Source organism: Mustela erminea, chromosome 9 (assembly GCF_009829155.1).
Source record: "Mustela erminea isolate mMusErm1 chromosome 9, mMusErm1.Pri, whole genome shotgun sequence".
NCBI classification, from domain to species: domain Eukaryota; kingdom Metazoa; phylum Chordata; class Mammalia; order Carnivora; family Mustelidae; genus Mustela; species Mustela erminea.
In genome coordinates this window covers 99459320-99525561 of record NC_045622.1, presented here as the reverse complement: position 1 = coordinate 99525561, position 66242 = coordinate 99459320, and the positions used below count along the sequence as shown (strand labels likewise).

The following is a 66242-nucleotide window of genomic DNA, read 5'->3' as shown; positions in this document are numbered from 1 at the left end:
GGAGCAGGGCTTTTGGGTGGCAGGGTAGAGGGAGAGGTAGGAACAGACTTCCCACTGAGCAGGGGACCTGATGCAGGGCTCCATCCAAGGACCCTGGCAACTTAACCAAAGGCTCAGCTTTTTACAGAACTAAAATAATTTAGCAATCCCACTCCTTAGCATTCACCCAAAGGAGTTAATAACTTATGTCCACAAAAAAAAAAAAAAAAAAAACCATGCACATGCATACTTAACAGCAGCTTTATTCACAACTGTCCATACAACTGAAAGCAGCCAAGACGTCCTTCAGTAGGTGAGGATAGATCAATGCAACATCATACAGTGGAGTATTACTCATTGCCAAGAGAAATGAGCTACAGGCCATGAAAAGGCTTGAAAGCCCTTCCAATGTGTTCCTCATGGTACTTGCATACAGCTCTATCCCAGATATGAGATTCTTCTTGGCCTTCCCTGTCACTAACTTTCTTGTTTCATGTCTGACTAACTAGACTTTTAGGAGCTCAGTGTCCAGCTCATAACTGGGTTCAATAATAATTATTGAATGAATAGATGAGCCAATAGCCACAAAGGTATTGAAATGTTTGTGTTTTATGCACATTCTTTTTCACCCTTGGTCTTTCTTATAAATCCTCTCCTGGGAATCCATCCTCTAAGGTAACACATGCATATTCATGTTTTCATGTAGGAAATCTTCCTGACCCCCCTGGAATTTGCTGTGTGTCTCTCAAACATGCTTGACCCTGTGCTGTCACTACTGTGTGTCACTATCACAAGGCTATTTTTATTTTTGTAAAAAATATTGATAAATTTCAATTGATAGTTATGAGTTTAAAAGACTTTAACAAATGATGAAATTAAAAAAAGTATTCTGCTTTTACCATGTCATTCTATGTTTTCAATACAATTCCAGTAACAATCTCAACAGCATTTTTTAAGAAATTAACAATTCCATTCTGAAATTTATATAAAAATATACAAATTCAAAGGAATCTCGAAGTTTCACATACACACACACACACACACACACACACACACACACAGAATATAGTTTGGATGCTTACTCTATTGAAATTCAAGAATTGCTATTAAGCTGCATAATCAATGTTGTGTGGTATTGGCACAAAGGTAAACACTGAGACCTTGAAACCAATAGAATGTCCAGAAATAGATCTAATTATATGAATTTTTACACAGATGTCAAGTAATTCAATGGGTAAAATATAGACTTTTCCACAAATTATACTGGATCTATTGGATATCCATATGAGGAATAAAAATCTAAACCACAACCTCACCTCATACCATATATACAAATAAACTTAAAATGAGTGTGAGGTCTACATGTTAAAGCTAAATCTATAGAAACTGCCAGAGAAATTTTTTTTTTTTTTTTTTTTTTTTTTTTTTTTTTTTTTTTACCTCGGGAGTAGACCAATATTCATCAGATACAAAATAATCATGAACCATAAGAAAAAAAAATAAGATTGGAATTCATCAAAGTTTTAAAACTCAGAGCTTATCAGGTAATATCACTTTGAAAAATGAAGAGGCAATCTATGGATAAGGTGAAAATTTTAAAAATATACATAACATATATGTGACAAATACCTGTTATATGTGTTAAGAATATTTAGAACTTAGTAATAAGGAAACCAGAACCCTTTAGATTTAAATATTATGCAAACTACTTGAACAAAAATGTACAAAAGAAGGTATACAAATGGATAATAGTAAGATGAAAGAAAATCTCAACATCATCAGTCATCAGAGAAAACAAATTAAAACCACAATACATCACCACGGGTCTCCTAGAGGAGACAAAGGAAGGAAAGGAAACAACTGCAGGAAAGGAAAACAACAAAGGAAACAACAATACTAAGTGACAAAGTTATAGAACAATTGGGAATCATCTTGTGTTTTGATCTGCCTCCACAATTTCAATGGTGCCTAGTTATCCATGCTGAACAAACCATGAATACCAAAGATAACCAGTTGGGAGCTTCTTAGAGTTAGTTTTTACTTCCTATCTCCTAGTGATTGTGAAAACCAACAAACAAAAACAGCTTTTGGAGTCAAGAACCTTAAACTTCCAGTCATTGATTTCATGCTCTCACGGCTCTAGCTCTCAAGCAATCTGTAGCAGGTTCCAGAGAAGTGTATTATTGCTGAGGAGGCAGAAGTTCTCTCTGTGACCTGAATCAATAGGTAGCTACATCACAGGTCACCACACTGGAATTATGCCATTTTTCTACTTGCTTAACATTCTGCTTTCTTAGAAGCTCAGGTTCATTTAGAGAAAGGGTATTCTTATGTGTTTGAATTCCAACTATGGGGCATGCAATTCCCTATTCACAACTGGATGTTTGTCAAACATGTCTCTTCAGCACGGTTTCTAAGACAAATCATTTCTATCAGAGGAGATTAATTCCTGGGAGAAAAAGTAACAACACCATGACAAGGTCCTTGAACCTATGGAAAACTCTTTAAATATGCATGCACTATAAGGTAAATGTGATTTTTGTTGATTCCATTTGCAGAGCAAGATTCATATGCTCAGAATGACCCATTTGAACGTGTTTATCTATACATCTTGCTTCTTCCCTATGGGGCCAGAGCCATCTGTAGATGATGTCTCCATATTTTTTCCGAAATAATCCATTCTAAATTGAAATCTCAATTGTTCTGTAAAAACTTCTCGAGGCTTTAGGGTAAAAGGGAAGCTTTTGATTGATAAAAACACATTCTTTTTTTTTTTTTAAGAGTTTATTTATTTATTTGACAGAGAGAGATCACAAGTAGGCAGAGAGGCAGGCAGAGAGAGAGAGAGGAGGAAGCAAGCTCCCTGCTGAGCAGAGAGCCCAATGTGGGACTCGATCCCAGGACCCCGAGATCATGACCTGAGCCGAAGGCAGCGGCTCAACCCACTGAGCCACCCAGGCTCCCCGATAAAAACACATTCTTAAAAACTTGATTTGATATCAAATTATTTGACTAGTCTCCTACTGGGTGTGTCTTATTTTTCATATTGAAAGTTACCTATTTGAAAGGAAGTCAGTTTGAAGATGGGATTATTTCTGAACACCTCCAAACATCATTAAGATCTTCTAAGCCTGTAAGGTAAATGTTCAGTATTGTTGATGCATCTTAAATATTGTTGCCTCCCATATGTATTAATAATTGTTTCAGTCCCTTCAAATATAGTATTCAAGTATTCCAACCTCACCTCATTTCTTGAAAAGATAGTTGGTAAGTATCATTCACCTAAGCTGACAGAAAAAAATTTGAAACTCAAGGAATTGAAGCCAATTGTAGGACCCTGCTCTTTGTCACCAAACAGCATGCTTTTGCCATGAGACAGCTAGTTTAATAATCTAGACTAATCGTGAGAATGAAAACACAATGGAAATACACTTCTCACATAGAAGAGATATAAGTACAAATAACAAATGATACATAGCATCAGCTGTGTTATCCGATCACGAATGGAAAATTCTTTCTGGTCACAAAGGCTACAGATAATTGAGTCTGTGTGCCTTCTTTAAAAGTAGAATTGGAGAGGATTCTTCCTGAACTTCTTGCACAACTAAATGATTGCTTAATTATCACTCAAAATATCGATAATTCCTATATCCTAGGTGCCTACACAGTTACAAAATAGATGAAAGTCCTCGGTGCATATGACACGGTGGTGATGTGTTTAAACAGTTTTCCTTAAACAATTCTCATAAACACTCTGGGATGGAAATGGTTAATCTTGCTTTCTAGATTAGAAAAGAAGGATGTCATGTGTTGGAAAGGTACTGCAGATTAAAGCAGATGCTAGTGGAAAACCAGAATCCTAACCTTGTCTTTTTGATTTTCAGATGAAAGCACTTAGCCACAGTGGAAATCCTTTTCAACATTTAACACATGGCTTGAAAACTTGACTGAAAACTAAAAAAACAAAAATAAAAAAAGAAATAAACAAAAACAGAAGGTTTGATTTGCAGATGGATTATACTAGGGAAAACTAGGTCTGAAGTAGAAGTCAAGATAGAAAGAACTTTCAATGAACACAGTACCATATTTTTAATTTTTATTTGATTTTCTTAGTTTTGATTTTTTTTTTTTAATTTGATAACTGGGAGTTCAAGCATGTGTGTGTGTGTGTGTGTGTCCTAATGAAGTTGTGCTATAGACACTGGCCTCCAAAGTAGTAATAAAGCAATTATAATTATTGTGGTCATATAAAAAGATTACTAGTTCAATGTTGTTAATTATAATAATAATATAGCACATGGGTAGTAATTTGAAGAAGAACCATGAAGAAGTATAATCTGAGCTAATCGTAGTTCTTGTTCTTTATTAGCATCTTGATCTTGGCAGGATCCTTACCTCCTCTATGTTTCTGTTACTTAACATATAAAATAATTGCCAAAAGTAGAGCTGGAATTATCTTACAGGTTTGTGGTGGGGATTAAATCAGCAAAAATCTGCAAAAAATCTGAAGCCCACTAAATACTCAATTTTAGTAAATATTGTTATTGTTATTATTACCATCAAACTAATTCCCTGACACTGATTCCTCATCTCAAAAAGGATAGAATAATACCAAACAAATGGGATGCTATCATATTTAATGAGATCCTATCTATACAACACTTGCTATTATGACATGAACATATTAATCAATTATTTAAGTCTCTCTCTCTCTCTAAATATATATGTATGTAATTACCAAATATAATATTATTGTATATAAACAATAAGCATTATTAATTATTTTTATAGTAGCTTTTGTATACCTTACATACCCACAACCAATACCTTGTTACAAATCCTAGGTCAAGTATTATAAATAATCTCTTAATTGGGGTTTCTGTCTCTGACTTCCAACCCCTTACTGAAACTCACCCCACTTCATCCAACACATAAAGATCTTTATTAGAATTATATCCCTTATTATCTCTCATATTATTATCTCTTATATCCAAATTCCCCTTCACTTCTCCATGTATATTCTCACTATCTTCTCATGGCTTCCCATTTCCTAAGGATAAATGGAAAATTCCTAACCATGAATTCACAGCTTTTACATCATAAACTACCTCCCTTTTCTAACTTAGCTGTCAATATGTATTCATTTGACTGCTTCCTGTTACATGACTAATCACCTCAGATGACAAAGTGTGCACAAATGATCTCCTGTCTGTGTGTTTATAAAGTTCCCCATGGCCATACTCAACAGAAATGTCAACTAGTAAATAATTTATGTAATTTTAAAGAACTCATAATTTATTTTCTATCTCAGAAAACCACATGAGAATCCACAATTCAATAGAATCTAGGTATGTATTATTACTTACTAGATGAAAAAGCTTAATATATTCAAGGTTTCATTAATCCAAAGGAATTTTTTTCAGGTAATGCAATTATTCATGATATGAAATAATGTAGAATAGAAACAATGTGACAGAATTTGTTCTACTGGGGCTCACAGAGAATCCGAAGATGCAGAAAATCATATTTGTCATCTTTTTGGTGATTTACATCATCTCTGAGGTAGGAAATATGCTCACCGTGGTCACTATCACTACCAGCCATTTATTGGGGTCTCCCATGTACTATTTCCTGGGCTATCTCTCTTTCATTGATGCCTGCTATTCTTCTGTTAATACCCCTAAACTCATCATAGATTCACTCCGTGAAAAGAAGACCACCACATTCAATGCATGTATAGTCCAAATTTTTGGAGAACATTTCTTTGGAGGTGCTGATATCATCCTACTTACTGTGATGGCCTATGACCGCTAAGTGGCCATCTGAAGCCATTGCACTACACGACCATCATGAATTGGCAGGTGTGTGGCCTGTTAATGGGAGTGGCGTGGGTGGGAGGCTTTCTTCATGCAGCCATACAGACCCTCTTTATCATCTCTTTACCCTTCTGTGGCCCTAATGTCATAGATCACTTTATGTGTGATCTGAACCCTTTGCTCAATCTTGCCTGCACTGATACCCACACTCTAGGGCTCTTGGTTGCTGCCAACAGTGGTTTCATTTGTGTCTTCGTCTTCCTCCTCTTGATGATCTCTTATGTGGTCATTCTTCATTCCCTAAGGAACCACAGCTTGGAGGCAAGGCGCAAAGCCCTCTCCACCTGTGTCTCCCACATCACAGTAGTTATCCTATTCTTTGTGCCCTGCATATTTGAGTACATGAGACCTGTGGCTACTTTATCTATTGATAAAGCAGTCGCGGTGTTCTACACTATGATAACACCGATGTTAAACCTGTTAATCTATACCTTAAGAAATGATCAGATGAAAAATGCCATTAGGAAATTGTGTAGTAGAAAAGTTATTTCAAGTAAGAGATAAATATACCTGGAGCTCAGCACTGATTCAATAAAACAAAGGTCAAAAGGACATTTTGGAAGTTCTTAGAAAGGATTACCTACTAAATAAAGAAAAAATAAACTACTGTGAATGCTAACTTCTGAACTGAGTGGAGCAGAAATGTGTGCAAGAAAGAAAAAAATTACCATAGCTTTTTACATATATACATACATATGTATGTATATATACAGCATGTAGTATAGGCATATATATTTTCATATTCACGATGAATATTTATTATCCATATATTCACTATATATAAAATCTAAAATATTTTATTAAGAATTCTGCTTATTTTTATATACCAGTAATGATGATATAACAGGCTTCCTATAAAATTAGAGTATAAAATGACTATAGTATTGTAAAAGTGAAGAGCTCTTTAACCTCTGAGGGATAATGAAGATTACCGCAAGTTTTCAAATTCCCTTGTAGACTTCAGAGTCATATTGTATTGTTCATGTTACCCATAATAGGCTACTAACCCATTAAAAGAATCATGACTCAAATTAATGAGCATCTTATTATTTGAGAGGGATTTCTATTAAATAAAGTCACAGTCCATAGAGTACTTGACTATTTGTTAAAAATAGTTTCTACAAGTCAGCACAATGTCTCAGGCACAATAAATATTGAATGAGTGAATAATGGCATGAAGGAAGTTAAATAACATAAGAAAATTTAAACCAAAGAAATAATAGTGGAGACAATGGACTTTATTTCCTGCTTTTATCTGATTCAGACTGAGATTTCTAGCAACATCTTTTTAGGAAACCACAAATTTTTAGAACTCCTGATTAATGATGTATTTACAAAGATTGAAACTGAAATTCTCAAGGAGTGAATATCTTACATTGATATTTTCCCTGAGAAAGAAAGATTTCATCATCATATGAATGTGAGCTATTCATGACATTTTTCTGTTAATTAGATTATTTCTAGGTAACATTTCATTATGAAAAGTTATAAAAATATGTGGCTCCATAAATACACAAAACAACTTTACTATAAATATATTACATTTATATATGTGTGTGTGTGTGTGTGTGTATGCGTGTGTGTATACTATTCATTTATCAATCAATAGATACTTCTAACAAAAAATATATCAGAAGCATTGATGGTTGCTGGACCTTCAGTGGTGAATAGAGCAGAACAAAGGTTTGCCATCAAAACGCTTCAGATCCACTGAGAGATACCCAGAGGGGAGAAGAATATGATAAGACCATGTTATAAATGGGAAGGTAGTGGCAGCACAGGAGGGCAATGAAACCATGTCTGAGGGACACACAACAAAGACAATGAAGTCAGGAAGATTTCCTAGATGAAAACATCAAAAATGGGCACAAAGGAGGAAAGGGATTCATAAGAGTGAATAGGCATGTATTAGGGTAAAAATATTCTTAGGAGAGGTTGCATAACAAAGACCAAGGGTGAAAAAGAGTATGCAGAAAACACAATCATTTCAATATGCTTGTGGCTATTGGCTCATCTCTTCATTCAATAATTAATTATTTAGCTGCTTCTGTGTGTCAGGTTATAAGCTGGACACTGAGCTCCTACAAGTCTAGTTAGTAAGACATGAAACTAGAAAGTTAGTAACAGGGAAGATAAGAAAAATCTCATATCTGTGATAGAGCTGAATGCCAAGAACCTTGGGGAACACATTGGAAGGGTCTTCATACCTTTTCATGGTCTGGAGCTCATTTCTCTTGGCAATGAATAATACTCCACTGTGTGATGTTGCAATTTGTCTATCCTCACCTACTGAAGGACGTCTTGGCTGCTTCCAGTTGTATGGACAATTGTGAATAAAGATGCACTTAAACATGTGTGTTCAGGGTTTTTTGTAAACATAAGTTTTTAACTCCTTTGGGTAAATGCCAAGGAGTGGAATTGCTAAATTGTTTAAGTTCTATAAAAAACTGACAAAGTGTCTTTCCAATTGGCGGCACCATTTTGCTTTCCCATCAGCAATGAATGAGAGTTCTTGTTCCACATCCTCACCGGCATCTGTTGGTGATGATGTTCCATATTTTGGCTATCCTAGCATTGCTAAAAACAAAACAAAACAAAACAAAACAACAACAACAACAACAACAAAACTCTTTTGAGTCATTTGCTTATCTAAAATGTGCAGATTAAGTAATTCAAGAAGGCCCATGGACATGAAGCCAATTGGTGTAAACCTCATGATTAAAATATGACAGGTTCAGAATTGATGGCATGCATGTTTGACCTGACATAAAGATATGGAGCCCCATCTATCACTGTGAATTCTAAGATCAAAAGAGTGTGCTCTGGTCAACTTATGATGAATTCTACATACAACAAATGCTTATGTAATGTTAGATGATTCCAAGAACACTGGGTCATTACACACAGTTACTGAGGCGTGAACAATGGAATCAGAATTATCTGTTAGAATACTGTTTCCTTTGTTCTTCAAGTCTAAGGACTCACTTGTCACAAGTACACCCTTTACCGTTCAGAGAAAAATGTGAATGCCAGTTTTCTGGGTGGGAAGGAGTGACATAACAGACACGTGTTCCCAAATGATAAGGTAGCAAAGATGGAAAAGAGAGAATCATCTCTGAAGAGACTGGGCAGCTACTAAGGGAAGAAGAAGTAGAGGGGATGAGATTATAAATGTTGAGTAAGGGGACCTGGGTGACTCAGTCATTAAGGGTTTGCTTTTGGCTCAAGTCATGATCCCAGCGACCTGGGATCAAGCCCTGCACTGGGCTCCCTGCTTGGCCAGAAGCCTGCTTCTTCCTCTCCCGCTTCACCTGCTTGTGTTTTCTTTCTTGCTGTCTCTCTCACTGACAAATAAATACATAAAATTTTTAAAATATAAGTAAAATAAAAAAGGAAGGTAAACAGCTGAGATGAGCAGAAGCCAATACATTTGCCATGAGAATTTTCATTTCTGGGTACAGAATGGAACCAAGGATCCAAGTTTTATGCATATTGACAGCTACTGTTGAGACATAATGAATTTGCAGAGCTTTGGTCAGAGATCTAGGGAATCTCAAGGACACCTCAATTTTTCCCTTGATCCATTTATGATACCGCATGACATAACTAGGAGAGAAATAGACTTTTTAAAAACAATACTTTTAAGAGGTGATACTATTTTCTTCCTTTACCGTAATGTTTTAGAGGTTTGACACATTGTATTATTAATAGTTTGTTCCCCCTTAGACAGAATAGTATCCCATTGTATGGGTCTACCACATTTTTGTATACTTATTCACTAGCTGATGAACATTTGAATTGTGTCCATGTAAGGACCACAGTGAATTGTGCTCTGTGAACACTCATGTAATAGACATAGGGTGGACATAAATTATCATTTCTCTTGGGTTGATACCTAGAAGTGGAATTACTGTGTTATAAGTGTATGCTTACATTTTAGGAAACTGACAAAGGGTTTTCAAAAATAATGGTGCTATGTTACATTTCCACCATCAATGTATGATCCTATTTCTCTGCAACCTCAAGAACAACTGACATTTCAGTCATTAAAAAAAAATGTATTTATTATTTATTATTTATTTATTTATAGGGAATGTTTTCAGCATTTTTAAAGTTAAGGCTTTTTTTTCCCCCAAGTTTTTTTTATTAAATTCCAGTTAGTTAACATGCAGTATAATATTAGTTTCAGGTGGAGAATTTAATGATCTAATACTGATATTCGGTACCTCCTGCTCTGGCTAATCTCAAGTACAGTAACAATGAGGTGTAACAAATGTTCTATTGATATAATAATGTATTTTGTGTTTGAATACAAGCTAAGGATTTACCTCTAAACATTGGCATATTTTTTTTAATAAATAGTGTTTGTATTAACTTTATTTTTAATTATTCTCTAATTTCTATTTTGATTTCCTTTCACTTTTTATTAAAATGTTTCTAAAGTAGCATATATTTGCAATTGAAAGTTACCCTTTTATTATTGTTTCACACCTTATCTGCATTGTCATTAGATACATTGCTCTGAATGACTCAGATATTTTTACACTTGTTGAGAATATACATGTGGTATAAAATAGGATGAATTATTTTAAATAACTCATACTCCACAGCCAATGAATGTTCTGTTTTTTATGTATCTGGCCACTTCCAACACTACTGCATATTGGGTGCCTGGTGGCTCAGTTGGTTAAGGGTCTGCCTCAGCTCAGGTCATGATCTCTTGGTCCTGGGATCAAGCCCAGGGTCCCAATCCCTGATCAAAGTGGAGTTGACTACTCTCTCTCTCCCTCTGCTCCTCCCCCACTCTCCAGTGTGCACTCTCAAATAAATAAAATCTTAAATAAATAAAACTCAGCATTGTAACTATCTTCCTTCTTATAAAATTCCACTATCTAGTCCCTTCTGTCACAATTGCTATGTTCTTAAAAGATCTATTTTACATGCTATAAAACATGAGCAAAAGGTCTTACACTAAAGTTGCAAGGTTTTAAAATATTATCTGTTTTCACTAGATGAACTTTTTCAGAAGACACTTCATTTAGTTACAAGATGACTTCCTTTAGGTATTGTGCTACAGTGGATTTTTGTGATTAGTAAAATTTATTTTTTAAAACAGTTTTACTTTCATACACAATAGAGTGGAAACTACAGAGATCCCATATGCCCTCTCTTCCTTCACCGGGACAACCTCTCCCTCCAGAGTGCTACATGTGTAACATTCAAATGAAGCCACAGCAAAACACCGTGATCACCCAAAATTCAGTTTACATCAGGTTTCACCCTTAGTGTTGTACATTCTGAGGATTTTGACATGTATGACTTCACTCTCCAAAATTCGGGGACATGGAGAAGAGTTTCCCTACCCTAAAAATCCTCTGTGCCCGCCCTATTCATCCTCCCTAATCCTTGCCATCCAGGGACTGATCTTTTTGCAGTTTCCATAGTTTTGTCTTCTCCAGAATGTCATGTATAGATGGCCCTGCACTCAAAATCCTTTGACTTGTACTTTTCCAACATCACGATGCTGTAAAAGTGATACACATACCATACAAACTGTACTTTCAATTTTGAATTTGGGTCTTCCCCCAGGTTAGTGATAGGGAGTACAATCCTCTCTTGTGACGCTGGGCAGGGTCAGCGAGGTGCAGCTCCCAGTCAGCCAAGCAATTACGAGGGTCCACGATCAATACACTTACAAACATGTGTACCCATGTAGCCTTTCGGATTTCCATGTGCCCTGGAGTATTTAATAAGTTGCTTGAGATAATCAATGTTTTCTTACAAAATAGGCCTCATAATTGATGACATTGCCCAACTGTAGGCTAAAAATGTAAGTGTTCTGAGCACACTTATGGTAGGCTAGGCTATATAGCTATACGTCCATATAGCTCTAAGTCCATTTTAAATAAATCTATATAGTTGTGATATATAGATTAAAGTTTTCTCTGCTTTTTTTGTTTTGTTTTGTTTTGTGCAGTAAAGATGCTCAATATTTTTACCCTCATTTTTTGCAAAAAGTACGTTTTTCACCACTGAATTGACTGTAGACTTTTGCTGAGATTAGTGGACCATATATGTGTGTCTACTACTGGGCTCTCTAGTCTGCTTTGTTAGTCTTCTAAGGTATCTTTATGAAAATACCACATCATTTTGAACACAGCAGTTTGGTAACATCACTGGATGTCAGATCATGTAAGCTCTCCAAATTCTTTCTCTTTTAATGTTGTGGGACCTAATTTAGGGCCCTCGTATTTCCATATGAGTTTTAAAGCTGTTTGGAAAAGTTTTGAATATGTTTCTATAATTATGCTTGAGAAGGTGTGAATCTGGAAATGCCTTTGGGGAGAGTTCACTTCTTAATAATGTTGAGACATCTATTACAAACAGTATTTCTCCTCTATATTAAGGTGTTTATATTCTCTTAAGAAGCGTTTTGCTTTCAGAGTACATTTTCCTTTTATATTTTTACATTTATTCTTTTTATTAAGTATTTTTATTAACATAAGGTACTATTGGCCCCAGGAGTACCAGTCGGTGAATCGTCAGGCATACATTTTCACATCACTTACCATAGCACATACGCTCCCCAATGTCCATAACCCAGCCACCCTCTCCATAAGCTACATTTATTCTTAGTTATTTTAAAGTTTTAAGACATTACAAATGGATTTTTAAATTCAATTTCTGTTTGTTAGTTACTAGTAAAAACTATGAAATTGAACTGTGTATATATTGATGTTATGTCTTGAAATTATGCTAAACTCACATTACAAAGTAGGAGAGCTAAAATTGTCTGTATTCACAGTCAAATGATTACCTACACAAAAGTTCTAATGTAATAGTGTTATATACACTTGCCTCCAAAGTAGTAATAAAACAATTGTAATTATTATAGTTATGTAAAAAAGAGATCACTCATTCAGTGTTGTAAATTGTAACAATATAGAGCATAGGTAAGAATCAAGGAAACTCATTAACTATTATAACCCGAAGAAATCTTGGTTCTGCCCTTAATTAGCCTCTTCATCTTGCCAGGGTGTTTAACTGCTCTTTCTATTGCATAATGTATAAAATAAGTATAAAAACAATAGCAGGAATTATCTTACAGGTTTGTGGTGGGGATTAAATCAGCAAATGTCTGCAAACACATTCATAACCACTAAATATTCAATTTAATAAATTTAGTTATCATTATTATTACCATTAGCCTAAGTCTCTGACATTGTTTTTGCATCTCACAATGCATGGAATAATGCCAGCCACAAAGAATATTATCAATATTTAATGGGATCCTGTGCACAGAGCACTTGCTACTATGCCATGAATATAGCAATCAGTTATTAATACATACATATCCATATATATAATAACATTATTGTATTTTGACAAATGCATTATGATTATTTATGGTCACTTTACAGACCCAACACCGATGCTCTGTATGTCTTCTGTTAAGTATTATAAAGAATAGCCTAACTGGGGTTTCTTTCTCTGGCTTTTGTGCCCTGCCTAAACCCACCCCACTTCATCCAAGACACAAGTAGACCCTTATTCCTGCTTCCTCATATTCTTCTTCACTTTTCCATTGATAGTCTCAATTTCTGCCATCATTCCCCTGTTCCTAAGAAAAAAAGGGAAAATTCCTTAACCTTGCATTCATAGATTCATCAGAAACTATACTCTTTTTTCATACTCACCTGCCATTATGTGTAGGATTCGCTACTTCATGTTAGGGTTAGTCACCTAAGATGATGACGTGTACACAGATGACCTCTTGCCTCTCTGTTCACAAAGTTCCCCTAGGCCACACTCAACAGAAACTTCATTGAGTAGATAAGTTTAGTAATCAGCAAAACTTATTTTCTGTCTTAAAAAACGTCATGAGGTTCCACAACTCACTAAAATCTAGGTTTTTTTTTTTTATTTATTTACTAGATTAAGAAGCTTAATAAATTCAATGTCACATTAAACAAATTTTTTTTCAAGTAATACTATTAATCATAAGATGACATAATGGAGAATAAGAACAATGTGACAGAGTTTGTTCTACTGGGGCTCACAGAGAATCCAAAGATGCACAAAGTCATATTTGTTGTCTTTTTGGTCACTTACACCATCTTTCTGGTGGGAAATGTGCTCATTGTGGTCACTATCACTGCCAGTCCACTATTGGGGTCCCCCATGTATTTTTTCCTTACCAAACTCTCCTTCACTGATGCCTGTTATTTTTCTGTTAATATCCCTAAACTGATCACAGATTCACTCCATGTGAAGAAGATGACCACATTCAATGCATGTATAACCCAAGTCTTTGGGGATTATTTCATCAGAGGTGCTGATGTCATCCTATTTACTGTGATGGCCTATGATCACTATGTGACCATTTCTAAGGCATTGCACTATAAAACCATCATGAATTGGCAGGTTTGTGGTCTTCTAATGGGAGTGGTGTGGGTGGGAGGCTTTCTTCATGCAGCCATACAGATCCTCTTTATCATCCCTTTACCCTTCTGTGGCCCTAACATCATAGATCACTTTATGTGTGATCTGAACCCTTTGCTCAATCTTGCCTGCACTGATACCCACACTCTAGGGCTCTTTGTTGCTGCCAACAGTTGTTTCATCTGTCCGTTAAACTGTCTCCTCTTGATGGTCTCCTACCTGGTCATTCTGTGTTCCCTAAAGAACCACAGCTTGGAGGCAAGGCACAGAGCCCTCTCCATCTGTGTCTCCCATATCACAGTGGTCGTCATGTTCTTTGTGCTCTGTGTATTTGTGTACATGAGACCTGCAGCTACTTTATCTATCGATAAAGCAGTTGCAGTGTTCTACACTATGATAACACCAATGTTAAACCCCTTAATCTATACTCTGAGAAATGACCAGATGAAAAATGCTATTAGGAAATTGTGTAGTAGAAAAGTTATTTCAAGTGAGAAATAGATATGCCTGATGCTCAACATCGATGCAATGGAAACAAAGGTCAAAAGGACATTTTGGACGGACTTAACAAGGAATACTTACTGTATAAAGAAAATAGTAAGCTGCTGGGAATGATAGATTCTGCACTGAGTGGAACAGGAAAGTGTGGAAGAAAGAAAAATCTTAGTCACAGACTATGCTACACTCTCTCTCTCTCTCACTCTCTCTTTCTCGTACTCTCTCTCTTACACAGACACACACGTTCACTATCTATAGTTATACATCAGCCTTATACATCAAGGTTGATGTAACATGTTGCCTATAAAATTATGCTATTAAAGGACAATAGGATTATAAAAACAAAGAGACATTTAACCTCTGAGGGGTAACAAAGGCTCTCCAAAGTTTTCAAATCTCCTTGTAGCCTGAGTGTCATTTTGTAATGCTCATGTCACCCATCTTAGGCTGCTAAACGTTCCGAAAAAAATGATGACTCAAATAAATGAACATCCTATTATTTAAGAGGAATTTCTATTCATAAAATAAAGTCACACTCCATAGAATACTTAGCTACCTGTTCAAAATATTTTCTACAAGGCACCATAATATCTGGGGCATAAAGCTATTGATTGAGTGAATAATGTTATAAAGGAAGAGAGTTATAGTCAGGAAAATGTAGAGAAAGGCAATAGTACTAGAGACCAGGGACTTATTTCTTGCCTTTCACTGGTCTAGGCTCTGCCAATTCTAGCTAAATCTCTTTGAGAAAGTACAATTTTTTTTAAATTTATTTATTTTTTTCAGCATAACAGTATTCATTGTTTTTGTACCACACCCAGTGCTCCATGAAATCCATGCCCTCTCTAATACCCACCACCTTGTTCCCCCAACCTCCCACCCCTTCAAAACCCTCAGATCGTTTTCAGAGTCCATAGTCTCTCATGGTTCACCTCCCCTTCCAATTTCCCTCAACTCCCTTCTCCTCTCCGTCTCCCCTTGTCCTCCATGCTATTTGTTATGCTCCACAAATAAGTGAAACCATATGATATTTGACTCTCTCTGCTTGCAATTGTACTACTGGGTATTTGCCCCAAAGATACAAATGTAATGAAAAGAAGGGCCATCTGTACCCCAATGTTTATAGCAACAATGGCCATGGTCGCCAAACTGTGGAAAGAAACAAGATACCCTTCAACGGACGAATGGATAAAGAAGATGTGGTCCATATGCACTATGGAGTATTATGCCTCCATCAGAAAGGATGAATACCCAACTTTTGTAGCAACATGGACAAGGACTGGAAGAGATTATGCTGACTGAGAAAGTACAATTTTTTAAACTCTTACTTAAGCTGTGTAATAAGAAAAAAATTGAAACTGCGATCCTTAGTGTTGGAGAAAATAGCTTACCTTGATACTCTCCCTGCTCTCAGCAAGATGTCATCATCATACAAATTTGAGCTGTTCATGTCATTTTTCTCTGTTAATGATTTACTTCTTGGTAACATTTCATTATAAATTGTTGTTTTAAAAAATATGTGCTGCTAGCTACTCACAAAACAACTTCAGGGTCAATATATGCCATTCATTTATATTTGATCATATATCTCTCATTCATTCACCAATAGAAATTTCTTGAGCCCAACAAATGTATCAGACATGTTCATGGTCGCTGGTCATCAGAGGTGAGTACAGAGGAACTAGGGTCTTGCCTTCAGAGAGTTTCAGATCTACTGAGACACCCAGAGGGGAACAGAAAATGATAAGATCATGTTATAAATGGGCAGGTGGTGGCAGCACAGGGCGCAATGAAAGCCTGTTTGAGGGACACACGACAAAGACCAGGGGGTCAGAAAAATTTCGTACATGAAAATATACCAGAAGGGAGCACAAAAATTGAGGGGAAATCATCAGAGTGAATAAGCATATGTTGGCTGAGAGGATTCCTAGGAGATGATGCATAACAAAAGCGAGGGGCTTAAAAGGAAACATCTAATCGTTTCAGTATGTTGTGGCAACTGGCTCATCTATTCATTCAATAATTATTATTGAGCTTCTACTGTGTGTCGGGTTATAAGCCAGACACTGAGCTCCTAAAAGTCAAGTTAGTCAGACATGAAACTAGAAAGTTAGTGACTGGGAAGATCAAGAAGTCTCTCATATCTGTGATGGAGCTGAATGCCAAGTACCATGAGGAACACATTAGAAGGGTCTTCATACCTTTTCATGGTCTGTAGCTCATTTCTCTTTGCAATGAATAATGTGCCACTGTCTGATGTTGCAGTTTATCTAGCCTCACCTACTGAAGGACGTCTTGGCTGCTTCCAATTGTATGAGCAATTGGGAATAAAGTTGCTGTTAAACATGCATGTGCAGGATTTTTTATGGACATAAATGTTCAACACCTTTGTGTAAAAATCAAGGAGTGGGATTGCTAAATTGTTTTAGTTCTGTAAAAGCTGACAAAGTGTCTTCCAAAATGACTGCACCATTTTGCTTTCCCATCAGCAATAAATGAGAATTCCTGTTATTCCATATCTTCACCAGCATCTGTTGGTGATAGGGTCCCATATTTTGGTCTTTCTAATGGGTGAGTTGTTAAAAAAAAAAAAATCCTTTGAGTCATCTGCTTATCCAAAATGTGCAGATTAATTAATTCAAAAAGGCTCATGAATTTGAAGCCAATTGGTCCAAACCTCACAATTAAAATATGACAGGTTTGGCATCTATGCCATGTTTGACCTGTCATAGAGCTATTGAGTCCCATCCATCACTGTTAATTCTGAGTTCAAAAAAGTGTGCTCTGGTCAACTTATGATGAACTTTACTTACAAAAAAGTTCTTACACAACGTTCGATTATTCCAAGGGCACAGGGTCATGACCCACAGGTTCTGAGGTGTGAGCAATGGAGTCAGAATTGTCTGTTGGAAAGCTTTATCCTTTTTTCTTCAGTCCTGAGGACTCACATTTTATAAGTATACCATTTACAGTTCAGAGAAACATGTGAATGCCAGTTTTGTGGGTGGGAAGAAGTGGCATAACAGACACGTGTTCCCACGTGATAAGGTAGCAAAGATGGAAAACAGAAAACCATCTCCAAAGAGACTGGAAAGCTACTAAGGGAAGAAGAACAAGAAGGAATAAGTTTAAAAATGGGGTATAAACTCAGCTGAGGTGTGTGATAACTACATATGCTGTGAGAATTGTCACTCTTGGGTTCAGGATGGAACTGATGATCCAATTTTTATCACACTACAGGTGCTGCTGGGACATAATGAATCCACAGAGCTTTGGTCAGAGCTATGGAATCTCAAGGACACCCCAGTTTATCTCTTGATTCATTTGTGAAGCCACATACTTCACAATTTCCAAAAGAAAATATTATCTTTTTCTCTTACCGTACTGTTTTAGAGGTTTATCACATTGTATTATTGGCAGTTTGTTTTTCTTTAGTAAGAATAGTGTGCCACTGTCTGGTTCTACCATATATTGTATACTTATTCCAATGGGCATTGGAATTTTGTCCAGTTAATGGCCCTGGAGAATGATGAAGTGTGAACATTCATGTACAAGCCTTCTTGTGGACATAGATTATTATTTCTCTTCGATTGATACCTAAGAGTGGAATTGCTGACTTATACATTAAGTGTATTTTATTTTAATTTTTCCAAAAGATTTTATTTATTTATTTGACAGAGAGAGACAGAGCAAGACAGGAACACAAGCAGGAAGAGTGGTAGAGGGAGAAGCAGGCTTCCCACAGAGCGGGAGCCCAATGTGGGGCTTGATCCCAGGAGTCAGACCTCAGCCAAAGGCAGATGCTTAACCAACAGAACCATCCATGGGCCCCATGTTACGTGTATTTTAACATATCAAGAAATTGTGAAGTGTTTCTAAAGTGGTAGTGCTATGTTATATTTCCACCAGCAATGTGTGAGTTTCTGTTTCCCTACAACATCACCAAAAACTGGCATTGTCAGTCTTTTTAAATTTAGCATAGAGTTGTTCAAAATATGCTCTTATGAGTCATACTTTCTTTAGGGTCCATAAAATAGTATTTTAATGTATATAACTATTTATGTGTGTATGCATATATATTATGCATATGTCATATATACAACACAGAATTATATAAATATATACACACACACACACACACACACACACTTCAATCTCTGATATGTTCATAACATAGTAGCAAGTGTTCTCTACACAGGATCCCATTGAATACTGATAACATCCTGTGTGGTTGGTATTATTCCATCCATTTTAAGATGACTTAGAGACATTTTTAGAGACTTAGGTTGATGGTAATAATAACAATAACTATATTTACTAAATTGAATATTTAGTGGTTCTGTATTTTTGCAGACATTTGCTGATTTAATCCCCACCATAAACCTGTGAGATAATTCCTGCTATTGATTTTATACTTAGTTTATACACAATGTAATAGAAACATAGGGAAGTTAAGGATCCTGCCAAGATCAAGATGTTAATTAAGGGCAGAACCAAGATTATTTCAGATTATAATAGTTAATGATTTTCCTCCAGATTCTTATCCATGCCCTATATTGCTATACTTAACAACACTGAGCTAGTAATCTATTTTTTATATAAACATAATAATTATAATTGCTTTAATACTACTTTGGATGCAAGTGTATATGACACTATTACATTAACAGACTTGCACACACACACACACACACATCATTTGAATGTGAGTACAGACAATTTTAGTTCTCCTACTTTGTAATGTGAGTTTAGCATAATTTCAATATATAAGATCAATATATACATAGTTCAATTTCATAGTTTGTACTAGTAACTAACAAATAGAAATTGGATTTTAAAAATTCATTGAAGACACTGGCACCCAGACATTTGGGTCTAGTACCAAAAGTCATTTGCACAATTGAATTGCTGTTCTTAGGGTCTTCTCTTCATTCCCCTGGGACTATCTGAGGGCCCTGTGAGGAGAGGTGACAAGATTGTGGAGAAGTAGGTGGCACTGTTTCAACTGGTCCCCTAAAGTGAGCTGATTATCTACCAAAGAACTCTGATCACCCATAAAATCAGCCTGAGATTAGAATTACACACTTCTCCAGTACACCAGTACACACTGGTACTCCTGGGGTTAATAGTACTTTATGTTAATAAAAATACTTAATAAAAAGAATGAATGTAGAAAGATAAAAGGAAAATGTACTCTGAAAGCAAAACGCTTCTTAAGAGAATATAAACACCTTAATATAGAGAAGAAATACTATTTGTGATAGATGTCTCAACATTATTAAGAAGTGAATTATCCCCAAAGGCATTTCCAGATTCACACCTTCTCAAGCATAATTATAGAAACATATTCAAAACTTTTCCAAACAGCTTTAAAACTCATATGGAAATGCGAGGGCCCTAAATTAGGTCCCACAGCATTAAAAGAGAAAGAATTTGGAGAACTTACATGATCTCATTTCCAGTGATGTTACCAAACTGCTGTGTTCAAAATGATGTGGTATTTTCATCAAGATACCTGAGAAGACCAACAAAGCAGACTAGAGAGCCCAGTAGTAGACCCACACATATATGGTCCACTAATCTCAGCAAAAATCTACAGTCAATTCAGTGGTGAAAAAATATTTTTTGCAAAAAATTAGGGTGGAAATATTGAGCATCTTTACTGCATAAAACAAAACAAAATTAAAAAAGCAGAGAAAATTTTAATCTATATATCACAACTGTATAGATTTATTTAAAAAGACTTAGAGGGACGCCTGGGTGGCTCAGTTGGTTAAGCAGCTGACTTCGGCTCAGGTCATGGTCCCAGGGTCCTGGGATCGAGTCCCACATCAGGCTCCTTGCTCGGCAGAGAGCCTGCTTCTCCCTCTGCCTCTGCCTGCCTCTCTGTCTGCCTGTGCTCGCTCGCTCTCTCTCCCTCTGTCTCTGACAAATAAATAAAATCTTTAAAAAATAAATAAATAAATAAATAAATAAAATGACTTAGAGCTACATGGACTTACAGTTACATATTTCGTGTGTGTGTGTGTGTGTGTGTGTGTATGAAATGTAAAAGTTAAAAAATGGTGTAAAACATGAGAAGATCTTCATGACCTTGGATTACAAGAAAAATTTTCTAAGCACGTGGCACGATGGTGTCCCAAAGAGGAATCCCTTGGTGGTGGGGAAGTTGGTTGAGCATCAGAATCCAGGGTTGGACTCAGGTGGTGACTTGCTGGACTCAGCACTCAGGGTGCAGTCAGGGATTTCTTTCCTTCTCCTTCTACCCTTCCACCATGCTCATTATCTCTCTCTCCTTCTAAAATAAATAAATATATCCAAAAAAAACAAAGTGTCCATAAAAAGTGATGATTTGCACTTCACCATAATTACAATTATGCAACAGAACTAGTATATAGAAAGGGATGAACTAAACAGTTGAGGATGTGAATTAACTGGTATCCTTTTCTAAGGGTTTTCCACATGTGTGTGTACAGGAGAAAGAGATATGACCATCTGTCTTCTGGCATGGATTGGTGCAGGCTAGCTCTGGAGCACAGCTTGGTCAACACTGGACATTACTCTGGTGTAGACAAGCTCTAAATCACTGGGTCCTTTAAGAAGATGTGCTAGAATCTCTCATTTCCTTAGGGTTATTAAACATTTAAAGCTCCAAAGGAAGCAGAAAAATAGAATAAAGCATTTTCTTGCTCGAGTTGTTTACTGGCTATTTGAGCTAGTAATTCAAACTTTAAAACCTTCTGTGTTTTTATCTACATAGTAAAGCTAATAATATGTATGTCAAGATATGCAGTATTATGAACATTAAGTAATACAATGAGCTTAATCTCACCAACAATCTCTCAGAGGATTTTTGTTATCCTTTGGCTGAGTAGATTGATCTGAAACAGATTAAATATTATAAAATTTGATTTCCTGACCTTTCTTGCATGCAAAAACATCACACGCATGGGTTAGCATGTGGAAGAGAGAGTCTGGAATGGCTTCGGTGCAGGCAGATGAGGCTGAGTCTAAACCACCTGTGACTAGTCACTGAGCAGAGAAAGAATCAGATGGGAAACACATTAAAGGATTTGCTGTACTTGGCTCCTTTGTCTGATGTTTCCACATTATTTGTGCATTTCCTCCCCCCAAAATTATGGAGAAGAGCTGTTTATATCTTTCTTTCTTTTTTCTTCTTCTTTTTTTGTCTTCCATCATCTCATTCATCAATGCTAACATCAAACCAATAAAATATCACAAATAATTGATTTCATTTATCTACCTGCCCTGCACACCAAAGATCTCAATAATTTCCTAAAAAAGGACTGAAACAGTCCTTTTCAGGACTAGTTTGTCCTGCTTGTCCTGCTTCATCTCAGCTTTTCCTGCACTAACCTAATGCTATTATAGGCTACAATTTCCCTCCTATTCTTCAGAAAGCTGGAGCACAGGGAAGTCACCCTCTATAGCCTTTTGAGGTCTTCAGGGAAAAGGGGCCAATTTTTCCTATAGAGGCAACTGCAGAAAGTTTATACTTAAGAGCACCAAGCACGATAATGTGACAATGGCTTTGCAACTCTTGGACCAAGACCTGTCTAGAAATGTCTTTGGGGTTATAATTACATAAAGATTTCAAAGACCTATAGATTTTCACATTGTCCTATAAGTTTGTATTCTGTTCCTCTGAACCAAATTGTCTTCAGGCATATGCATAAAATAAAGGGAGGATTCCTAGGACCTATATACTCATATTAGGTTTTGCAGGAATATAAAAACCCATTTTGTTTTGTTTGTTTGTTTGTTTGTTTTCCCTTCTGAGTTATCATTAAGCAGCTAAATCAGCTTTCAAAATTCTCAGGCTGCTTTCCTGAGGGATGAAGATCCACTTCTTGCACCACTGAGTCTTGGTGACTATTGGAAGCCACGTCCTTTATAAACTGTAGAAAGTTTAAGACATGTCGAATATATTTCCAGAGAATTCATCTGGATTTATTTGAATTCTAGGTTTCTCTCCACATATGACTCCAGAATTTGGTACTAAAGACAAACTGGCAGAGTGAGTATCTGAAGACAGAATGCTTCCTGATACAGCCCCAAATCTAACCAGACAGCCACTCAGTCCTTATGGATAGTGAATTACTTTTGTCACCTTGGTTTGGGAAGGGTCCCACTACACAGGTGCTAGGCTAATTATGTGGGTTTTAAAAAACATATTTATTTCATATAATTTCACTCTAAAGCATCTAACTTTTTTTGCAGCATATGAGAATTTGATTACTCTAAGGAAGTTTTAGCATACCTTAGTTTCAATGACACATTTGCTATAAACAAAATTCTGCCTTTTGTGGAGCAAAACAGTAGAGTTAGATAAACAATCTTCAGGTAGGCAGTGAATTTTATTGTTTCCCCAACTCTTCAATATAAGCAGTCCTCCATATTCCTATTTTAAAAAGACCAGTTTGGGTGCCTGTGTGGCTCAGTTGATAAAGTGTCTGGCTTAAGCTCAGGTCATGGTACCAGGGTCCTAGGATCGAGTCCCGTATCAGAGTCCCTGCTCTGCTGAGAGCCTGCTTCTCCCTCTCCCTCTGCTCCTCTCCTTCTTGTTCTCTCTCTCACTCTCTCTCTCTGTGTCAAATAAATAAATGAAATATTTTTTAAAAGACCAGGTTATGCTTTAACATGTACAATAACAAAGATTTCTAATATTTCAAAACATCTGCCTTCCTAAAACAGTACTTTCATCTGAGTCAAACATGGTAAGTTTATAGCACCCTACCTTCTGTTACACTAAGGAAAGTTTGAATGTGTGAAAGAAACCTTGATTTAAATATGACAGGTTCTTTTCCTTCATAAATAGCATAATCCAAAATGTACGCATAGTGTGTATTGAGAAATACCAAAAAGCAATCATTTGCATAACTTTCTGTAAGGAAAAAAAAATAGACTAGTGATTAGTGTTAAGGAACAGTCTAAGGCCAGTTGATTAACATATTAACAGAGTTTCAGTAACAAATTTTTTGAATTGGAATTAATCATGATCATACTTGTTAAACCCATGTTATGAATGTTCTTTTTCATTTCCTTTATTTTTCCACTGATTGTGTGTGCACGCACATGACAATCTGTGGTCCTAAACTAATCACTCAGTGAGGAAAGACCATAAAACAAAAGTGACAGTTTCGAGCCATACATGTCACTAGCTATTTTGTATTACCTCATGTATTCCTCACTAAAATTATGAATTTTGTAATGATATCTTAGTTGTGAAATGAAGAAGAGGAAGTGTAAAGTGATGAAGCCATTTGCTCAAGGATCACACTGGTCAGTTGATTTGAGATGCCTCAGCGTTTCTGCCCCTTTCTGTGTTGCTGCTGTTTCAACCCCTTGCTCAGGGGTTGCCTTAAGTTCTTTATTTACCAATTGTGCCTTCAGTTTTTCTGGGGGAGGAGTTGTCAGCATCACTCTGTTGTCTGATGAAAGTAAATCTCCTCAACTGACTTTTCCCTCTTCCTTTTATCTTTCCTAACAGCCCTGATCATGGGTAACTTTCCTCAGAATATAGGCTGGCGTTTTGTGCTATTGGAGGTGAAATTCCAATGATGATCCAGAAAACACGCAGGAATCCTGATGAGGAATTTGCATTTTTGTAAAACTGAAAGCAAACCATTTCAAATGTTTTAGAATTAGCAAATCCTAGAATACATGTGTATATTAAATGTTCTGTACCTCTTTACTTACATGAATTCTCAAAAAGAGAGGTAGAATGCCAGTTAACCCATCGACTGGCATACTGTTTTTTGCTCAGGGGGAGGAATCGACAGTTTTTCCATACCGTCCTTCATGACATCCCTATCAGTGCTCTCCCAGGAAAGACAGCCCCAGATTGAAACAGGATTTCTGTCTTTTTACATTTATAGTGTATTACTTTTCAGTCCTGAGAAATTACTTAAATTCTCTTGCTATGTCTCTTCTGCTTAGAATCAGATTTGAATTGGTCAAGTGATTTCCACATTTTTATTATTCGTAGTCTACTTAGATAATAGCTGCCTATAAATCAACTTGTTTTAGTAATTAGGTATATCTGAAACATTAATATTGTTTCTACCTCATAAACAAAGATTAGTATCTGTTGCAATAAGTAGAAGATTAGTCAATGATCCTCACACTCCTAAACACTATGTGATTATCATGAACAGGACAAGGTGCCATCTCCTAGTCTTAGCTGCTTGGGCTAGTGGGGTCATCCATGGCTTACCTCTGTTTTCTACTGCAATTGGTTTGCCCTTCCGTGGTCCTAATGAAATTGATCACTACTATTGTGATGGGTTTCCTTTGTTAAGGATGGCTTGTACTGATATTTATATCACAAGGGTCTTTGTGCTTGCCTTTTCAAGTATGGTTTCCTTAGTAACCTTTATTGTCTTTTTTGTTTCTTATGGGATAATATTGTTCACTTTTTTTTTTTAAGATTTTATTTGTTTATTTGACAGACAGAGATCACAAGTAGACAGAGAGGCAGGCAGAGAGAGAGAGAGAGAGAGAGAGAGAGAGAGAGAGAAGCAGGCTCCCTGCTGAACAGAGAGCCCGATGCGGGACTCGATCCCAGGACCCCGAGATCATGACCTGAGCCGAAGGCAGCGGCTTAACCCACTGAGCCACCCAGGCGCCCAATATTGTTTACTTTAAGAAATCTCTTAGCTGAGGGAAGACGCAAAGCCCTCTCCACCTGTTGGTCTCATGTCACTGTGGTCATCTTATTTTGGGGGAAAGTAATCTTTGTCTACCTTAGGCCACCTACTACTCTTCCCGAGGGAAAAATATTTGCTCTATTTTACAACATCATTGCTCCTATGTTCGATCCCTTAATCTATACTCTGAGAAATTCAGAGGTGAAAAAAGCCATGAGAAAGGTGTGGTGCACATGATTAATATCAAAGGAGGCACACTGTTAATTTGAAGAAGTGTATTGGCTATTCACCTCTGAGAAAGAAAAGAGGGATACATGAATGAATGTCAGGGACTAATCATGGAGTTTGTGACCATCACTGTTATGAGGGGAATGAATGGATGCGATAGGACTATAGGATTAAAGTAACTGAGCAAATCCTTGTTCTTGCATACCAAAATTAACTGGAAGCTTTGTTAATTTTATGGGTTATTAAGATGGCATAGGTAGAGCGACAGGTATGAAAAACAATTGAGTGAAAGCAAATAAATCAGTGAATTATAAAGGGAAATAGCTCAATGATAGTTTCCTTAATACAGTGTACTTAGAGTCAAGACTGCACAATGACAGACATTCTCTGGTAGTTCAGAAGTTGTAATGTTAAAAAAACAATAATAATTAATAGTTTAAAATGAAAAGATTAATTTAAATTTCTGATAGAACATTCCTTGGTTCATACAGAAATCATTGCACAAATGAATAAGTATTTAGAGTAGGATCCATTTTTTAAAATATTTTATTTATTTATTTATTTATTTATTTTTTTATTTTGAGAGTGAGAGAGAGCACATGTGTGAGCAGGAACAGGAGCAGGGGGTTAGAAGTGGCAGAGTATAGAGGGAGAAAGGGAAGCAGACTCCCCACTGAGCAGGGATCCAGAGGCAGGGCTCCATCCTAGGAGTCTGGCATCACAACCTGAGCTCAGCAGAGAGCCTGCATCCTTTCTTCTCTCTGCCTGCCTCTCTACCTATTTGTGATCTCTGTCTGCCAAATAAATAAATAAAATCTTAAAAAAAAAAAGTCACAAATTATGAGTACACCTGAAGGCCTCTTCATACTTCTTTATAATGACCACCTTTGGTCATTATAATCACTATCCTTATCTATAAAATGGATGAAGTTTTCCTAGTGTTTGAATTTGTAAAAAATAAGTAATGCAGATTTTACTCTTCAGTGTCTGTTTTCTCAGTATGTTCATGAGACTCTTTCTTTATGATTTATCTGTTTCCTGATTATTTTCATTGATCAGGGGCATCTCACTGCATGGATATGTGACAACTGACCAATTCCTTCATTGCTAGACATTCAGGGATTTCGTTTGCAAGGATATTGTCTGTACAGTGGCTTTGAATATTTTAAAACATGTGTTTTGTTGACTCTACATCATCTCTTGATATGCGCTTTATACAAAACATACAGGTAACTCCTAGGGCATGAAAAAATTGTAACTGAAAGCATGAAAAAAATAGAATAGTCAAAATATAGTTGTATTTGTTTTTTAATTTATTTTTATTTATTTTTTATTTATTTATTTTTTATTTTATTTTTTTTTTAAAGATTTTATTTATTTATTTGTCAGAGAGAGAGCGAGCGAGAGCGAGCACAGGCAGACAGAGTGGCAGGCAGAGTCAGAGGGAGAAGCAGGCTCCCTGCGGAGCAAGGAGCCCGATGTGGGACTCGATCCCAGGACGCTGAGATCATGACCTGAGCCGAAGGCAGCTGCTTAACCAACTGAGCCACCCAGGCGTCCCTATTTTTAAAAGATTTATTTTTTTTACTTATTTGAAGGAGAGAGGGAGATACCACAAGAAAGGAAGTGGCAGGTAGAGGAAGCCTTCCTCTGCAGGCTTCCCACAGAGCAGGGAAACCTATGGCAGGCTGGATCCCAGGACCCTGGAAACATGACCTGAGCTGAAGGCAGACACTTAACCAACTGAACCACCCAGACACTCAGTATGCAGTAGTGTAGGAAGCAGCCAGATACAAAAAAAACAGTACACTCATCAGCTGTTGAGTATGAGTTATTTAAAATAATTTATTCTATTTTATGCCACATGTATATTCTCAACAAATGTCAAAATATCTGAGTCATTCAGAGCAATGTATCTAATGACAATGCAGATAAGGTGTGAAACAATAATAACAGGGTAACTTTCAACTGCAAATATATGCTAATTTAGAAACATTGTTAATAAAAAGTAAAAGGAAATCAAAATAGAAATTAGAGAATAATTAAAAATAAAGTTAATACAAACACTATTTATCAAAAAGATATGCCAGTGTTAGGGGTAAATCCTTAGCTTGTGTTCAAACACAAAATACATTATTACATCAATAAAACATTTGTTACCATCTAATTGTTACTGCACTTCAGATTAGCCAGAGCAGGAGGTATTGAGTATCAGGGCTAGATCATTAAATTCTCCACCTGAACCTAATATTATGCTCATGTTAACTAACTGGAATTTTAATAAAAACTTGAAAAAAAAAAACACCTTAACTTTAAAAATGCTGAAAATATTCCCCATAAATAAATAAATAAATACATACATACATACATACATACATACATACATACATTTAAAAAAAAATGACTGAAATGTCAGTTGTTGTTGAGGTTGCAGAGAAATGGGATCATAATTGCTGGTGGAAATGTAACATAGCACCATTATTTTTGAAAACCCTTTGTCAGTTTCCTAAAATGCTAGCATACACTTATCTTGTAACACAGCAATCCCACTCTTAGGTATCAACCCAAGAGAAATGATAATTTATGTATACCCTACGTCTTCTACATGAGTGTTCACAGTAGGATAATTCACTATGGTCCTTATGTGGACACAATTCTAATGTTCATCAGCTAGTGAGTAAGTATACAAAATGTAGTAGACCCATACAGTGGGATACTATTCTCTCTAAGGGGGAACAAACAACTAATAATACAATGTGATAAACCTCTAAAACAGTACAGTAAAGGAAGAAGATAGTATCATCTCTTAAAAATATTGTTTTTAAAAATCTATTTCTCTCCTGGTTATGTTATGTGGTATCATAAATGGATCAAGGGAAAAATGAAGTGTCCTTGAGATTCCCTAGATCTCTGACCAAAACTCTGCAGATTCATTATGTACCAACAGTAGCTGTCAATGTGCATAAAACTTGGATCCTATGTTCCATTCTGTACCCAGAAATGAAAATTTTCTTGGTAAATGTATTGATTTCCACTCACCTCAGCTGTTTACCCTCCATTTTTATTTTATTTATTTATTTCTAAATTATGTATTTATTTGTCAGTGAGAGAGACAGCAAGAGAGAGAACGTAAGCAGGGGAAGCGGGAGAGGAAGAAGCAGGCTTCTGGCCAAGCAGGGAGCCCAATGCAGGGCTTGATCCCGGGATGCTGGAATCATGACTTGAACCAAAGGCAAACCCTTAATGACTGAGTCACCCAGGTCCCCTTACCCAACATTTTAAATCTCATCCCCTCTACTTCTTCCCTTAGTAGCTGTCCAGTCTCTTCAGAGATGAATCTGTATTCCATCTTTGCTACCTTATCACATAGGAAGATGTGATTGTTATGTCACTCCTTCCCATCCAGAAAACTGGGATTCACATTTCTCTCCAAATGGTAATAGGTTTACTTGTGACATGTGAGTCCTTAGACTTGAAGAACAAAGGAAACAGTATTCTAACAGACAATTCTGATTCCATTGCTCACACCTCCGTAACTGTGGGTAATGACCCAGTGTTCTTGGAATCATCTAAATTTATGTAAGCATTTGTTGTATGTAGAATTCATCATAAGTTGACCAGAGCACACTTTTTTGATCTTAGAATTCACAGTGATAAATGGGACTCCATATCTTTATGTCAGGTCAGACATGCAAGCCATAAATTCTGAACCTGTCATATTTTGATTGTGTGGTTTACACCAATTGGCTTCAAGTCCATGGGCCTTCTTGAATTACTTAATCTGAACATTTTTAATAAGAAAATGACTCAAAGGAGGGTTTTTTTTTAGCAATACATCCATTAGGATGGCCAAAATATGGGGCATCATCACCAACAGATGCTGGTGAGGATATGGAACAAGAACTCTTATTTGTTGCTGATGGGAAAGCAAAATGGTGCCACCAGTTGGAAAGACACTTTGCCATTTTGTTACAGAACTTAAAAAATTTAGCAATCCCACACCTTGGCATTTACCCAAAGGAGTTAAAAACTTATATCTACAAAAAAACCCTGCACACACATGTTTAACAGCATCTTTATTCACAATTGTCCATACAACTGGAAGCAGCCAAGATGTCCTTCAGTAGGTGAGGATAAGTAAACTGCAACATCAGACAGTGGGGTATTATTCATTGCCAAGAGAAACGAGCTACAGGCCATAAAATGTTATGAAGACCCTTCCAAGACAATGTGTTCCTCATGGTACTTGGCATTCAACTCTTTCACATATATGAGACTTTTCTTGATCTTCACTGTCACTAACTTTCTGGTTTCATGTCTTACTAAGTAGACTTTTAGGAGCTCAGGGTTCAGCTTATAACCCCACACATAGAAGAAGCTCAATAATTAATTACTGAATGACTAGATGAGCCAATAGCCACAGCATATTGAAATGATTGTGTTTTCTGCATACTCTTTTTCACCTTTGGTCTTTGTTATGCAACAAAGGGAATATTCTCATCCTAACACATGTTTATTCACTCTCATGATTTCCTTTCCTCCTTTGTGCCCATTTTTGATGTTTTCATCTAGGAAATCTTCCTGACCCCCTGATCTTTGTTGTGTGTCCCTCAAACATGCTTTCATTGTCCCCCTGTGCTGCCACTACCTTCCCATTTATAACATGGTCTTATCCTATTTTGCTCCCCACTGGGTATCTCTTATTAGATCTGAAGCTTTTTGATTGCAAGAACTTTGATCTACTTATTCACCACTGAAGGCCCAGCAACCAACAATGTGTCTGATATATTTTCTGTCTAGAAATATCTATTGATTAATGAATGGGGAATATTACACACACACACACACACACACACACATACACATACACACAGATATATAAATGGAATATATTTTTCCTGAAGTTGTATAGATGGAACCACTTATTTTGTGTATAGATGGAACCACTTATTTTTAAAACTTTTCATAATGAAATGTTACCTAGAAATAATTTAATTAACAGAGAAAGATGGCATGGAGAGCTCACATTCGTATGATGATGAAATCTTGCTGAAAGCAGGGAAAATATCAATGTAAAATATTTGCTCCTTCATTGAGAATCTCAGCTTCAATATTTGTAAATATATAGTTTAATCAGGAGTTCAAAAAATTGTCATTTCTCAAAGAAATCTCGCTCCAAATATGAGTCTGAATCAGATAAAAGCAGGAAAAAAAGTCCCTTGTCTCCACTAATATTTCTTTGGTCTAAATTTTCTTGACATTATTCAGCTTCCTTCATGCCATTATCCACTCATTCAATATTTATTGTGCCCTAGACGTGCTGACTTATAGAAATGATTCTTAACAAATACTCAAGTAATGTTTAAAGTGTGATTTTATTTAATAGAAATTCTCTCAGATAATAATATGTTCATTAGAGTCATGATTCTTTGTAATGGGTTAGCAGCCTATGAAGGGAAACTTGAACAATACTATGTGACTCTGAAGTCTACAAGGGAATTTGGAAAGTTGGGGTAATCTTCATTACCCCTCATAGGTTAAAGGGCTCTCCACTTTTATAATGCTATAGTCATTTTATATCCTAATTTTATAGGAAGCATGTCATCATCAATGCTGTTATATAAAAATGAGCAGAATTCTTGATAAAATATGTTAGATTTTATAGATAGTGAATATATAGATAGTGAATATTCATAATGATTATGAATATATATATGCCAATACTACATGCTGTATATATACATATATATCTATCTATATATGTGTGTGTATGTATATATGTAAAAAGCTATGGTAATTTTTTTGTTCCTTGCACAGATTTCTGCTCCACTTAGTTCAGAAGTTAGCATTCATACTAGTTTGTTATTTCTTTATTTGGTAGGTATTCCTTTCTGAGAACTTCCAAAATGTTCTTTTGACCTTTGTTTTCATTGAATCAGTGTTGAGCTCTAGGCATATTTATTTATTACTTGAAATAGCTTTTCTACTACACAATATCCTAATGGCATTTTTCATCTGATCATTTCTTAAGGTATAGATTAAGGGGTTTAACATTGGTGTTATCATAGTGTAGAATACTGTGACTGCTTTATCAATAGATAAAGTAGTCACAGGTCTCATGTACTCAAATATGCAGGGCACAAAGAATAGGATAACTACTGTGATGTGGGAGACACAGGTGGAGAGGGCTTTACGCTTTGCCTCCAAGCTGTGGTTCCTTAGGGAACGCAGAATGACCACATAGGAGATGACCAAGAGGAGGAAGAGGAAAACACAGATGAAACCACTGTTGGCAGCAACAAAGATCCCTAGGGTGTGGGTATCAGTGCAAGCAAGATTGAGCAAAGGGTTCAGATCACACATAAAGTGATCTATGATATTAGGGCCACAGAAGGGCAAAGGGATGATAAAGAGGATCTGTATGGCTCCATGAAGAAAGCCTCCCACCCATGCCACTCCCATTAACAGGCCACATACCCGCCGATTCATGATGGTCATGTAGTGCAATGGCTTGCAGATGGCCACGTAGCGGTCATAGGCCATCACAGTAAGTAGGATGATATCAGCACCTGCAAAGAAATGTCCTCCAAAGATTTGGATTATACATGCATTGAATGTGGTGGTCTTCTTTTCACGGAGTGAATCTATGATCAGTTTAGGGGTAATAACAGAAGTATAACAGGCATCAATGAAAGAGAGATAGGCCAGGAAATAGTACATGGGAGACCCCAATAATGGGCTGGTAGTGATAGTGACCACGGTGAGCATATTTCCTACCTCAGAGATGATGTAAATCACCAAAAAGACAACAAATATGATTTTCTGCATCTTTGGATTCTCTGTGAGGCCCAGTAGAACAAACTCCGTCACGTTGTTTCTATTCTCCATTATTTCATATCATGAATAATTGCATTACCTGAAAAAAATTCCTTTTTATTAATGTAACCTTGAATGTATTAAGCATTTTCATCTAGTAAGTAAAACATACCTAGATTCTATTGAATTGTGGATTCTCATATGGTTTTCTGAGATAGAAAACAAATTATGAATTCTTTATGATTATGTAAATTATTTACTCATTGAAATTTCTGTTGAGTATGGCCATAGGGAACTTTGTAAACACACAGGCAGGAGATCATTTGTGCACACTTCGTCATCTGAGGTAATTAGTCATGTAATAGGAATACATTAAGTAAGAAATTGAATACATTAAGTAAGAAAAGGGAGGTGGTTTATGATGTACAAGCTGTGAATGCAATGGTAGGAATTTTACCTTTATCCTTGGGTAATGGGAAACCATGAGAAGACAGTAAGAATATACAAGGAAAAGTGAAGAGGAATTTGAGGAAGAGATAATAAGGGATAAAATTTTAATAAAGATCTTCATGTGTCTTGGATGAAGTGGGGTAAGGTTCAGTAAGAGTTTGGAAGCCAGAGATAGAAAGCCCAGTTAAGAGATTATTTATTATAGTTTACATAGTATTAACAGAGTGTTGATTGTCAGTACGTAAAGTATAAAAATCTACTATAAAATAATTAATAATGTTTATTTTTTATATACAATAATATTATATTTGCTTATATATATATAGAGAGAGAGAGTTTAATAGTTGATTAATATGTTTGTGTATGAAAGCAAATGTTGTATAGATAGGATCTCATTAAATACTGATAACATCCCATTTGTTTGGTATTATTCCATCCATTTTGAGATGAGCAATCAGTGTCAGAGAATTAGGTTGATGGTAATAATAACAATAACAATATTTACTAAAAGTGAATATTTAGTGGCTGTCAGTGTTTTTGCAGATGTTTATTGAATTAATCCCCACCAAAAACCTGTAAGATAATTCCAGCTCTTGTTTTGGCAATTATTTTATATTTTAAGTAATAGAAACAGAGAGGAGGTAAAGATTCTGCTAAGATCAAGATGCTAATTAAGAGCAAGAACTAAGATTAGTTCAGAATATACTTCCTCATGGTTTTCCTCCAAATTATTACCCATGCCCTATATTGTTATAATTAACAACATTGAACTAATTATATTTTTCTTATATGACCACAATAAATGTAATCGCTTTATTACTACTTTGGAGGCCAGTGTCTATAACACAATTTCATTAGGGTGCACACACACACACACACACAGACACACAGACACACACAGAAATGCTTGAACTCCCAACTATCAAGTAAAAAAAAATAATAAAAATGAAATAGTCAAATAAAAATTTAAAAATGTGGTACTATGTTTATTGAAAGCTCTTTTTGTCTTGACTTCTCCCTCAGACTTACTTCTCCCTACTCTAATCCATCTGCAAAGCAAACCATCTGATTTTTTGGGTTTTGGTTTTGAGTTTTGGGTTTTGGGGTGTTTATTTTTAGTTTTCTGTCAAGCTTTCAAACCATCTGTTAAATGTTGAAAAGGATTTCCACTGTGGTTAAGTGCTTTGGTTTGAAAATCAAAAAGACAAGATTAGAATTCGGATTTTTCCACTTGCATCTTCTTTTATCTGGAGTACCTTCCTAGCACATTACATCCTTGTTTTCTCATGTATAAAGCAAGATTAATCATATCCACATGAAATATTTTCATGAAAATTGTTTAAGGAAACCTACTTGAACATATCACCACTGTGTTGTATGCACAGAGAACTTTCATCTATTTTGTAACTGTGTAGGCACCTAGGATATAGGAATTATTGACATTTTGAGTGATAATTATGCAATCACTTAACTGTGCAAGAAGTTCAGGAAGAATCCTCTCCAATTTTACTTTTAAAGAAGGCACAAAGATTCAATTATCCATAGCCTTTGTTACAAAAAAGGATTCTCCATTCATGCTTGGATAGCACAGCTGATGCTATGTGTCCTTATTATTCATACTATGCCTCTTCTATGTGAGAAGTGTATTTCCATTGTGTTTTCACTCTCATGATTAGTCTAGATTATTAAACTAGTTGTCTCATTGCAAACGCATACTGTTTAGTGACAAAGAGCAGGGTCCAATAATTGGCTTCAATTCCTTGAGTATCAATTTTTTTTCTGTCAGTTTAGGTGAATGATATTTACCAACTATCCTTTGAAGAAGTGGGGTGAGGATGGAATACTTGAATACTATATTTGAAGGGACTGAAACAATGATTAATATATATGGGAGGCAAAAATATATAAGATGCATCAGCAATTTTGAACACTTACCTTACAGGCTTAGAAGATCTTAATGATGTTTGGAGGTGTTCAGAAATAATCCCATCTTCAAACTGACCTCCTCTCAGATAGGTAACTTTCAATATGAAAAATAAGACACACCCAGTAGGAGACTAGTCAAATAATTTGATATCAAATCAAGTTTTTAAGAACATGTTTTTATCAATCAAACGCTTCCCTTCTATCCTAAAGCCTCAAAAAATTTTTACAGAACACTTGGGATTTCAATTTAGAATGGATTATTTTAGAAAAAAATATGGAGACGTCATCTACAGATGGCTCTTGTCCCATATGCAAGAAGCAAGGTATATGGAGTAAGCACATTCAAATGGGTCATTCTGAGTGTGAGAATCTTGCTCTATAAATGGAATCAACAAAAATCATATTTACCTTACATTGCATGCATATTTAAAGAGTTTTCCATAGGTTCAAGGACCTTGTCATGGTGTTGTTACTTTTTCTCCTAGGAATTAATTATCTTCTCTGACAGAAATAATTTGTCTTATAAACCATGCTGAAGAGAGATGTTTAACAAACATCCAGGTTTGAATAGGGAGTTGCATGCCCCATACTTGGAATCCAAACACATAGGAATATCCTTTCTCTAAATGGACCTGAGCTTCTACAAATGTAGAATGTTAAGCAAGTAGAAAAATGGCATAATTCCAGTGTGGTGACCTGTGATATAGCTAACCTATTGATTCATGTCACAGAGAGAACTTCTGCCTCCTCAGCAATACTACAACTTCTCTGGAACCTGCTACAGATTGTTTGAGAGCTAGAGCACTGAGGGCATGAAATCAATGGCCCGCATTTTAAGGTTCTTGACTCCAAAAGCTGTTTTTGTTTGTTTGTTTTCACAATCACTAGGAGACAGGAAGTAAAAACAAACTCTAAGAAGCTCCCAACTAGTTATCTTTGGGATTCATGGTTTGTTCAGCATAGAATACTTGGCACCATTAAAATTGTGGAGGCAACTCATGGAATGGGAGAAGATATTTGCAAATGATAGTACAGACAAAAGGTTGATATCCAGGATCTATAAAGAACTCCTCAAACTCAGCACACACAAAACAGACAATCATATCAAAAAATGGGCAGAAGATATGAACAGACACTTCTCCAATGAAGATATACAAATGGCTAATGACACATGAAAAAATGTTCATCATCACTAGCCATCAGGGAAATTCAAATTAAAACCACATTGAGATATCACCTTACACCAGTTAGAATGGCCAAAATTAGCAAGACAGGAAACAACATGTGTTGGAGGGGATGTGAAGAAAGGGTAACCCTCTTCCACTGTTGGTGGGAATGCAAGTTGGTGCAGCCTCTTTGGAGAACAGTGTGGAGATTCCTCAAGAAATTAAAAATAGAACTTCCCTATGACCCTGCCATTGCACTCCTGGGTATTTACCTCAAAGATACAGATGTAGTGAAAAGAAGGGCCATCTGTACCCCAATGTTTATAGCAGCAATGGCCACGGTCGCCAAACTGTGGAAAGAACCAAGATGCCCTTCAATGGACAAATGGATAAGGAAGATATGATCCATATACACGATGGAGTATTATGCCTCCATCAGAAAGGATGAATACCCAACTTTTGTAGCAATATGGACGGGACTGGAAGAGATTATGCTGAGTGAAATAAGTCAAGCAGAGAGAGTCAATTATCATATGGTTTCACTTATTTTTGGAGCATAACAAATAGCATGGAGGACATGGGGAGATAGAGAGGAGAAGGGAGTTGGGGGAAATTGGAAGGAGAGGTGAACCATGAGAAACTATGGACTCTGAAAAACAATCTGATGGTTTTGAAGGGGCAGGGGGTGGGAGGTTGGGGTACCAGGTGGTGGGTATTAGAGAGGGCACAGTTTGCATGGAGCACTGGGTGTGGTACAAAAACAATGAATACTGTTATGCTGAAAATAAATTTATAAAAATTAAAAAAAAAAACAACACAAGATGATTCCCAATTGTTCTACAACTTTGTCACTTAGTACTGTTGTTTCCTTTGGGTAACTCTAGGAGACCTGTGGTGATGTATTTTTGTGGTTTTAATTTGCTTTCCCTGATGACTAATGGCGGTGAGATTTTGTTTTTCATCTTATTGTTAGACTTTTGTATACTTTTGTTCAAGTCCTTTGCATAATTTAAACATAAGATTTCTAGTTTTCTTATTACTAAGTTTTAAATGTTCTTTACATATAATACAGGTGTTTTTCATATAGATGTTATGTATATCTACAAAATGTTCACCTAATCCATAGATTGCCTCTTCATTTTTACTAATGGTGTTACCTGATAAGCACTGAATTTTAAAACTTTGACAAATTCCAATTTTAAATTTGTTCTTAAGGTTTATGATTATTTTGTATCTAATAAATATTGGTCTCCTCCCAAGATCAAAAGATTTCTTTGGAAGTTTTTATAGATTTAGCTTCAACATGTGACCTCACACTCATTTTGAGTTCATTTTTGTGTATGGTATGAGATGAGGTTGTGGTTTAGATTTTTTTTTTCCCCCTCATAGATCTGGTAGAATTTGTGGAATAGTCTACATTTTCCCCCACTGAATTACATGACCTCTCTGTAAAAATTCATGTAATTAGGCCTATTTCTGTGCATTCTATTGGTTTCAAATCTCAGTGTTTAACTTTGTGCCAATACCACACAGCATTGATTATGGGTGCTTAATAGCAATTCTTGAATTTTGATAGAGTAAGCATCCGAACTACATTGTGTGTGTGTGTGTGTGTGTGTGTGTGAATCTTTGAGATTCCATTGAATTTGTATATTTCTATATAAATCAGAATGGAATTGTTAATTTCTTTAAAAAATACTATTGAGATTGTCACTGGAATTGTATTGAAAACATAGAATGACATGGTAAAAGTGGAATACTTTTTTTTATTTCATCATTTATTAAAGTCTTTAAATCACAACTATCAATTGAAATTTATCAAATAATTTTACATTAATTCAAATAGCCTTGTGATACTCCTTCATTCTCTTAACTTAGTGAATTACACTGATTTTTAAATGCTCAATCAGTCCTTTATTACTGGAATAAATTCCACATCACCATAACCAATTATTTTGTAAGGAACATTGATGGGTTTTTTGTTTACTTGTATTCTGTGTAACATCTTTGGGTGTGGATTCAAAAGGGATATTTGTCATATATGTATATATATACATGTATATATACGTACATATATGTATATATACATGCATATGTATATATGTATATACATGTATATATGTATATGCATGTATATATGTATATGTATATATGTATTGCCTAAGTGCCAGGTCACATTATATGCAGGACTTCTTTATTCTCAGCTTCTTTATTCTCTGTCATTTGTTCTTCTATATCGCTAATTCTTTCTTCTGCCTCATTTATCCTAGCAGTCAGAGCCTCCATTTTTTATTGCACCTCATTAAAGCTTTTTTGTTTTCTACTTTAGTAATTTAGATTTTAGTTCTTTTATTTCTCCAGAAAGGGTTTTTATATCTCCCGAGTGGGTTTCTCTAATATCTTCCATTCCTTTTTCGAGCCCGGCTGGAACCTTGAGAATGGTCATTCTGAACTCTAGATCTGACATAGTACCAATGTCTGTATTGATTAAGTCCCTAGCCTTCAGTACTGCCTCTTGTTCTTTTTTTTCTGGTGAATTTTTCTGTCTTGTCATTTTGTCCAGATAAGAGTATATGAAGGAGCAAGTAAAATACTAAAAGGGTGGCAAAGACCCCAGGAAAATATGCTTTAACCAAATCAGAAGAGATCCCAAATCGTGAGGGGGGAGAAAGGGAATAAAAAGAGGTTCAGAAAGAAAAAAAAAAAGAAAAGAAACAATTAAAAAAGTAAAATGAATAAAGAAAAAATATAAAAAAGAAATATATATATTATATATATATTATATATATATATATAAGATAAACTTTCAGAAAGTGGTTGATTTTCTGTTTCTAGAATTGCTGTTCTTCTTCTCTTTGATCTCCCATTGGATTTGTAGGTGTTTGCAATCTTTAGATAAGCTATCTAGCTGATCTCCTGCTACCTGAAGTAGTCTTAGCCTGCTACTTCTCTGTCATCTTGACTCCTCCTTTTTATTTTTTTTTCACTTTTAATTTCCAGTTTGGTGGACATGTTCATCAAGTTTCTAATAATAAACTATTAAAGGATATCTGGGATAAAACTTGGTAATGGAATGTTAATTTTTATGCAAAATTAAAGTAATTTAATATTTTGTTAAAACTTTCTAGAGTCAATTTCAGAGAGGGTAGTTTCAGTGATTAATTATATTTCCTTGTAATAATAGTCTTACAAAATGAATTAATTATAGTTTGATTTTTACTCCTCTATGAGAAATTATAAAAGACCGTGAGAGTCTATTTTGGAAAACTTTGGTAAAATGTTTCGAAACCTCAGGTGCCTGGGTGGCTCAGTTGGTTAAATGTCTGTCTTCAGCTCAGGTCATGATCCCAGGGTCCTAAGATCAAGCCCCACATTTGGCTTCTTGCTAGGCAGGGGACAGACTCCCTGCTTTTCCCTCTCTCTTCACCCCCCCCCCCCCAGCTTGTGCTTTGCTCACTCTCTCTTTCTCTCAAATAAATATACAAAATCTTTTAAAAAATGTTATAATTCCATTTGAAGCTCATATTTCTTTTACAGTATTATTTTTAATTAATTCTAATTTTACTAGGTATAGATTACTTTTGTAATTTTTCTGGAGTTGTGTATAGTATTTTGTAGAAACATCTTTTTCAGCTTATATATTCAAAATTATTGGCATTTAGGTGTTAATAATATTTTATATTTTTCCTCTCCCTTTTCATCATTAGTTATATTATTATTCACTAATATTGCCTAATTACCTTTTATTTCTTTTGTATTGACTCATATTGTTTAAACTTTGACTATTTTGAAAGGTTTCTCAAGGATCCAATGTGAAAATTTGTTGCTTTCTTTTTTTATTTTTTGCTTCTTTTTAATTTTCACTTTGGTTTACCTTATGTTTTCTCATATTACTTTTTGATCTGATTCTGTCTAAAATCCTTTTCAGATTTTCTTTTTTTCTAGTGAAAATATTAATGTTATCATTTTCTTTAAAAGTATCAGTCTCCCTGTATCCTACAAACTCTGACAGGTAGTATGTTCCTTATATTTCAAGTATATGTAGATTTTTAAATTTCTAGTATGATTTCTTAATGAATTAACTGTGTTTCATAGAATAATTTTAATTTTTAATAATGTATCTGTGCATGTATTTATATTCATATCTACCTAGATCTAGATGTAGATCTACTTATAACTTTTTTTTTTAAAGATTTTATTTATTTATTTGACAGACAGAGATCACAAGTAGGCAGAGAGGCAGGCAGAGAGAGAGAGGAGGAAGCAGGCTCCCTGCGGAGCAGAGAGCCCGATGCGGAACTCGATCCCAGGACCCTGAGATCATGACCTGAGCCGAAGGCAGTGGCTTAACCCACTGAGCCACCCAGGCACCCTAGATCTACTTATAACTTTTACTGAGCTCAGATTTCTGTATAATGTCACTTTTTTAAAAACATGGTGATGCTTTTTAAAATAATTTTTAGTTAATTTTATGTATACTCCTTCCATACATACAAAAATATGTATTCCTTGTTAGATGTATGCTTTTATACAAACCTCCATAAACTTTTAATTTCTGTTGTTCAGATCTTTTATACCCTCTGGATTTAATGCCTTCTTAGGCATCCATCATTGAAAAAGAAACATTGAAATCTTCCACTGTGAAGGTGGATTCATATTTTTCTTCATGTGGATTTATCTAAACTTGCTTTATGCATTTGGAGACTAGACTGCTAAGTGTATGCCTGAGGCAGGGTCATGCAGCAAGAAGACAGAGTCAAACATCATACTTTACAGATAGTATTGTAAGAGGGTTGTAAGATGTGGACAGTTGTAGGATAATCACAAGGAATGTGTAATATCCTGGGGCTAGTGGAGCTGAGTACAATTAAGTAGAGTGGGTGCTCTGTAGTGGGAAGCAGAAGTAGAAATGAGCAATGCAGAAAAAAAAAAATAAAGTAAAATTAGACTTACATGGACTTAGCATGGACTCAGGAGGATTGCTGCTATGAACGGAGGACTCCAATTTACTCAACCTGATTCACTCAAAGTAAAAAAAAAAAAAAAAAAAAAAAAAAACCAAAAACACTAAAATAAGGAAAATAACTAATAATGCATTGTGGCATTTCCTAATTTTGAGACCCTTATATTCAATGTTACCTAGTGACATAAAACAATGTATATGACTTCTAAGATTCCAATGGTTGTAATTAGCCATTGAGAATTATTTCAAAATCTTCATGCTAATGACAATGACTCTATGTTGATGAGTAAATATTAATATTTTTCTATACTTCCTTTGCATATTTAGCTCTTTACATAATGTGAGGAATTAAAAATATATGTGTGTATATAATATACATCTCCAGTTTTTGAAGAAATTATTCTAGGAGAAGATGGAGAGAATCATACATATTCACCTTACATCAATGCTAGAAGAATACAAAAGTATTGAATCATTCAGCTAATCACCCTTAAGAGATACATCAAGCGGAGACTGGGTGGCTCAGTCAGTTAAGCATCCAACTCTGAATTTCAGCTTATGTCATGCTATCTAGGTCCTGGGATCCAGCTGGAGTTGGATTCTGTGCTCAGCAGGGAGTCTGCTTCAGGATTCCCTTTCTGCTTCTGACTCTCCTCATGCTATTCCCGTCTCTCTCAGATAAATCGATCAGCAAACAAACAAACAAATATATAAATCTTTAAAAATTATATAAATCAAATAAGCCTCAAGGCTGCCTATATTACCACTATAATAATATGGGCTTTATTTTTCAAATTATAATCACACACACATTGGCTGATGGAAAATGCCTGTGGGAGGTTTCCCCTGAGGACATGCACATGCTTTAATACATGTTATTCCCAAAAACGTTTTTCTGAAAGGTTCTTTGGATGAAAGATAAAAAGGAGGGTAAGAGGTGCTCCATGTCTGTTTGCTATTACATAGTACAGATACAAAAAGTAAAAGGAACCAACTGAAGGATCACCTTGATATAATATATACAAAAACATTTTATATATGTGTGGATATATAGGATAAAGAGAAAATAATTGTAATTTTTATAGGTTTTCATTTTATACAGAATTTGATCCCCTAATTTAAATTTTTAAGTTCCTCTGTAATAATTGTGTTGGTAGATATTTTTAAGAGAAGGCATTCAGGAATATTGGGAATGCAATTGAGGAAGGTTTTATGACTTTATTTGTATTTGGGAAAAGGCATCTAAGGACAATGAAAAAAGAAGTATGAGCTTCCAAATCGTATGGAATAAATTGGTGATTTAGATGTAGACCTTCCTCTTAGTACTTGTGCATCTTTGGATTCAAGATTCCTTATTTGCAAAACAACGACAATAATACAATAGTCCCTTTTATCCATGTTTCGAGTTTCATGGTTTCAGTTACCTGTTTTCAACCATGGTGCAGAAGCAGAAGATCCCCATTTGATGTGTTGTGAGAAGGTCAACAGCAGCCTAAAGCTATTTCCCGATGCCTGCCTCGTTCACCTCACTTCATCTCATCATGTAGGCATTTTATCATCTCACATCATCACAAGAAGAAGTGTGAGTACAATAAGGGTTATTACACTGTGATATATTGAAAGAGAGGGGGGAGGGAAAGCAAGGAAAAGGGAAAGAAAGAGGAAAAGGGAGGTTTTATACATTCCGTCCCCCACCCAAGGGGATTCCCAGAAGAAAGTTCATAGGAGCTGCTATAGATCTTTTTCCTATATCAATTTATATTTTCACAGCTTGTTTTTAAGCACTGTAGGTTGAACAGCAACCTTCAGCAACCTACCTTACCACTAAGTGGTAAGAGATGTTCAGGTTTGCACCAGTGTTCAGAACACACTCTAAACCAAGAGTTGCATTTCCTACAGTTTAGATTCTCTAGTTTTTGTTCTCTGATTTTACTGAAAAGCTACCCTGGGATTTATATATGTCCTTTAATTGATCCTATTCTTCCACATAAAGTTTAGGCTTGGATCTTCTCAACTTCTACATAAAGAAGTATTTTGCCTAGCTCTATGTTGAAACCAGAACAAATTTATACCAATGCCAAAGTTTTTTTCCTTATCCTGAATGTATGTCTAGCATAAAATCTTCAACCCACCCCATATGGCAGAATACAAAGCCAATAGGTAAAGCTGATTAGTTGATGAAGAACATCTTGTTTTCTATTTTCTTATACAACTGTGTGTTCCTCTTCACACATTTTATAAACTTGACAAGTTAGAACCATGAGACCTTGCATTGTATATTCCCCAATGAACTCCATTTTGCTCTCAGAACAAGACAAATGGATCCAGTATTTTTACTTCCACTTATCAACCAGGGAGGGAGGATGAGAGACAATGAATTTCTCGGTGTTAACAAGAAAAAGGTAACAAGACATAGGACTCTGGATGCTCCACTTTATGAGCAGTAGATGAGAGATCTGTTCTCCTCAACACACTCTTCCCCTCTGGTACCATGAAAATAATGAATTGGCATTAACAGTCTTTTAGGAAAATCATAATTTTGCTGTGGTAGACACTTGGTAATGGGTAAAATGTGATGCCTCAACATATTCTTTCTCTTCTCCTAGATCGACTGCATCTAAGTGGCTATGCTGCTTAACTGCATGGTTAAACATGCAGGATGTTCTTTCATCACTAGGGTTCTTCAACATGTCAACAGAAAAAAACTGGCTCTCTGCAGTGTTCTAATATTTTAAAAAGCAACCTCTAAAATGTGTCTTCAGAGTGATTTGGGAAAATGGAAGGCTTTTATATAAAAGTAGCACCATGTTCCCGTATTCAGATGCCCAGATTGTGCCTCTGGTTTTCCATTTCCTGCCTCTCCTGAATCGTGACAAAATCTAGTTCTAACTGAACCTCAACAAAACTACCAAGAAGGTGAGTCACTGAATTTGTGATCAACTAATTCAGTTTATTTATCTGCTATGATTAAGAATCTTGATTGTGATTTTATATCTTGAATAAATATTTACTTCTCCTGAATGTATAGAATATGGTGTTGGATTGGGGCTTTGTAAGTTATTGTCAGTAGCATATGGAATGGAGGAGAATTGCTTAAGTTTATCTGAGTGTTAATGGCAGAGACAGGAGGTGGAAACCAGATCAAAGTCCTTTTGGTCAGTGGATAATGTGGCATAACTCTCAAGAGCACAGAATTTGGCATTTGATATAGGTTCATACCTTAGGTTACTGTTTACTATCTGAATGAATTGATGTTATTGTTGGAAACCATCCAGTTGCATTCCCCCATGTATAAAAATCAGCAGAGTCACTCCTGGGTTATTATGAGTTAAATGCATGCAAAATGTTCATTAAATTCCCAGGATTTAGTATGCTCTCACAAACATCATTTGAATAATGATATCTCTCTTACACCAGAAAGACTGTAAACATTAAGTACAAAATTCCTCTGTGATCTACGTATTTTTTCATGTAAAAATACTCCAAATATTTACAGTGCTACAAAAAAATGTCATATGTTCCATATCATTTCAGGTGAAGTAAGTTTCTGTTGTGTCCCTGGACTCACCTCAGCCTCATGGAAAAACAGCACAATGTCACAGAATTTGTTTTCATGGGACTATGGGAAAATAAGCAATTAGAGCTACTGTTCTTTTTCTTGTTCCTGCTGTGCTACCTGGCTGTCTTAATGGGAAATTTCATCATCTTACTCACCATCACTTGTAGCCATCTAATTGAACAACCAATGTACTATTTTCTCTGTCACCTTTCCCTCATGGATCTCTGCTACACCTCCACTGTGGTGCCCAGGCTAATCAGGGACCTAGGTGCAGCAAGAAAAAACATTTCTTATAACAGCTGTATGACCCAGCTCTTCACTGCCCACTTGCTGGCAGGTGTGGAGATATTCATCTTGGTGTCCATGGCTTTAGACCGCTATGTTGCCATTGTCAAGCCCCTGCACTACATGGTCATCATGAACCGGCAGAGGTGTAACACGTTGGTCTTCATGGCCTGGGTTGTGGGGTTTTGGCACTCTGTGGCTCTACTGCTCATGGTACTCGACTTACCTTTCTGTGGTCCTAATCAGATCGATCACTACATATGTGATGTGAAGCCTCTTTTGAAACTGGTGTGCAAAGACATTCATGTTGTTAGTATCTTAGTGATTGCAAATTCAGGAATGGTGGTGGTTGTCATTTTTCTTGTCCTGGTGGCTTCTTACATTCTCATATTATGGAATCTTAGGACATACTCCTCCATAGGGAGACGCAAGGCTCTCTCCACCTGCAGCTCTCACATAATGGTGGTGGTTTTATTCTTTGTGCCTTGTATCTATACTTATGTTCTACCTGCCGGGAGTGAGAACAAGGATAAGGAAGTCTCTGTGTTTTACACTGTGATTGCCCCCATGCTGAATCCTCTCATCTACACCCTGAGAAACATGGAGATGAAAATCGCCATGGGGAAGGTATGGTCTAAAATGGCACATTCAGAATTCAAGTCAAGAGGTTGATTTTCATTGTGCTTTCATTCAATCTGTTGTCCCCACACAGTTGATCACTTGTGATGTTATAAAAGCATATGAGTTCTCTTTGGGGAGCTGGATTAAAGAACCTCTGAAGTTAGTATGAGCCAAAGAAGCAAGTCATTGTAATTCAGATTGCAATCCACACTTTAAAGAGTCCAGTTACTTCCAGGTGTGAGCACTTGGATTTAAGGAAATCAAGAAATAACCTTTCACAGCTCATCTCTGATCAAATCACTCCTCTCCCCGCTAAATATTTATATGGTTCCCTGTTTTCCTTGGAAGAAAATCCAACCCTTTCATTTGTTTATCATAAACGTCCCTAAATTGGTTCAGCTCTAACTGGTACTATCAGAGGTCATCACACTGGAAGAAGGTATGGTGTTATAATGACCGGCTTTGGGGTCAGGGAGAGCTGGTTGACATAAGTTTTTATCTCTGGGTTTTGGCAATTTGATTTAATTATGCGTGTGTCTATGAAATGGGGTAATATTATACCTCATGAAGATATACTATCACTACGACTAACACATGTGAAGTTTTAACACAGCGTAAGGCACATTGAAAAATCAAGTTATGTAATTCCCTCTTTCTCTGTCTTTGCTCCTGTGTGTCCCTTCTCCTGGATGCTTTCACTCAGCTTCGCTGGGTCAGTCTACGTTCTCCAAACACACTCTACTGTCAGCTTTATGGTTGTGTTTCAGCTATTTCCTCTGCTCAGGATTCCCCACGCCATGCTTGAGGGTCCATGTCTTAACTCTAATTCACACTGCTCATGTTTTCCTATTCAGGAAGACTTGGCTCCAACATACTAGAAGTCATTCTGATTCCTACCCTGTTCTTTTGTTGCTATTCAGCAGTATGTTTCCTCCACTTGAAATGACCCTATGTTCTATGTAAGTGCTTCTTCTTATGAACTGTGCTTTCACTAGTTTGTCTGAGAAGGAGGAGTATGTGGTAGAGCTTTATTTTTCTTATCTTTCTTTTTTTCTAAAAATAAACTTGGCCCAAATTAAGATGTAAACAAATAGTAGCTGAATTAAATTCTATGATAATACTTTCTTTTTTTATGTGACTATATTCATTGTTCTTACATATCTAGAACTTGTCCTTGTGTCATGAACAATCATGCATTAACCATAAGATAAGTTATGTCAAAAAGGCTAAGAATTTAATGTATAATCCCATGTGCCTATAAAGGATGTAATAAAATTAGCAGATTACCAGATGCTTAGGATAGTTTTATTTTATTTTATTTTTATTTTCTGCATTTAGGCGACACTATTCACTTAATCAGTGGTTACCTCTTTGTCCATGGATTAACAATACCCAATCTCAGCTCTGGGCTCCATTTAATATTCATTTTCACATTTGTCTCTGCCTAGAAATTTGTCTTTTCTCTGCAAAATGATTACATTGCTTCCACACAAACTTGGCTTGATTCAGTTACTCCTATCCCCAGAGCCTATGTCATGGAGGTAGTAGTGGTTGCCTAGTGCCTGATACCAGTCATTTGATGTTTCAGCTCTTAGAATCTTTCACATTGGGGCACCTGTGTGTCTCAGACGGTTGAGCGTTTGCCTTCAGCTCAGGTCATGATCCTAGGGGTCCTGGGATCAAGTCCCACATCGGTCTCTCTGCTCAAGGGGAGCCTGCTTCTCCCTCTGCCTTTTTCTGTCTCTCATGAATAAATAAATAAAATCTTTTAAAAAAAGAAACTTTCATATATGTAACTAATATTTTCTGTTTTCTCTAGATTCATGCAAGCTTCCAGAGCATGATGGGAAAACATTTTGACTGTACAAAGGACATAGTTAGACAAGTTATTCAGAGTTCTGTTTGATGGCTTAATAGAGACTCTTTCCAAAATGTTCTGGATATTTTTTTTAAGTATATAAAGTCCATGTACCCTTGTGTTTGTATGTAGTGGGTTGTCTGAGCATGTATTATTTGGGGACTCTTGGGACTCCTCGAGTTTTTCAGGAAAAATCAGGAAAAGTCCCACCATATTGGAAAGAAGGCCTGTAATGAAATTTAAAAAAATCATTTACTCTCATATTTTCTTTTTCCAAGGGATCACAACATTTTATTGGTAAAATTAGATGACATTGTATGAAAAGCTGACAAATAAAATATAACAAACTAAATTACTTATCAGTTTGTTGGTAGATTCAGGCCATCTATATAGGAATTTATTTTTTTAAGGATTTTATCTATTTTTTTAGATAGAAGAACACAAGCAGAGGGAGCAACAGGCAGAAGCAGGTTACATGCTGAGCAAGAAGCCTGATGCAGGACTAATCCTCAGGACCCTGGGATCATGACCTGAGCTGAAGGCAGAGGCTTAACAAGCTGAGCCCCAGGTGTCCCGCTCTATCTAGGAATTTATTGCTAATTTAAAATCTCATTTTTAATTAAAGGAATACCTCTTATCTGCTAAGAAATCCGTTACACTGTTTCTTTCTTTATGCCCCAGAGCTATGAGAAAACACTAGGCTGGAAGAAGCTTAGATATCTTGCCAGGGGCCTAAAGGGAAGACCAGAGGCCCAAACTAGTTGTGGCTGTAAGAGTTTTAAATGACTCCCTGCCCCAGCCCCCTCTCCTAATCCTTCAACTGTGCTCAACCCTATATTGGTCTGCAGGCATCCATTGTGAGGGCTGATTCAGATATGGACCCTAAATCACCTACCAAGAGATATTAGTAAAATCAAAATGCTCTCAAGAAGTTGACGATTTAGGTACAGAGTGAAGACTGAAGTATTTAGAATTGATTGCTTTGAAATATCTACTTTATGTGACACCATAATCATGGGGGTCTCTGGTGATGATGAGAAAATCAGAAGAGATGAAATCAACCCTCAGGATGGGCTGTCAGAGCAGAATGGAAGGCCTCTCTTCAACTCTGGACCTCCTCATTTCTGTGTAGGTCATATAATGGAGACTCCATGGTTAGAGTAAGTTCTCACATGCAGGTAATTCTGAGGGGATATGGTGTGCCAGGTGCGTTATGGTGGCCAGGAACTTAAGGTCTCAGTTAGGAAGTCTTGATTAGGACCAGCTAGCTGTGTGATTTTGAGCATAGCTGACATGCATTCCTAGTTGAATTCTTGGTGTATGGTAAATATCCTATAAGTGATTGAAACAGTTATCTTTGTTTTAGGATTTTAGAATTTAAGGATTTTGTTTGGAGGTGTTAAATAGTATGGCCAGTAAGAGGTTGTATCCAGGCTCTCTGAGTGTGCAGTTTCATGTTTTTAAAAACTGTGTTCCTTACCTGTCTATTAACAGCAACAAAAGTTCTATTCTTATTCATTAAGTTGGAAAATGAAACACTGATGCTTCTTGCTCCTCCTTCCAGCTGGGGCTACCCACTAATGAGAGAGGGAGGTAGCAATGTTGGTGATTTTAGCATACACGTAACTGTTGGCTTGACCAGAACTCGTTTCCTTAGGAGCAAGTGTGTCCCCTCACTTTTCTTTTTCCTTTGAAGGAAGGAAAAACCTTGGAAGCTTTTGAATGGCCTGCCTCTATTTACTAAACAGCCTGAAGATTGGCCATTCGTCTCTTTTTGTGTGTGCAAGGTTTTCTGATTGGATTCTCAAGCACTGTTAACATATTATGCTACTCAAATTCTTTATCTTCTATGTTTTGCTTTCAGGAATATTATTTAGTCCTATCCTTCCTATATCAAAAATTGTATGATAAATTGTGAGATAACATATGTATAATGCTTTTGCTGTTCCTTTTACATGGCATAAGTTTTACTGAAACATTGTTCTTTTCTTCTGAGAAGGTTTCCTCACTGTTTTAAGACTTCCTTCAGAGCTCCTTCTTTGCTCATAATTCTTTGTTGAGCCGCTTCTTGTGCATCATGAAAATATGCTTTCCTCAGGCTCTTCCTTCAATTCATCCAAATGAGCAAACTATAATTGAATTTAGTTCTGAGTCCAACTAGAGAGGTTTCACACCATAACCAACAGGACAGTTAAAAATAGGTTCCGGTCCCTTGTGACTCCTGGATTGCTTAACCTTTCCATTTTGCTGAGATTCTTTCTCATGTGTCCCATCCAACCGGGTACTTGTTAGAAGAAGTCTGGCTTTAGAGTTTTTGGTTTTTGACTCTAAAATAACTCTATAATAATATCATTTGAAGTGCACCTATGATCATTTTCCCTAATTGAGCTTAATTTTGTCATTGACTTTTTGAAATTTATTACAAACAGGGTCTTGTGCTTTCCCTGTGAGCCATATGCTCATGCAATATTCTACTTCCCAAGACCAGGTATGAATCCGTAACTAATGATGTTTTATCTACATCTAAGTCACAATGACTTGGAGTTATCCATGCAGTTTTATGGTACTGCAAATAAATATCTAGAGGTAGAATTACTAGAGAAAAGGTTACTAAATATTTTATTTATTTATTTATTTAAGAGAGAGAGATGGGGCGCCTGGGTTGCTCAGTGGGTTAAAGCCTCTGCCTTCGGCTCAGGTCATGATCTCAGGGTCCTGGGATCGAGCCCCGCATCGGGCTCTCTGCTCATTGGGGAGCCTGCTTCCTCCTTTCTCTCTGCCTGCCTCTCTGCCTACATGTGATCTCTGTCTGTCAAGTAAATAAATAAAATCTTAAAAAAAAAAAAAAAGAGAGAGAGAGAGAATGGATAGATGGAGGGGAACAGACGGAAAGGGAGAGAAGGAGACCCTATGCAGAGCAGAGCGTGATATGGGTTCAGTTCCATGATCCTGAGATCATGACCTGAGCTGAAACTAAGAGTAAGATGCTCAACTAACTGTACTATTCAGGTGCCCCTAGAAAATAGATTATTACTCGCTTGAGTAGATATCATCAACCTGGATTTCAAATTTTTATACAAGGGAACACTAGTTTTTTAGCAATGTATGTGATCCATTCCTCATATTGGTAATTTGTGGGTTTTTTCTCTCTCTTTTCTCTTGATTGATCTTGATGACATTTTCTGAGTTTTATTAATTCTTTTGGATAATTAACCTTAAGCTTTTCTTTTTCTCCATTCAAGAGGCCAGTTATGTCAGTTATTTTTTTCCTTAATTTATTATATCCATTGTCTATATTTTGTTTGTATTTTTTCATTTTATTTTTTTAAGTGTTCCAAAATTCATTGTTTGTGCACCATACCCAGTGCTCCTGCAATACGTGCCCTCCATAATACTACCACCTGGCTCCCCCAACTCCACCACCTCCTCCCCTCCAAAACCCTCAGTTTGTGTCTCAGAGTCCACAGTCTCTCACGGTTTGTCCCCCCACTCTGATTTCTCTCAAATCACTTTTGAGATACCACCTTACACCAGTTAGAATGGCCAAAATTAACAAGACAGGAAACAACATGTGTTGGAGGGGATGTGGAGAAAGGGGAACCCTCTTACACTGTTGGTGGGAATGCAAGTTGGTGCAACCACTTTGGAGACCAGTGTGGAGATTCCTTAAGAAATTAAAAATAGAGCTTCCCTATGACCCTGCAATTGCACTACTGGGTATTTACCCCAAAGATACGGATGTAGTGAAAAGAAGGGCCATCTGTACCCCAGTGTTCATAGCAGCATGGCCACAATGGCCAAACTGTGGAAAGAACTAAGATGCCTTCTAGTGGATGAATGGATAAGGAAGATATGGTCTGTATATACAATGGAGTATTATGCCTCCGTCAGAAAGAATGAATCAACATGGACAGGACTGGTTTCATTTTGTTTCTATTTTAATTTAGTTTTAGTTTCTGGATGTTGATGCCTTATATGCTTAAAACTCATTGATTACTGCAGATAGCTGCTTTCAATAATAGAAGTTATATCACTACACATTCTACAGATTTTTAAAATAAAAATAAAAGATAGAGTGTTCATATTAGGGCCAATAAATCCAACACTTTAGACTGAATGAAAAATTCTTCAAATGATATAAATTACCCAAGCTCCTGAAATTTTAAGATACATATTCTCAACGGCAATTTATTGCATCTTAAAGTGATTTAATTTATTGCCTTGTCCTCATACCCCTTGTGCAGCTAGATTTGGTGTGAATTCTACCCAACAACAGAGAAAATTTTTTTCTATTCTACACAAATGCTCACAAAAATAAAACAGAAGTGAACACATCTAAAAAGTACTAAAAAGTACTTTGGTACTAAAAAGTACCAAAGAAACCATTTCTTTGGTAATTTTAAATTATGTTAGGTTTTCTAACATTCCCTAGAATTTTCTTTACAGACAATTGTGCCTTGGTGAAAACTGCTGGTTCTACCAAACTTATTCAATATGAGAGACTTTCTTTTTTTATGTGAGTTTAACATGGTTGTGCCATACAAGATCAATATATAACATCAGTTGCATACTTTGTACTGGAAACTACAAAACAGAAAGTGGATTTTACAATTCCATTTCCAATAGCATCAAATACACAATATACTTAAGGAAAAATATGACAAGATAGGGGCAAGGCATACACTGAAAATGTTATAAAAACTCTGTTGGGAATATATGAAGAACTTAGTAAATAGAAACAAATATTGTGCTCCTGGGCCAGATAACTCAATACTCTTTGGATGTGAATTGTCCCCAAATATGTTTTAGATTCAGGCAATCCCATAAAAATATGAATGGGGACAAGTTTATTATTTTCCAAAGTGATCTAAAATGTATACAGCAATGTAAAGAAACTCCATTAGGTCACACAACTTTAAAAAGAACAAGAACTTACATTATCTCATTTCAAGGTCTATTATAAAGCTGCTGTATTCAAAACAGTGTGTTGTTCTCATGCAGCTGGACAAGCAGATCAATGGGCCAGCCTAGAGAGTCAGAAACAGACTGCGTGCATTGGTCAACTAATTCTCAACAGGGGTCTGTAGGCAATTTAGTGAAGAAAACATTGTCTTCACAACAAAGGGCAGTAGAAGGGTTACACATTGGTATGAACCAACAGCAACACCACAAAAACCCATTCATCACAACTTGTACAAATTCAATCCCAAATGGAACATAGACCAATATGTAAAAAAGGAAATGCATAATCCATTTAGAATAAAACAAGACAATATCTTTGTGACCTTGGATTAGAAAAATAATTTTAAACATAATAACAATGGTGTGGCCCATATTAAAAGAAAAGATAAAATGCACTTCATTAAAATTAAAACGTTTTCAGCAGAACACGTTTATGATGAGGGGCAAAGTCAAGATTTGAAGATGTTGATGGGACACCTGTATATGTCTCTAAGGGGAGTCCTAGAGTGTCTGTCAGGGGAGGATACACAAGATATGACTGGCTCTCTTCTCTGTGGATTGATACAGGCTAGATTGGGTAAAGCTTGGTCAACATTGGGTATGGTATTGAAATGGACAAACTGTAAAATCATCAAGCTTTGATATCCTCTGTGTCAAAGGGCAATGTAGGGGAGGAAAGATTTTCCCTTTTTCCTTTTTCTGTTCTTTGGCTCACCTAACAATTAAATTGACATAAGACAGGTTAACAGAAGGAAAAACAAACAAACAAACAAAAAACCTTCAATTTCATATGTATGGGAACCCCAAAGAAATGAAACTCCCTGATAATCAGGCAACCGAAGTGTATATTCTCTCCTGAGCTAAAGAGAAGGGGTTAGGGATCCTATGGGTGCAACAGGGAATTTGAACAAGCAAGCCCTGCAGAGACCCCCACAGTTGACCATGCCCACCTCACACTCTGTAGTTTTCTCTGGTGGTACCTCTTTCTTGAACAAGACCTTCAATCCCAATTTTTTAGGCAGTTAGTGGGAAAGATAAAAACTCTTCTTGAATCCATTGGTCTGATTGTTTGCAGCTCAGAACAATTCACATGTCAAAGTTGCACGTGGGACAGCCTGCCCTGAACCCCATCAGTTAGAATCCTTCATTTACTCAAGGGATACTAAATGTTCAAAGCCTGGAATCAAGCTTTAAATTTAGAAATATACATTTTCTTGCTTAATGGCTATTTTTTATGGAGTCAAATTTAAATTTTATTTATTTATCTTATTTATATGTTCAAGTAGCCAACATATATTAAATCATTATTTTTGGTGTAGTGTTCAAAGAGTGATTAGTTGCTTATAACACCCAGTGCTCATCACATCAGCTGACCTCCTTAATACCCATCACCCAGTTACCTCATGCCCCATCCTCATCTCTTCAGTAACACCTATTTGAGCTGGTTATTTAACTCCTGGAAACTCCTGTGTTCTTACGTCCACAATAGAGGAAATAATACTTATAGCAAAATATGCATTCTTGTTAAATAATTTAATGAATTTAATTGAGATTTTATGTATTTATCTAAGAGAAGGAAAGAATGAGTGGAGCAGAGGGCATAGGGAGAGGGAGAAGGAGCCTCACTGCTGTTTTGGAGTTTGATCCTAGGACCCCAAGATCATCCAAGGACCCTGAGATCGGAGATCTGACCCAAGCCAAAGTGAGATGTTTAACTAATTGAGGCACCCACGTTTCCACTTTTCTCTGAATTTTTTTCATCTGCTTTACTTAACTCCCAAGTTCACACAGAAAGAATGTTTATTGTTTCATCATTCTTTTTCTTTTTCCCCTGTCCCCCACACATCCATCCCAACAATGCTGGTCCCAAACCATGGATAGTTTTGCACCGGTTCTCATATTGCACGTCATTGGTTGTATTGATTTGTTGACTCTACACACATCACATCTTGGTACTGGGGCATACTTGGATTATAAATGCTTGTGTGTCGTTCTCTTGGTTCTATCTCACCTCACATTTTCCTGATAGCTAACCAAACACTATTACAGACTGCACTGGTTTTCCTCTCATTCTTCAGAAAGCTGGATGAATCTACAGAACAGTCAAAATATCCTGAACCACTCTGATCGTGACCTTTTTGGGTCTCTAAAGAAATAAATAGTTCCTGAGGCAAACTAATCCAAGATAGAAAGCAACACCCTGGGCAACCAGAGACATCACTCTGGACAGTGGTTTAGCAACATTTGGCCAGGATCTCTCTAGAAATGCCTTTGGGAATGTAATTATCTACAGCTTTCAAAGAATTACTAATTTCTGTGTTGTCACCTAAGTTTATATTCCGTTGATCCCAACCAAATTCTCTTCAGGAATAGGCAGAATCTCAGCGATTTCCAGAACCTAAATACCCTTGTTACCTTTTGCAGGAATTAAGAAATACTTTTATTTATTTTTATTTTTAGTGAGCTAGCATTCAGACCTTAAGTCAGCATTTGAAATTCCTAGCTTACTTTCCTGAGGCATAACAATGCCTTTCTTCATCTCTGGTAGGTTTAGTAAATATTTGAAGTCCACTTCCTTGTAGACCTGTAGAAGGTGTAAGTCACACTGAGATTTCCAAACCATTTATAAAGAATTAATATGGAAGCATGTGAATTACTGACTTATAATTCTCTTCATTTTATTCCAGATTTTGATGCTGGGGATGATTTGGCACAGTGAGTATCTGAGGGATGTAATTCTACCTGATGTAGCATAAAACTAACCTGACAAACACTCGGATATTATGCTTAGTGAATTATCCTTGTCACCTTAGTTTGGGAAGGGTCCCACCAAGCATGAGCTTGACTAATTATATGGTCTTATTCTATATAACTTAATCTAAATACTATAAATTCTTTTGCAATATATGGTAATTCCATTCCTATAAAAATGTTTTACAGGGGTACCTGGGTGGCTCAGTGGGTTAAAGCCTCTGCCTTTGGCTTGGGTCATGATTGGGATCGAGCCCCGCATCAGGCTTTCTGTTCAGCGGGGAGCCTGCTTCCTCCTCTCTCTCTCCCTGCCTCTCTGCCTACTTGTAGATCTCTGTCTGTCAAATAAATAAATAAAATCTTTAAAAAAATGTTTTACATGTGTTAGTTTTAATCATTATTTGTAAGCAAATTTCCAGTTAATAGCAATAAAATTTAAGCATTTTCTAGTTGGCAGTGAATTTCATTGGGCCCCATTCTTGTACTTATGCACAAACCTCCATGTTACTGTTAAAAAATAGCCCTTTTTCTGCTATTCAATATGTACAAAAATGAATAATTTCCTGTATTTCAGAGTAGTTGCCATTGTAGAATAGACTAGTTTCATCTGAGTCAACTAAGATAAGTTTATAACATGCTATTCTGTTATACTAAGAGATATTGCAAACGTGTGGTGGAAATTTTATATATATATATATATATTTGAGAGAGAGAGACAGTGTGGGGAAAGGCACAGGGAAAGGGCGAAGCAGACCTCTGCTGCGTAGAGAGTAGGACGCAGGGCTTGATTCCAGCACCCTGAGATCCTAACCTGAGCACAGGGCAGCCACTTAACTGACTGAGTCACCCAGGCACCCATGGTGGAAGCTTTGATTTTTTTTCTTTTAAGATTTTATTTATTTTTTTACAGAGATCATGGGTAGGCAGAGAGGCAGGCAGAGAGAGGAGGAAGCAGGCTTCCTGCTGAGCAGAGAGCCTGATGTGGGGCTCGATCCCTGGACCCTGGGATCATGACCTGAGCCGAAGGCAGAAGCTCAACCCACTGCGCCACCCAGGTGTCCCCTCCCTTTTTTTTTTTAAGATTTTATTTATTTTTTTGATGGACAGAGATCACAAGTAGGCAGAGAGGAAGCTTTGATTTAAACATAAGATCCTCTATTCTTATACTGGTAGTTCAACCAAAAGTGCACTTTTTATTTATTTTTATCAAGGAAGTAATCATTTGGGAATATTTTTATAGTGATAAGATATATATATATATATATATATCACTCTAAGGATTAGGGGTAAGCATTCCCTAAGAGAACCAACCGGCCATGCAACTCACCTAAATGTTTTCCTCAACATTTGTTGAAACTGAAGTTTACCTGATCACTTATGAAATGCATGCTATGAATTTTTTTTTTCTTTAATTGCCACTGGCCTTGGTTGTGTGTGGGTGCATGACACTTTCTGTACTTCTAAACTAATCCAGTTTGAACCATACCTGTTTATGGGATGTTTCATATTACCTCATGTATTCCTCATTAAAATTCTGAATTTCATAATGATTTCTTCATTGTAAAAGGAGTGAAATGAAGTTTAGAGAGATGAAGGAATTCACTCAAGGACTGTACTCGTCGGTTTCCTTAAAACTCCTCAATGTTTCTCCCTCTTCCTGTGTTGTGCTCTTCTAACCACTGGTTCAGTGGTTGCCTGATGTTCTTTATGTGTCAACTGTGACTTCAGTTTCTACCTAAGAGAGGTCCATAATATCTCTCCCATCAAAGTGTTATTTCTCTGACAGTAATTCTCCTCCCTTTTCCATTTTACATCTGGTCTCTGCAACGATCATGTGTAATGACCCTCAGGTTACAGGGTGAGATAAATGGGAAACACTATTGTGGATTCAATCCCAATGATAGTCTAGAAACAAGGAAGAATCCTGATTTAAACAATTTACATGTTGGGAAAACTGAAGGAAAATTATTTAAAGTGTTTTAGAATGAGAAAAGTCCAGACAACATTAATGTTCAATAGTCCATATAACTTTATTTCCATAAATATTCAGGAAAACAGACTGGGTGTCTAGTCACCGATCATCTTGCATATTCTTTTCTATTCAGTTATGGATTCAGGATAGTTTTTCCATGCCTTCCTCCTGACAACCATCACCATACCCCTCAGCTCTCCTCCATAAAATTAGTCCCAAATTGAGGGGAAATGAGGATTTCTGTCTCCCAACATTCACAGAGTATTAATTCCCCAACCTGAGAAAAGATTAGATTCTCTTGATCTGAGTTTCTTCTTTTTAAAATCAGAGATTTGGATTAGTCAAGTAAGTTCTGCTTTTAAATTGTTTGCCGACTTCTTATATAGTAATTCTTCTTAAAACAAATTGTTTCAGGTAAAATATTGTATTTGAAAAACTAACATTATTTCTAGCTTGTTAACCAAGAATCAGCATCACTTGCAATAAAAAGAAAACAGGTCAATGAATTCTACCTCCTTAAAACTTTCTAGTACTCTTTAAGTAAGGTTAACTTCTGAATACTCTGTAACTCATCATTGTCAAAAAAAAAAAAAAAGTAGGAACACACTAAACAATTACTCCTTTGTGAAGTTAGAATTTGAATAAAATTTAAAGCAGAATTGTTATCCTACAGTATGGACCACTTTCTAAATGTCTCTCTCTTAACTCTCTCTCTCTCTATATATATAGATAGATAGTGTGCATGTGTGTGTATGTGTGTGTATACATAAATAGAGAGAGATATATCCTACATGTATGAGTATACATGTATGTATTTACATACAATAGTCTCTAGGACTTTAATACATATATATTAATTTTCAATAGATCTGATGGTTTCTATATAACTTGGTATTACAGCATTGTGTGTGTGTGTGTGTGTGTGTGTGTGTGTGTGTGTGTGTGTGTGTGTGTGTTTAAACAGACATCTGGAAACTTAGATATGACTGTCCCAGCAGGTCCAGAGAAATGTAGGAAGTGCACTAGCTGTTCAAACCCACTGGGGACAGATAATTCCTCATCATTGAGGAATAAAACTCCATGAAGTGCATTCTCTCTACTTTTAACTTATTTTTTATCAAATAAATAATGTCTTAAAGTTACACATCAGGTACAAAAGATGCAAATACGTGAATGTTGCGTTTATTTTGTTTCAATAAATATCGCTGAGTGCAACCTAACCACTAAGTTTGACTAATGCCACCTTCCATACACCCCCTTTTTTGACATTAGTTCCTTAGATTGTATATAAAACTCATGAAATTTGGGGGAAGAACAATAATATATGCACGATTCAAACATACTTGATCAATTTAATAATTTTATCTATTCTGAAGGACGGTCATCGAAATCTTCAATGACAGTATTTACGTTTTAAAAATTCTCTTTAACACATGAAATGTAAATAGGAGAAATGAATGAAAGTGCTCATTTATTTCCACATTTTGGTCATGAATTGATATTCTTTATTTTCTGTATACATTTTCACCATTCCTTGCTTTTTAAAAGAACAGCAATTCCATTGGATTAGCATGCATGACCCATTGGCAACGTTTGGTCACATAGCAAAAAAAGAGGTTGTTATGGTACTATGTACAAATTAACCTTTAGCAGTTCAGACTGTACATTTGCATTTCCTGAGGAAATAATTCACAGAATCTGAACAGAAAATGTTGAAAATAAGAAATTTATCCTCATGTATTAGCCACACGCATCCAAGAGATATACAAAAAAAAATTTTTGGACTCAGGAAAATTAAAAAAAAATTTTAGTTCTTATCAAAATAATATAACTGATAATAATGAATAGTTTTTTATTTTAAAAACTTCATTTAAATATTTAAAAATCTTTACCAGTAAAACTGAGTAACATACATAATCATTCCCATTATTCCAATTATAAAATTATTTCACAATACTTCTTCAGAAACAAAGACAATAAAACAAGAGAAAGAAGTTAATTTAAGAAGACAAGAATAATTAATATTAATATATTCATGTCAATTCACTCTTAGTAAATTTTATATCTATGTGTTCATACTATTAAGGTTTCACCAAATTTCTGTTTATTTCCTTCAGATACATACTCATTTGTGCGTAGTGTACAGCAGACTCAAGTATATGGAGAAGCAGAGAAACATCTCAGAATTCATACTTCTAGGACTTTCTTATGACCAGAATACGCAAATATTTTGCTTTGTGCTCTTCTTATTCTGTTATGCTGTCCTGTTGGCAGGAAACCTTCTGATCCTTGTCTCCATTCGATGCAGCCCTCTTTTTCACCAACCCATGTACTACTTCCTCAGCCACTTATCCTCTATGGACATCTGCTATACCTCTAGTATTACACCCAAATTAATTAGTGACCTACTAGGAGGGACAAAATCCATCTCCTACAGTAATTGCATGTTACAACTATTTGCCATGCACTTCTTTGGAGGCATTGAGATCTTCATTCTTACCGCCATGGCCTTTGATCGCTATGCTGCCATCTGCAAACCTCTCCACTACCTGCTTATCATGGACAGGACAAGGTGCCATCTCCTAGTCTTAGCTGCGTGGGCTGGTGGGGCTCTCCATTCTTTTCCTCAATTATTGATGGCAATCCAGTTGCCGTTTTGTGGTCCTAATGAAATCGATCACTACTTTTGTGATATCTTCCCTCTGCTGAAAGTTGCCTGCACTGATACCTACATCACTGGTGTCCTTGTGGTTGCCAATTCAGGTATGGTTGCCTTAGTTACCTTTGTTGTCTTGTTTGTATCTTATGTCATTATTTTGTTTAGTCTAAGACATCACTCAGCTGAGGGAAGACGCAAAGCCCTCTCCACCTGTGGGTCTCATATCACTGTGGTCATCTTATTTTTTGGGCCATCAATCTTTGCCTACCTTCGACCTCCAACCACTTTCCCTGAGGACAAAATATTTGCTCTATTTTACACCATTGTTGCTCCTATGTTCAATCCCTTAATCTATACATTGAGGAATACAGAGATGAAAAGTGCCATGAGGAAAGTTTTGTGTCAAACATTATTTTCAAAGGAAGTACACAATTAACTTGAGCAACATATACCTAAGTAACTTTATTTTTAAAAATGAGTTTGATGTGACTAAATGAGCTAAGAAATATTTGATTATCTTTATATTCAGTGTCTATTGTGAATGGAATCCATGAAAGAAAGAGGAATTATAAAGAAATTTAAAGGGATAGCTTAATGAATCCTAATTCCCACATACCAGAATTAATTGAAAACTTAGTTTTATGGAGTATTAAGGAGGTGTGATTAGGGTCACCTATAGAAAAAACTGCCAAATCAAATAAAGCAACACTATTTGGTCAGTGAATTATAAAACCAAAACAATTTTAATGATAATTCTATTAAAACTCCTGCACTTATATGCCAGTTCTCATAGTGATACACATTCTACACTAGTGACCAAGTTGAAATCTAAAATTAAAATAATGACTTTAAATCATCACAAGTATCTTTATGATAGAACATTCATTTCTGGGGCACCTGGGTGGCTCAGTGGGTTAAAGCCTTTGACTTTGGCTCAGGTCATGATCCCAGGGTCGTGGGATCGAGCCCTGCATCAGGCTCTCTGCTCAGCAGGGAGCCTGCTTCCTCCTCTCTCTGCCTGCCTCTCTGCCTATGTGTGATTTCTCTCTGTCAAATTAATAAATAAAATCTTAAAAAAAAAGAACATTCATTTCTACTTCCTCTAGTGGCATTCAGAAATCAGCTGTACAATGAAGAAATCCGTATAAGAGAACCTGTTTTAAATCAGCTCCTGGTGATCAATCAGTTCTCCTGAATTCATATTAAAAATAATAGTAATACCTAGTTAAGACAGAGCAAGAGTCAATAATTCAGGATGCTAAAAACAAAATTACTTGTTTTTTCACCATTTACCAGAATGTAAAACATTTTTCATAAAACCTAAGGGACTGAATAATAAATTGTAAATGTCAACAAATCCCTACCTGCCTATAGTTGGTAAGTGGAAAGTTAATGGATCCAGAACTGAAGACTTTCTCTGCTATAAAGAGAGATAGAGGAAAAAATAAATAAATAAAGCCTAGCAAAAGACAGATTAAGATATGGTCAACCAACCAAAGCAAATTAAAGTACATTTTGCAAGCATATTTTGACTGCATATAGATGTTTATAACTGCTTTATTTATAATTGTCAAACCTCGCAACCAAGACCTCCCTCTACTGGTGAATAGATAAATAAAATGTGATTTCTCTGGACAATGGAATATTATTCAGAGCTAAAAAGAAATGACTTATCAAGCCACAAAATGATATGCAGGAAATTTAAATGTGTATTACTAAGTAAAAGAAGCCAATATGAAAAGGCTACCTATTATTTGATTGCAACTATATGATCCTGGAAAGGGTAAAACAATGGAGACCTTGACACCTTTAGTGTTTGCCAAGGGTCAGTGTAGAGGGTAGAATGAATAGAGCTCAGAAGATTTTTAGAGCAGGAAGCATGTCTGTATGTTAGTACAGTTGTGGATACATGTCCTTATGCATATCAAAACTCATAAAATGTACTTCATGAAGTATGAAGCCTAATGAAAAGAATATTTGGGGAGATAATCATGTGTGAATGTAAGTTCCTTTGATAGTAACAAATGTATCACTCTGGTAAGGGAGGTTGTGTATGAGGACAGGGGAATTATGGGAAATCTTTGTACTTTCTGCTCAGTTTTGCTGTGAAGCTAAAGCTGCTTTAAAAAATAAAGTTTATTGATTAAAAATATACACTATGGCATGACAGATATATCAAAGCTTGTAGTGGAAGGAAAGAGACATCTGAAAAAGATTTTCTACAGAAAAATAAAAATACAAGAAAGGCCTTTTTGCGTGCTTGATCGGATTCGAAGAAAGGTTACTCAAGAAACATAGCAAATGTCATTACAGAGAAGATGTTAGATAGCAGGATTTTAATAAAAAGAAGATGGTAAAAAAAGGAAAGTGTTTTAGAATATGTAAGCAAAATGCAAGAGTTGCAATCAGTCTGGAGGCACAGTCCAAAAGAGCAGAAAAAATAATGAGGACGGTGAAACTCGACAGAGCTGTTAGAGCAAAGAGGGAGTGGACAGATTGTCTCAGCAGTTATACAGAAGGAAACAAAACTATCGCCAGATTAAACATTTTCTCCTAAGCATTTTTTTAAAAATATTTTATTTATTTATTTGACAGACAGAGATCACAAATAGGCAGAGTCAGGCAGAGAGAGATGGGGGGAGGGAGGCTCCAAACTGAGCAAGGAGCCAGATGCAGGGCTCGATCCTAGGACCCTGGAATCATGGAGCTGAAGGCAGAGGCTTTAACCCACAGAGCAACCCAGGCTTCCCCTCCTGTTTCATTACTTAGCTGGACCAAAGCAAGCTATCTCTGAAATGCAATAGAAATTCAGATATTTTAAGAGCAAATTCATTTTAAAGGACTCTTTTAAACAGTCGTTATCATTTGTTTTCATTATCATGCTGTCTTCATAATGTAACTTTCTCTTTCAGAACATTATTAATAATCAAAATTATTATTTGTACACAATATTTGACCTAGGGCTAAGGACGTTTTCTGCCACAAATCTAGACACACATTCCAAGTTAATGAGACTTTAGCATTCTATAAAATCAACAACTTTCACAGAAATGACTTCGGACTTTTTACTGTGGCTTTCATGTTTATTAAGTTGAGAACATAGTCTTTTTCTTAATTGAGACAGAAGTGATGTACGACGTTATATTCGTGTCTCCTATTTAACATAAGGTATTGAGAAACAACCACTGCAATCAGTGTAGCTAACATCCGTCACCACACATAATTGCAAATTATTTTCTTGGGACAAGAACTTTTTGGATACCAGACTTTCTCATTTTTATTGCACAAAATCCTGCCTGGGGATTTGAAGACATAGATTATAAAATTACTCCATATCAGAATCTAGGACACTTCTAAATATTTTAATAAGGAAACCTAGCATATTTTGCTATTATTTGAGACTTAAACTATTTCCAAAATATTTCCACTTTTGTGTTTATTGATGTGAAGATTTTGACAAGGGTTGCATGTTATAAGATAGAAAAATAGAAAAATATATCAACTTAAAAATATTAAAGACTATCCTAAAAAGAGTATGGAAGTTTTCCTTCTGCTTCAATTTTTTGAAACAGCTTCGGGAGAATAGATATTATTTCTTTCTTGAATGCTTGGTAGAATTCCCCAGGGAATCCGTCAGGTCCTGGGATCTTGTTTTTTGGGAGGTTTTGATCACTGCTTCAATCTTGTTACTAGATATTGGTCTATTCAGGTTGTCAATTTCTTCCTAATTCCGTTTTGGAAGCTTATAGTTTTCCAGGAATGCATCCATTTCATCTAGGTTGCTTATCTTATTGGCATATAAGTGATAATAGTAATTTCTGATGATTGTTTCTATTTTCTTGGTGTGAATTGTGATCTCTCCCTTTCCATTCATAATTTGATTAATTTAGGTCCTCTCTTCTGTTGGTTTGGCCAGTGGTTTATAAATCTTATTGATTGTTTCAAAAAACCAGCTTCTAGTTTCATTGATTAGTTCTACTGTATCTCTAGGTTCTATCTCATTGATATCTGCTCTAATCTTGATTATTTCCATTCTTGTGTGTGGGGTTGCCTTAATTTGTTGTTGATTTTCCAGTTCTTTAAGGTAAGAAGAGAGCTGATGTATTCTGGATTTTTTTCATTTTTTTGAGTGAGGCTTGGATGGTTATGTATTTCCCTTTTAGGACTGCCTTTGCCATATCCCTTAGGTTTTAGACTGATGTGTCTTTATTCTCATTAATGTCCATGAATTGTTTAAGTTCTTCTTTGATTTCCTGGTTGATCCAAACATTTTTAAGCATTTAGCTTCCAAGTATTTGAATTACATATAGAGAGAGCTTCTATTCCTTTATGAACAGCATAATCCAAAAGGTACACATAATTTTATTCAATAATGCCAAAAGTAAGTAATCATTTGAGTGCCTTTTGTAGAGAAGAAATTATTAGACTAGTGATCAATGTTAAGAAACATGGTAAGATAACCAATTGATGACAACACTAATAGAGTTTCAGTAACAGATTTTAAATTGGAGTTTCCCATGATCACATTTGTTAAATCCATCTTATGAATGTTCTTTCTTATTTCCTTTATTCCCCTATTGATTATGGGTGTGTGCACGCATGACAATCTGTGGTCCTAAAGGAATCACTCAGAAAGGAAAGACTGTAAAAGAAAAATGACAGTTTTGAACCACACACCACTGGCTATTTCACATTAGCTCATGTATTCCTCACTAAAATTCTGAATTTTGGATTGATATCTTAGTTGTGAAATGAGAAATAGGAAGCCTAAAGAGATGAAGCCATGTGCTCAAGGATCACACTGGTCAGTTGATTTGAGATGACTCAGTGTTTCTATCCCTTTCTGTGTTGCTGCTGTTTCAACCACTTGTTCAGTGGTTGCCTCAAGTTCTTTATTTACCAATTGTACCTTTAGTTTTTCCAGGGAGGGGTCCTCAGTATCACCATATTGCTTCATGAGAGTAAGTCTCCTAAACTGACTTTTCCCTCTTCCCTTTTAACTCTACTAATAAAACTGATCATAAATCAACTTTCCTCTGAATACAGGCTGGAGTTTTGAGTTATTGGAGGTGAAATTCCAATGATGATGTGGAAAACAAGCAGCAATCCTGGTGAGGAATTGCATTTTTTTAAAACTGAACATAAATTATTTCAAGTGTTTTAGAATCAGCCAATTCTAGATTACATGTGTATATTAAATATTCTGTACCTCTTTACTTACATAAACACCCAAAGAGACAGAGGAGGTGTCAGTTAACCCATCATCTTGCATGTTCTTTCCTGTTCAGAGAAGGAATCAAAACAGTTTTTCCATACCGTCCTTCATGACATCCTGAAGTTCTCTCCCATGAAAGACAGCCCCAGATTGAGGAAGAAACAGAGTTTTTGTTTTTTAACATTTACAGCATGTTACTTTTAATTTCTGAGAAATTATTTAAATTCTCTTAATATATTTCCTCTCTTTAGAATCAGAGATTTGCATTTGTCAAGTGATTCCACATGTATAATGTTCACATTCTACTTAGATAAAAGCTGCCTATAAATCAATTTGTTTTAGAAATTAGATATATCTAAAAATTATTATTGTTTCTACCTCATTAACAAAGATTAGTATCAGTTGTAATAAGTAGAAGATAAGTCAGTGATCCTCACACTCCTAAAGCTTTTCAGTGCTCCTTATTTACAGTTAACTGCTGAACACTTTGTGACATAATTATTTTATTTTGTTATATAAAGGAGTCTAGGGAGCCTTGTTAATGATCCTGTAAGCAAAGCAACAAATCAGAAGGTTATAATTTTATGAAGTTATAATTTTGTATAGTATTTTAAAACAGAATTGAGGGTCGTCTGGGTGGCTCAGCCAATTGGGCATCTACCTCCAACTCAGGTCATGATCCCGGGATGGAGCCCTGCATTGGGCTCCCTGCTCAGAGGAAAGCCTGCTTCTCCTGATCCCTCTGCCTGCTGCTCTGCCTACATGTGTCTCTATCTCTCTGTCAAATAAATAAATAAATAATCTTTAAAAAAAATAGAACTGATGTCTTTTGGTTCAGACCATTCTAAAACTGCCATAGGTGTTAACATATTGCCATCTAAACACTTCTTGAAAACTTTCAATAACATAAAATTTGTGAATCTCTATAGATGATGGTTACTAAATAATATTTTTTTAAAAAATAATTTTGTATTATGTAAAGAGTATCCCTGGGCCCAGATATGTCTGTCACTTGAGATTCAGACTAAGGTAGAAAGTGTGCTAGTTTTTGCAAACCCACTAAAATTAGGTACTTCTTTCTTAGTGGGTAAAATATCTCTTAGAAGTACTTTCTCTGTATCCTACACTCATTTTGCACTGACTAAGTGATACCTTCACATATACATCAGAAGGACACCTGGGTGGCTCAGTTGATTAAGGATCTGCCTTCGACTCAGGTCATGATCTGAGGATCCTGGGATCCAGTCCTTCATTTGGGTCCTTGTTCAGTGGGAAGCCTGCTTCTCCTCTGCCTGATGCTTCTTCTGCTTGTCCTCTCAGCCTGATAAATAAATAAATAAATAAAT

General features: G+C 36.0%; 4 protein-coding genes and 1 pseudogene across 4 annotated transcripts; 4 read left to right on the top strand and 1 right to left on the bottom strand.

Annotated features, from left to right (window-relative positions):
- Positions 1-5430: 5430 nt before the first annotated feature.
- LOC116600052 lies at positions 5431-6359 on the top strand (annotated as a pseudogene).
- Positions 6360-13868: 7509 nt separating this feature from the next.
- On the top strand, positions 13869-14798 carry LOC116600231 (olfactory receptor 4C46-like). Its single transcript, XM_032360367.1, has one exon. It carries the CDS (start codon positions 13869-13871, stop codon positions 14796-14798), a length of 930 nt encoding a protein of 309 aa, XP_032216258.1.
- Positions 14799-31651: 16853 nt separating this feature from the next.
- Positions 31652-36456, bottom strand: LOC116599699 (olfactory receptor 4C46-like). The gene is made up of 2 exons (XM_032359683.1): positions 36427-36456; positions 31652-32587 (listed from the first exon to the last, which is right to left on the bottom strand). The coding sequence occupies exon 2, from the start codon at positions 32579-32581 to the stop codon at positions 31652-31654; it is 930 nt and encodes a 309-aa protein (XP_032215574.1). The 5' UTR covers positions 32582-32587; positions 36427-36456.
- An 8135-nt stretch (positions 36457-44591) lies between these two features.
- LOC116599904 (olfactory receptor 4P4-like) lies at positions 44592-45530 on the top strand. The gene has a single exon (XM_032359844.1). The coding sequence runs from the start codon at positions 44592-44594 to the stop codon at positions 45528-45530; it is 939 nt and encodes a 312-aa protein (XP_032215735.1).
- Positions 45531-59181: 13651 nt separating this feature from the next.
- Positions 59182-60117, top strand: LOC116600019 (olfactory receptor 4P4-like). Its single transcript, XM_032359981.1, has one exon. It carries the CDS (start codon positions 59182-59184, stop codon positions 60115-60117), a length of 936 nt encoding a protein of 311 aa, XP_032215872.1.
- Positions 60118-66242: the final 6125 nt, after the last annotated feature.

Excerpts from the sequence above, each read along its gene's own strand:
- LOC116600019 (XM_032359981.1), top strand. The coding sequence starts at position 59,182 with ATGGAGAAGCAGAGAAACATCTCAGAATTCATACTTCTAGGACTTTCT.
- LOC116599904 (XM_032359844.1), top strand. The coding sequence starts at position 44,592 with ATGGAAAAACAGCACAATGTCACAGAATTTGTTTTCATGGGACTATGG.
- LOC116600231 (XM_032360367.1), top strand. The coding sequence starts at position 13,869 with ATGGAGAATAAGAACAATGTGACAGAGTTTGTTCTACTGGGGCTCACA.
- LOC116599699 (XM_032359683.1), bottom strand. The coding sequence starts at position 32,581 with ATGGAGAATAGAAACAACGTGACGGAGTTTGTTCTACTGGGCCTCACA.